Source organism: Gastrolobium bilobum, unplaced genomic scaffold (genome assembly GCF_033153095.1).
Source record: "Gastrolobium bilobum isolate Gb01-03AN ecotype WA unplaced genomic scaffold, APGP_CSIRO_Gbil_v1 utg3161, whole genome shotgun sequence".
In the NCBI taxonomy this organism is placed as follows: Eukaryota; Viridiplantae; Streptophyta; class Magnoliopsida; order Fabales; family Fabaceae; genus Gastrolobium; species Gastrolobium bilobum.
In genome coordinates, this window is record NW_026899561.1 from 645,126 (window position 1) to 711,587 (window position 66,462).

Genomic DNA, 66,462 nt, shown 5'->3' on the forward strand with positions numbered 1-66,462 from the left:
TTAATAAGTCCCCAATTTTTCTTGTAGAAAATGGCAGGGAAACCATCAATCCCTAGAGCTTTAAAACTGCCCATGTTGAAAATCGTGTGCTTTACTTCCATTTCAGCCGGATACTTGCTAAGACATACCATATCACAACTAGAAAGAGCTGGCCACGAATTCTCAGAAGTAATAAAGAGCTTTAAAAAAATTACAGGCTAATAACTTAAGCTCCTTTGTTTCAGAAACCCAGGCACCATTGTCATTTCTGAGTCTAGAAATTTTATTTGAGCTCCTCCTTACAACTGTACTTAGATGGTAGAATCTTGTGTTTCTATCCCCATCCACTATCCACTTTTGACGAGACTTTTGGTACAAGAAAAGCTCCTCTTCTTTAAGGACATCTAGCAGTAAACTTTGACAATTTTCCTCCATTCTCTTCAAAATATCTAAATCATTCAGCTCACGCTCACCCTGTAACTTAGCAATTCTGTTAACAAGACTACTTTTCCTTCTATCAATGTTGTCAAAAACTTCTTTGTTCTACACTTTAATATCTGGTATTAGCCTTTGCAACATATATGGTAAATCAAAGTCAGGATCCCACTTTGCTTTCAGAAATTCATTAAAGGAATGGTGCTCCTGACAAACTGCAAAGAAACGAAATGGCCTCATGCTTCTATCTCTGGCATCTTCAAAAAGCTTGATAATAAGAGGATTATGATCAGATAGTAAACGAGAAAGAGCATAGACTCTAGCTTCCTCAAACACAACTCTCCAATCCAGATTTTCCACCACCCTATCTATTCTTTTAAAAATTCTATCTAGATTCGCCCATTTTGGACCTTGCCAAGTAAATAGAGAACCATCGTAGCCCATATAAACTACTTTACAGTCTTCAAGAACTTGAGCAAACTTACCACACCTTGATGAATCAACCCTGACTCGTCCTTTTTTTCATGTGTAAATGCAATTTCATTAAAATCTCCTCCTAAGATCCATGGTTTAGAAATAGAGGTACTGAGATTACGCAAATCATTCCACAGATTTTCTCTCAATGCTTGAGTAGGACTAGCATAAATAGTTGTAAAATAAAAGGACTGGCTCGAAGATATTTTCACATTACAGTGAATCAATTAGGAGGTTTTGGATAACATACCTATTTCAGCTTTTTTGCTATGCCACATGACCCAAATCCCACAAGCAAACTCAACAGCCTCTTCCACAATTAAACTATCAAAACCTAGTTTTTTTAGGAGCTTATTACAAACTCCACTTTGAGTTCTAGGCTCAAGTAGGACAACAATGTCTACATTATTCTTCCTAACCATTGTCTTAAGAGCTCCACCAAATTATCTTTTGGCAGCCCCTCTAGAATTCCAAATCAGAAAATTCATTAATAACTAATTTGATTAAATGCAGATTTAAGGGATACCTGCTCCTTTTTACTCTTTTGCATGAAGGCTTCTGCTCCAGCAATATTTTGTAGACTATCATTTGCTTGACCCTCTTGATGCTTAACCACCATCATCACATCTGGAGGCTTCGATTCTAGTTCCCCTCTAACCAATTTTTGATCCAGACTTTCATTGTCCAAACCTTGGTTCAAAATAGCTGCCAATTGAAGGTTGCAACTTTGCTTCAGAATTTCTTTTCCTTGAGATTTCTCACTCCTTAGGCTCACTCCTTTGACTTGGTACTGCTTGTAAAGACATATTTTCACTTCCAATACCAACCTTTCCTCTATCAGAAATTTCTTTAGACAATTTCTTTTATTCTATTTAATAAAAGAGGAAGGTACTTAAAAAAAAAGTTATATTTACCACCAATTAATTTTACCATTTCTTACCACCAATTCTTAACCGTTAATTTATGTCAATCAGTTATAATTTATTAGGAATTAATAATTAATTAATAAGTGACGTCCAATAAATTATACCTGTTAGATTGACAAAAATCAACGATTAAAATGTGGTGATAAGAAGTAATAAACTTAATTGGTGATAAATATAACATTTCCCTTACTAAAAATACTATAAAATAAAAAATTGCGCCGTTAAAAATTTTACAATATAATAATAAAAACTTATCTACAAATAATTTTTCTTACACCAATATATAAAAGTAATTTTTTTTTTAAATATCAAAATTCGTACCGCGGATCTTAGGGCCCGTTTGGATGAGCTTTTTTTCAGTTAGAAGTTACTTTTCCCCCACCAAAAAAGCACTTTTATTTTAAAGTACATTTGGATGCTACTTCTAAAAAAAGTAGAAGTCATAAAAAAAATTAAAAACTTATTTTTTTCAGAAGCTAATTTTTTCTTCTTCAAAAATCTAAATATTTTTAATTTTTATAAAAAGAACTTTTAAAATAAATAGGGCATAAAAGTAACTTTTTTTAAAATGCAATCCAAACGCACTCTTAGTGTAAATAAATATGTTGATTGTGCTTACCAAAAAAAAAAAAATATGTTTATTGCAAAAAATTCATCTTCTTGGTTGAAGTGGCGAACTTTTAGAGCCTGTTTGGTGTGACGTATAAAGCATGATAGTATAAGCTTATACTATACGTTATGACATTTTCAGTTGTTTGGTGTGACCACCGTATAATATAAGCTTATACAGCATAATCCCTTAATACATCAAATCGATGTATAACTTAATCCGGCCTAAGGGTGAGGGATAAGACCTGATAAGAGATTGATCTATTAACAACGTTGACCAATGTAATTCTCAAAAATTAATATATTATTTTAATATTAATCTATTAAAATAAAATTTATTTTTCAATATATTAATTTTTGAAATATTGAATATTTTTAGTTTTATAAAAATTAATTTATATTTTGGATACACTGATCAATAAATTTTTATAAAAATTAATATTATATGACGTTTTTTGAAGAATTATATAAATTCTTTATTAAAGGATATTTTTATTAAAAATATTTATTTTTATCATATATAGTATTATACAGTGCATTACCAAATACTAGATGATATTATCTTATATAATATATTATTTTATACAATATCGTGCCAAACGCTTAATAGTATTGAAATTCAATTAAATCTTATACAATCAGACTTTATACTACCAGATATTATTTTATAAATATCGTGGCGTAATAAATTGTATAACAAAATAAAAAGTAAAAAACTTACACACATTGAGAAAGTAGGAAAAGAAAAAAGAGTGGAGGAAGAGAAGCGAAGAGAAATGATGGCTCGCAGTATCTCGTACATTACTGGGTCGCAGCTTCTCTCTCTGAGACGCCAACCAAACATTGCCATCGTCGATGTCAGGTACGGTGGTTTGGTTTCCCCTCACTTACTGTCCGGTTCGTTTTTGTTGTTATTGAATTTTGATTGATGGGTTGTTTTGTTTAGGGACGACGAGAGGAGTTATGATGGGCACATATCAGGGTCTGTCCATTACGCAAGCGACACTTTCGCCGAAAACATCTCAAATCTCATTCAGCAAGTTAAAGGCAAAGACACCCTTGTCTTCCACTGCGCTCTAAGTCAGGTTCGCCTTTAATTTATTATTATTATTATTATTATTATAGATGATATATTATTCCAATTCCATATGTTATGAGGAATATGGACATGACATGACTGAGAAATTTTTAGGTATCTTACCTCGTTTTTGATTTAGCATAGGACAGCATACTGCTGTTTAGGTCATGCTGTTAAACAGCTAACTGTGGATGAAGGGTCCCAAATTTTCAATGCACCAAAAGTTCAATTTTTGGAAAACTTTAAAACAATCCTTCTTGATATATTTTTTCAGAGTCTATGCTTTTCTGAAGTTTTGACTTTATACATTAGTGAAATCCAAATACGTTAAGATTGAAACTGAACTTTGCTGCCAGCACCTCTAGCCGTTGGAAATGAAGACGTGTCGTGGTGCAGCCATGAATGCTATTTAAACTAACAAAAATTCTTCCAAAAATGGTATTCGAGGGAGCTGGAGCAATAGCTTAAACTATTTAACAAAAAAAGAATACAATATCAGCGACTAGGATGGTAACTTACCAACTATATTGGAACTCCTTCCCCAGTGCTACTTATAATATCACAAATTATTAGCATTAGACTTCTGAAATTCCAGGCTGTTGTTAGAGATATAAAACCAATAACCATTTATGTATCTTCATTTATCTGCTTAAGCTTTTGGGAGAGTTGGTCGTTGACATGGTATAAGAGCCTCTATTAACAAGTGTTAGGAGTTTGCATTCGTCTAAACAAAGATGAATTTCAGCACAAGGTGAGTATGCCAATGGTTTGTCCATGCTTCAATCCCAAAGGGCTCAGGGGTGTGGTAGAGATATAAAATCATCCATATGTCTCCATCTAATAGCTTAAATTTTAGGAAATTTGGTCATTGACAGTTGTAACATCTTATTTAAGTATCATAGGCTGAAAATTGTCCTTAATAGTAGATTAGCAACAAACCTACAAGTTACACAATAAACCGAGATGCTTGGACAGTCATGATATGGAGAAAAACATTTTGTCATTGGGAAAGAGGAGGGGGTGGAATATAGCTCTCCATTATCATATGGAACTATTTTACCCAGTTTTTTTACCTCTTCTCCGGGCACAAATCACAACTATATGAATTTCTGTTGTGAGCAACTCTTTTCGTGAGAGGCCCTGTTCTTAATTTTGGTGTTTTCTTTGACAGGTCTATAGCTGGTGTCCTTAAATGTCAACTTTTGTTTTAGTTGGCTTCACAATCGTGACTAGTTTTGGTTATTTGTAGAAATCAAACGTGTGTGTGTGTGTGAGAGAGAGAGAGAGAGAGAGACAGTGTTTTGATGCAAAAGAAGAGATTAAAAATAGGAAAGGGAGTTGGCCGAAAGAAAATCGAAGAGAGAGGACTGAGGAAAGCCAGCAGTTTGTGAGGAAAGGCCTGGAATGGTACGAGAGGATGAGAACTCCTTTCTTAAGAAAGAAAAATAAGGAATTAAATTTGTTAATATTGTTTTTTCACCATCTTCCATTGCTTTAGGCAAAGTGAAATATTAAATTTCTGTATCTGATTTCTGTTCTTAGGATGATCTTCTTCTTCTTGTATAATTTCAAATTCTACATGATTGATTGATCAGCTTCTTATATTCATTTGTTGATTTATTTAGCTTATTTGTTGATTTAGAGGGCGAGCCTAGAGCGGTGGTAAAACTGTTCCTTTGTAACTAAAAGATCATGGATTCGAATCCGAATCCGGAAATAGCCTCTTTGCAAATATGCAACGATAAGGCTACATAGAATGATTCCCCCATCCCGGTTTAATGGGGAGGAGTTTGGTTTGTTTCTTCCACTTGCTACTGCTTTTTCAGAATGTGCATAGTGATTCCTATGCCTGACAGAGCTGTTATTCAACTTATGTTACAATTTATTCCCTTTTTCTGCATTTGAGTTAGTTCAAAGATGCACTAGATATACATGATATTAACTTTTTATAGGTATCTTTGTAGTTATATTATATCTTACAAAAATCAACTTGACATGCCTTGTGATGGGAACATGAATGCCTTCCTATACCCTTTTTGTATGATACCAGAATGTGTCTCTTTAAACTGAAAGTGGCATAAACTACTCTGTAGGTTCGTGGCCCAACTTGTGCTAGGAAGTTTGTCAATTATCTTGAGGAGAGTAAGGAAGATGCTGGGATAAAAAACATTATGGTCTTAGAACGTGGCTTCAATGGATGGGAAGCTTCTGGTAGACCTGTTTGCCGCTGCACTAACGTTCCTTGCAAGGAGAATGAGAGTGCTTAATCAAAGGCATGTCGTGGTTGGGATGGAATCATTGAAGCATATTGTCTTTGATGTGACGTGTACACATTTTGTATACAAAAACAAAAGTATGACCACCATGATCATATCATTATCTAAATCATAGGTACACTAAATACCCTATTTCTGTTTTGTCAATCATTTAATAATGTGAGAAATTCTTGGGTGGAGGCTGCCAAGAATAACATAGGTACTCTTTTTTCTTTCTGAACTTTCCTACGGTCTCACATAACATAATTTGTTCAATATGGTTGAGAAATTCTGCTTTGACAAGTTTCACGAGCTAGTCCTAGGGAAGACGAGCATTGTGGAGACTTGGGAGTTCCAGGAAACTCAATTAAATCCATGTCTTTTAACAAACTTGCTAAAATGAAAATGGATATACTCAAAAGCCATAACAATTAATATGATTGCATGAAGAAAGGAAAATGATGTAATCAAATTTCTTTAATTTCTTTAATCACTGATATGCAATCAAATTTTGCTTGTATTTCATGGCAAAAAAAGGAAAAAATTCTTACGGTTACACATAATCCTTAACTATGCTAGCTGTGTTTCCTCTCGGTTTCTATTGCTAAAAGTACATAATGCAAGCCCAAGACATAAGTTGTTAAACAGATTCCAGGAGTCATTATTATCATATAACTTTGTAGCTTCCTACTCTTTCTTATCTTAGACAATATATATATATAGGGTTCGCTTTTTGTCATGTCACATGACAAGACTATTTTCCTGCACACACAAATCAAGTGTGGGTCCCACGCTTAAAAAAAAAAGTCAAACCAAAATCAGGATACGGCGTCGTATCCTCAAGATACGTTGCCGAATCCTTGTTGCAGGAATGAACAGTGTCATTCCTGCAACATGATTCTTATATTTGCCATATATATATATATATGAGGTAGGATCATTTGATACCGGTGTCAAATTTAAAATTTGACATCTCATCTGAGAGCCGTTAGATCAAAAAAGATCAACGACTCTGGTTTGTAAGCATGTGACATCATTGATCTTTTTTGATCTAATGGTTTTCAGATGAAGTGTCAAAGGATCATATATATATATATATATATATATATATATATATATATATATATATATATATTGGCGGACCCACACTATTGCAAATGTGGGCACTTGCAGACACAAGTTTTTGTGGGAGAATTTTATTTGCAAAGGATTAAGAGGTGATTTGAACAGTTCATATTGTAAAATATGCCAAGGTTAAAACTAGTGTTAAGGACACATGAAAAAGTTGGCTATTGTACTGTTGGAAATCTCTAGCCATGCATCTTTTAGATATAAAGTTGGCTTTACAACCAAAAATATTGAAACTTATTGGAGTTTCTATGAAATGTTGTACAACTCATAATGTAAAAATTTTTACCCTCACTTGTGATATATAATTATATTTAATATTAAAATAATAATAAAAAATAGGACAAGATTATTGTTCATCGCTATACAAATAAAAATCGTAACAAATAATCATTGCTTGAAATTATGATAGCTTAGTTGACTCTTGATTATTATTATTTTATGTTAAATTGAAGTTTTTTTTTCTTTTATTTGTTTATTTTTTTTTGTTTTTTAATGCATTTAAAATTTTTAAAAAAAAATTAACGCTACTTTTTTTTTGGAGGTTACAAAAATTAACGCTATTAAATGTGCAGATATAAATAAAAATTTTTGTGCCAGAGAAATATTTTCCCCTTCCGGTGAACAAGTTAAAGAAGTTCTTTCATCTTTTCACTTGTTATAGTGTTAGTTGGAGAGCTTTTTTTTTTTTTTTTTCTCGTTATAAGTAGGAGTATAGTTAAACATAATTTTACATAATCTTTTATCATAAAAGAACTTTTTTATAATAAAGAAAAAAATAAAAAAATAAAAGCTCCATGGAAGAGTTTTTTGCAAGATATATGTTAGTATTTTGGAGTTCTCAGGATATTTTTTTTCATATTTTACCCTTATTCTAAATTTATATGTATAAATTTTTGTCATTTATCCTAATAACAAATTATTTCATCTCCCTTTCTTTAAATTTCTAAGAACAATTTTATATAATTATCAAATAGCTTTTAACTATATTTTTTAGGCAATTTTTTTAAGTTTAGCTTAAAAATAATTTTCAGCTTACTCTTTTTTTTTTTTGCCAAATAAGATATCTCATAGATTGAGTTTAACATGGTTCTAATCTTTCCTCGTATTTTAACCGGGCCATATTTTTTACTGAAATTCAACTGATCAAAGGTCATAATCCGACCAATCACCGTGTTATTATGATATTTACGAGCACATTTACAATACGGCAATGATATCCTACGTAGCACTGATACGACACGCGACACGTGACACGACACGACACGACACTCTGACACGTCAATTCTAAAATATTATGGATTTCGACACGTTGGGACACGTTTTAATATTAAATAATATTTTTAATTTATATAGTGTATACTTCATTTAATATTTAATAATTTAACAAAAAAATGAAACTAAATTAATAATACCCATCAACATGTTATAAAGATGGAAGCTTTAATAAAAAAAATAAAAACTGGGATGAGAGAGAGATATAATATCAGATAGAGAGATCAAATCATATTAGAGAGAGATCAGAGAGAAGAAGATACAACAAGAGCGTGATAGGAATTGACAACAATGATGCTGAGATGATCTCTTATCTACTTAAGGAGAAAAAAGACAAAAAGATAAAATTGATATGATCATGTGGAAGCTTTATTAATATATTTTAACTTTTTAAAAAATATTTTTAAAAAAAAAATAAAAAAAATTACGAAAATGCCATTTGACCGTGTCGGACACGGTCAAATTCGCGTGTCGGAATGATCAACGTGTCGAAAAAAGTCAACCGCGTGTCCGACACCGTGTCAGAGCGTGTCGCCGTGTCGGACCCGACTCTTCTTGTTTTTACAAGTGTCCGTGCTTCCTTGAAGATATCCAATTGGGTGCGTTTTTTATAATTTAAATTATGTATTCTTTGAAGTACATAGAGTAAATTATAAAAATTATTTTTTATTTTTCTCTCCGTACAAAAAGCTGCTGAGGTGGCATCTCTCTATTGACCGATCGCACTGAATAATTGGTATCATCGTTGTACCTTAAATATTTCTGATATTTAGATAAAATATACAAATTTGAACATTATGCATCGTAAAATCGTAAAATTTTGAAGTAAGAAATTAAATTTAAGAAATAATTTATCATATATGTTTTGGAAAAAAATTATTAATACAAATATACTATGATATTGTGAAGGAGAAACTAGTTTAAATCAATAAGTTCAATTATTTACTAATTATAAAAATGTATTTTTAAAACATTTTGTGATATCTGGCCAGATTGATCCAATGTAAATTTTGACCCAAAAAAGCAGAAGATCACGGCTCTATTTGAATACTGTTCTTCAAAACAGTTTTTTAGTTTTCAGAACAAAAAAACTAAAAAACTCGTTTGGTAAGACCTGTTTTGTAAAAAATGTTTTGAAAACTATAACTATTTTTTGTTTTTAAAATCAAAATTTAGAGAGCATGTCTCAGTTGTTTTTGTTTTCTGTTTTAGTTTTTAACTTTCAAAAAGAAAAAAATATAGAAAACAGAGTTTCCGTAACTAATTTTTTTTTTTATAACAAGTTTCCGTAACTATTTTACAAAATAGTTTTAAGAACAAAAAAACCAGAACACAACCAAACAGACCCCACATCATTCCCCGTAGTTCTAGACTCGATCAGGTTTTGAATACCCATACTTATAACAAATTCTGTTTTCTAAAATGGTAATTCAGTGATTTTCAATGTTCTTTTGCATTTTCCCACTCTCATAAATATCACAAAAAAAAAAAAAAAAAATTGTCGATGAAATAAAATTCTTTAAATCTTTGAGAAAACAAATTATAATGTATGTAATTATATAATTTATAAGAAGACATCATCAACATGGCCTATTAGCTCAGCTGGTTAGAGCGTCGTGCTAATAACGCGAAGGTCGCAGGTTCGAGACCTGCATGGGCCATTTTTTATTTCATCTTAAATTTTAAAATGAACCAATCCCATTTTTGCCGTAGCACGCAACTCATCTTCTAGGGTTCGGGGTTCTTCGTTCATGCATCAACTTCAATAGATAATTTCATTCCAACATGATAATCGATTCATCTTTTTGTTTCTAATTTTATAGTAATTTGTAAATAAATGTGATTTAGGTTTTGCTTGGGTTGCCTATTGCCCTTTTTCCTCGTCCCGATTGTCAACATATTGCGTATTCTCTTCTATTATGTTATGGTAAGTGCATCCATTCCATTAATCGTTGTATTAACTCTATGGATCCGTAATAATCTTATTTTTTTAACGAGATTTTGAATACATAACCAATTCACAAACTCTCAGTTCATGCGGTTGAACATATAAGTTGGCTTTGATTATTGCCCAAACTTGAAGGAGGTAATTTGTATTTTACCTGATAATCAATGGGGTAAAAGAAAACCATAGTAGGAGAAATTTGAATCATTCTTTACTCTCTTAATAAGCATGTACCTGTAATACTATTTTCTGTTGTTTCTGAACTTCATCAATTTTTCAGGGAAAAGTGTATCTGCTTTTCGGCTGAGAGGGCTCCTCTAAGCTTGTCCATACAAGCCTGCTGCCAAAAGGGATAGTGAAGTAAGTGAATACCTAATATATTATGTAGTTGTGAAATGAACAACTATTAAGCATATGTGGTTCAGCTGTATAGCTGCATTCAGCTCCATTTGTGAACTTCTGTATTGATTAGAAGTTTAAAATAACTGTGACAGTGATCCTCTTTTCAAAAAGTTAAGAATTCTTTCGTTTTTTGGGCTACACTAGGAACTTGAATCAATGTGTTTAGACACCATTCTTAGGCCTACAACAAACCTCCTAGTTAATAAGATGTTATCTTTTCCGTTTGCTCACTGCTGAGTCCTGACCAAAGTTAATACCTCATGGTTTTCTTCTCTATTCTTTGAGCTATTCCCACCTGCTTTCAAAATTGTAAGAATGTAGAGGTGAATACTATTAGCCAAACAAGTTTGGATGAAGGTGATCTGACCACCCATTGAGTATAAAGTATCCTTCTAACTATCCTAGCTTCAAGCAGTCATAAATTTGGTGAATTACAAGATCCCAAAAAGAAGCAGCTCAAGAATTACTACCGAGAGGAATTCCCAAGTAAGAGACCGTTGTGAAACTTGACAACCAGCCATATCACATTGGAAGAAAGAACTTGATTATCCACATTCAAGCTGGCCGAGCAACTCTTAGCCAAGTTGATCTTCAAACCATTTAACTAGAGATGGTCTAAAAGACCATAAGAATTGGAAGAGTTCACAAAGGTATCTATCCTCTTCAAGAAAGAGATTTGTATCATCAACAAACTAACTAAAGGTTAGACCATGGCCTCTGAACCAACTTTAACACTTTTAAAGAGATTCCTTTGTGTAGCCCTTGAAAACAACCCCCTTAGAACCACTGATGTGAATAAGGGGGGAGATAAATGGTTCCCTTGCATAAAGCCCTGTGATCCTGTAAACCAAGATTTAAGCTCATCATTCACAATCACAAAGAAAGTAGCAGTTGATAGGCATCCAAAAATCCATCTTCTCCATCTAGAATCGATACCCTATATATCGAAAACCTTGTTTAAGAATTCCTGACTCACTCAATCACAAGCTTTCTGAAGACATTTGTTCATATTACCTGATAGGCTGATATGTTATTCTGGTAGGGTGGTTGTGTATAAGACATTGTCAGATTACTTCTCGTAGGGGGAAAATATGTTCCTTGCCATAATTATTGAGACATAGTCATACATATTTGGTTTAACTGACAAGAGCTCATGTTATTGATATTCATGCATATCTCTCTAGAGAAAAGGAATCTGTAATTTTCTGAATAATGTATATCTTAGTCAGGAGATCGTTTTATTCTGCATGTTCTGTTTTTGCGATTTGTTAGAGTTGGAGTGATCATTTAGTTTTCCTTTTTGGTCGTTGCTGCTCCATATGATCCTCGATGATGGGTTCTGTTTTTGGTGTTTGCATCGTGAATGTGATGTCTAATGTTTACATTGATGCATGTGCATCAGTGCATGCCTATAAACACGTGTTGGTTGTTTAATGTTTGAGAGTTGTACCTTCCATGAAATATAAATTGTTTGGAGGAGGGATATTCTCACTACCAAAATTTTTTATTACCAACTTACTACCTACCTAATCACCATTAGATTAACATTTTCTCTCTCTTCAATTTTTTTTTAACATTCTCTCTTTTTGATCCAATGGTGATGCGATGGGTAGTAAGTTAGTAATGAGAATTTTTGGTAGTTAGAATATCCTCACTCAATTGTTTGAAACCCCAATCTTTTAGCAGGTTGAGGTATATGTTGTACACTTGTACCTGCTCCAGTAGAACCTGTTAAAACTGGTGGAGTAGATGTCAAGCAGGAATAATCTGGGGTAGCTACTGTGCAATGATGTTTGAGGATAGGGAAAAATAACGATCCAGTGGGATGGTTTGTGTATGTAATTTTATTTCTGTTGTTGTTATTATTATGAAAATATTATTTTTGTTTCCTGAGATAGTTTGAAAGTTGGTAACTTGACATGAAGATGGTAGTCCAAAGTTTTTCTGGTTTGAAAATGAAAGATTTTTACTGTATAAAGTCAATTATGAATCATGCGTTGATCGTTACCTCCATGAATTCAGAAAACTCCGTACATAAAGCATTGTGTGAGAAACGGCTTAAGATGGCGGTGTCATTATTTATAAATATCCCATCCTATCCTTCGATTTGCTAAATAAGTTGCATAGGAAAGAAAAATTCAGTAAGTGTATTTTAAGCCCCAGCTTATATTTGAGAGCAAGAGGTTAAACTTGAGGGGGGAAATGTCCTCTGCCACTTTGATGATAAGAATTTCATTTCTTTATACAATTCTAGCGAACTAAAAGCAAAGTAGGGCACGTGAATAAGTAGAATGATTTTTTAAAGTGTTTACGGTGGCAATAGGCGCTGTTCTTGAGGGAGTGTTTTTCAACATTTCTCTTTCAGGAAACCGGCGAATCCATGGAAGTGATTTCATGGGACCCTTTAACATTACTTTTGGTTAATGTCATCATTTCATCACTACCTACCTAAAGACACACATCTAAAGGATAAATTTTATGGTGTAAGAACATAGAAATGTTATATTTATAAACTCAAAGTTTACAAATTATACTATGTAGAATGGGTAGTATATATTACTTAAGTATGTACTACTCATGATATATTGTGTAATTTGTAAGAGTTTATAAACTTCGAGTTTGTAAATATAATATATCTTGTTTGTAGAAAATAACCTCTCCCCCTCCCTGGGTATGGGTAAACTATAAATTTGAAAGCAAAACCAGTATTCTAGAAATTGACATGAAAGAGAGGTTTGTTGGGCCACCTTACTCATTCTTCAAGCCCCAAAGCAGATGTTTGTAAGTTCAATGCTTCCAGTTTTCAGCAATATTATAGCAAGATAAATTTACAAACTCCACAAACAATCAGATGTTATATGTTTAATTATTTACTTATATCATACGTGTTATCTACATTTTTCACTTTTAATATATATATATATATATATATATATATATATATATATATATATATATATATATCCACCGCGCAAGATTTATACATTGAATATTGTAATCGAAAGTCAAAAAAGAATTGTAGAAATATATCACATATACACTTTTCGAATAGGTTATAAAAATGGTAAACGATCGACTTGTGCATATGTTTGCCCTAAAATTTATATTTCAAAATCTCAAATGTTGCAACAATACAATTACAGTAGCATAATAATGTACGAAAAAATAAATAAATAAATAAATATAATATCCTTGCTTTTTTGAATCAAAATCAGTCAACCTAACAGTGACCGAAATTGCTTGCAAGAAGAGGCAACTGTAAAGAGCATATTACATGGGGACACATGTGAATGAGTTGATGACAAAAAGGAAAGGTGAGGATTGAATGAAAGGAACCACTAATAGTCACTGACCACAAAAATGTGGTAGTAGTGTAGGAAAGTTTACAACATCGACGTTTCAAGGAAAGAAAATTGATTCACATAATTGAAGCTTGAATAGACCGTGCTTGCTTTGTCGTCTTTGTTTGGATCTTTATTATTAGGGGATGGTCGATGGGTGCAATTTAAAGGATGTTTCTTTCTCTTTGGAAACGCACTGGGACAACACACTTAAAAGAGTGTGATGCGTGATAGAAATAGTCAGCGACAAAAAAGAGCCCCCACATTCGTGTTCTTCCATATTGTCCCGACTCATAAATTGAAAAATGATGCCAAAAAAAGTTATTATTTAAGCCGCCACCCTCCTTTCCTGACAAGGCAAGCATTATATTTGTAGTGATATAATTGTTGAAACAGAGAAGATATTGAAGTAGGAGAAAAGAGAAGAAGGAGAAAATTAGAGAGAGGAGTTTTCCTGCAATTTTCTGTTCTCCATTTCATTACTCTTACTGCACTGTATAACACCAAAATTGCAACTGAATTGGTAACCGTAACTACAAAAATGGAATAACAAAAAGTAAAATATTAGGGACAATAAGGAAATTAGAATAAGGGAATTATTAGAGTGCCATTAGCTTGGACTATTGGGTTGCCACAATATTTCTTTGAGAAGATCCTTTTATACGGTAGCAAATTTTACGATAAGATTCAATCATGCTCGTTCTCTACAAGAAGACATTAGGTACAACTAGTGAAGGAATCATTGAGCGTTTTCACACGAAAAGGTATGTCCTTTGTGATTGGGCCACGATGATGGTTCGTCAGCATACAACCCCACTTGATCCAATAATAGCTTCCACGGAATCAATTTTTCTTACATGGTAGGCATAGGCAGCCCTGCAGTTTTTTTTTTTAGGTGCCTGGATACATGTTCTTAGTTAATTTTCTGTTATTTTTTTTCCACCAAGACTGAAACTATATTGGTAGAAAAATATAATATCAAATTATTAGTATGTCCTTGACCTAATAGTTTAAGTTTTTGGGTTGAATCAATATTTTATATTATATCAATTAAAGCCTCTTTGACCAAGTGATCATGAGTGCGATTCTCACCATCTTATTCTAATAATAAATAATTAAATATTAGGGAGTTTATGATATCAAAACCTATGTGATCAAATGATCACGAATTTGCTACTTATCATCACCATTTTAATAATAAATAATTAAATATTATGGTATTTCTTAGTACAAGTATGTGAATATATGCATTGTTCACCCTTAAAATTCAATGGACTCTTATATGAGAAAACATGTTAAAAAAATATAATATAAAATTATTAATATGCCTTTTATATCATTACTTTAATGTTTGGGTTAAAATGATATTTTTTTTGTGTGTGTGAATATATATATATATATATATATATATATATATATATATATATATATATATATATATATATATATGGGCAGGTTCTTTTTACACCGGTGTAAGACTAACAAGTCTTACACCACATCTCAACCGTTAATGGACGAAAATCATCGGTTGGTATTTGTAGTGTAATTAATGATTAATTAATTCATATGATTTTTTAAATTATAATCGTTGATGCACGAAAATCAACGGTTGAGATGTGGTGTAAGACTTATTAGTCTTGCACCGGTGTAAAATGATCCCGACCGATATATATATATATATATATATATATATATATATATATATATATATATGAAGGTTATATTGGCTCTTTGACCATACAGGGGTCCTTGACCTTTAAATGTACAAATCTAATATCTAATTGAGATATATTATCGTTGGGGTCTTCAAGTTCTGCGGGGGCCAGTGGGTTTGAGTCCCGAACCCCCTCTCCCACGGAACTCAAGTTTTTTTCCCAAGTGAGTGTCACAACCCGTCGGGGAACTCACCCAGGTGTGCCAAGTGTGATAATCTCATCCTTCACTCATTCCTCATTTCCTGTTCATTCATCAAAATAATAGGAACAAGGAATGAGTGAAAGGCTGAGATTGTGTCACTTGGCACACCAGTGTGAGTTCGCCAGGGGGGTTGCGACACTCATCTGAAAAAAAAAATGTGAGTTTCACGGGGGAAGGGGTGCAGGACTCAAACCCTTAGGGGCCTCGCGATACTAAATGACCCCCATTGATAAATACGGGGAATCGAATACCAAATAGGAAAATTAAAGGGGTAAAAGCCCCTATTTGGTGAAAGAGCCAGATTATATTTACAACATCTTTTCACTTACAACCTTTTACAATAAAATCTTAACAATTGATTTCCGTCAATCTGACAGTTATAATTTATTAGGTCACACTTATTAATTAATTATAACTGTCAGATTAACGAAAATTAACAATTAAGATTTGGTTGTAAGAGGTTATGAGCAAAAAAGGTTGTAAATATAACCTCTCTCATATATGTATGAGGGGAAAAGATATACTTACCACAAAAAAAGTTTACAACCTTTACAACCAACTTAATCCCCGTTTGTATTGGAAATTATTGGGATGCATTTATTAATTAATTATTAATTTCTAATAAATTATAACCGTTAGATTGACGGAAATCAGCGGTGATTAAGTTGGTTGTAAATGTGGTAAACTTTTTTGGTAGTAAATATATCCTGACCCGTGTATGAGTTTATCTTTTGTTATGTCATATGACATAAAGTTATATCTTGTCACTCCAAAATTACGTCGCTGCGGGAGTTAGAAGAATTAATGAATGGTGGTTTTGGTATTTTTGCTTGTTTATTTATTATATGAATTTTACCAAAATATCATTCATTAATTCTCCTAACTCCAAAAATCATGTAGTTTTGAGGTAACATGACATAACTTTATGTAAAGTGACATGACAAACAAAAAATTCTATATATAGAGATAGAATATTCTACTTACCTTTTTTTTTCATGGTTACTCTACCTACTCTGAAAGGGCATGATTGATGTAAGGCTTGAGATAACTGATGTAGCATATCTTTTGAGGCTTAAAGAGAAATACAACCCTTGAAATTGAGATTGGAGAAATATATCTATATGAAGGGCATGGAAATTTTTTCCCCAAATTTTTTGGAGGGGGCGGCGGCGGCCAACCTAACCCATGGCTCCGCCCTTGCCTAGGATATTATATGAATTTTCGAAATTTTTTAAGATTTAATATGCACGTAGGTCGAATTTAAAGGAGGTAAGATACAATTTACACAAAAATATATAAATTATTAGGATACAAACAAAAGAGTGACAACAAGAAGAGGTGGCATTTGTTTGTTTCAACTCTCAAGTTCATTCACTTGATTCTGTCCGCGCTTCCGCCTCCGGTGGTCATTTTTGTGCCATCCGACAAAGCGAACGTCCCTCAGATTCTAAACTTTTTTTCGAAAAGATTCTATACCAATATGAAATTCGCTCACTAAAGGCAATAAATTATAGATATATAGTATAATTGTACGATCAATAGATGGAGTTCCTTTGGGTTTAAAATCTGAATATTCATTCTTAATTCTTCTAAGTTGATGTGAGTGGGAGTACCAAGAAGAAAAAGCATGGTGTTTATTATAATTTTCCTCCCGAGTGGGAAGTAGATGCATGCTATGATTACTTATATCTAATCCACATTAGATACAACACCGATCATAATGTGATCAACTCTTTATAATTTCTTAATTGCATATACTATCCTTTTCCACTTTAATATGATCATATTTTATTGTTCCTATTAAGACATTGGTTGCTTCCATGCATGCATGTGGAAAATAGGGGTTCCAGATTCCAAATGTAGGATTTTATATGTTAAATTAATTATTTATGGTGCACTTTGATTGAATGGTCACAAAACATATTGATCTCACACTGTAACATAATTTGAATTGCCTACATAAAACGTTAACTTTATGTAATGGTTGTTGATAAATGTTTATTGGTAAGTATTTGTCCACTACTCTGCTTTAATATTAGAAAACAAACTGTATGGTTTTTTTTCTTTTCTTTTCTTTTCCCTTTAAAATTATGAGTTTTATTAAATATTAATCTCATGTTAAAGAAGATAAGTTATCTCATGTCATAGAGATAAACTTGTGGGCTCCACTACCTGAAAAAATAAAATAAAAAAAGGGGAAAATGTTTCTGCAGTTACTGCAGGTAAGTTATCTGCATTTATTCCCAAAACGACGTCGTTTAGGTATTGAAATCTTAAAAAATTATAAATATAAAGACTATTATAACCCTTAAATAAATTAAAACCGCAAAAACAACATAATTTCCGTCCCAAAACGACATCGTATTGGGCTTACTGCAGAAAAAATGAACCCTAAAAAAAAGAAAAAATGGCACAATTATCGAATAGTTTGTAGGAGAAAAAACTTATCTCATGTAACATAAGAATAGTTTTTTCCTAAAATTATAGATGACACCTTTTGTTACTATTTTCTTCCCTTAGGATAAATTTTCATCACGCTAAACATTCAGTGCTGCACCCACTAAATTTAGATAATTCACTTAATTTTATTTACTCCATGTACTTTTTTAAATTTTAAAATTATATGAATGTACTTGTTTTAATTTTAGTGAGGAAATATATACTACAAGGGCCAGTGGCGGATCCAGGAAATTAATGAAGGGTGGGCACTGTTCAAGTACATATAGATCTGAGTCTGGTCTGGAACGCGACTTGCGAGCAGGATCCGGCTGGCTGGGTCTAGTTTAGATCTGGATTTGGACAGATTGCGACTCAACTTGACCGATGATGGAGAAAGAAACAAATGTTCCAACTTCTAATAACAGAGATTGAGGTTTGAGAGGAGATGAATCAGTATGTAGATGCAAACGAGCTCTCTGCTGTTAGGTTTGGATAATGAAGGTGGAGGAGAAAAAAAAATCTTACGAGAAAATAAAATAGAAGGAGAAAAATTAAAGGGGTAGAATATCGTAACAATCAACTAGGGTTACCACCAATGTTACTACCAATCAATTTCACCGTTAGATCGATTATGTGGATCTAACGATTATATTTATTTTCATCTTGTATGGTTATGATCCCCATATTTAATGTAAAATCATTAAATATAGGAAATAATAATCATACAAAGGTGAAAATAAATATAAAGTATTAAATATGGGAAATCATAACCATACCAAGATAGAAATAAATATAACTATTGGATCAACATAATCGATCTACTGGTGAAATTAATTGGTAGTAATATTGGTGGTAACACTATTTGATTGTTACAATATCCCACCCCAAAATTAAATTAGGAAAATTTGAATTTTAACAGAAAAATATTTTTATATTTATACATCAAATTTTAAGGGTGGACACTTTCCCCCCTTCTCTAACAGTTGGATTCGCCTTTGACTGGGACATTGAAAATTTACTCCTTTTTTAATATTGTTTTTTACTTATGTCTTTCCCATACATATGTAAATCTTAAATTATCTTTTTTTATGTTTTTAATTTCAATTTTCAAAATTAATTATTAATTTTTTTTAAAAACATAAAATTTCATCTTTAAATGTATTCTTTTAAATATCTTATTAAATTAATTATATATGTTTCTTTAATAATTTCAAATATTTTGTAAATATTTTTATCTTTTCATTTCTATTTAAATGTTTTGCTTAAATTAAAAAATACCTGCATAATAAATAAAAAGAAAAGTCTTTATCATTTTAAATGACATAATTTTGTGTCATTTTAAATGAAACTATTATATTTTAATATTTTTTACCTTATTTTTTCTTCACAATATGCTCACTTTCTCTCTCCTCTTACTTTTATGGAGAAGAGAAAATATAAAAAATCACTAAATATACATCAAAACGCAGTAATTTCATTTAAAATGATACAAATGTATGTTGTTTAAAATAATAAATATGTTTTCCATAAATAGAATATTTACTAGTTATTTCACATAAAAAAGAGATAGAAAACCCCATTTATACGGAAAAATAATTGTAAACTGAATAAGAGGTGTTATATTATTGAATCAAATGATCACCAAAATCAGATATATAAAAACATTAAAAGAACATTTCTAAATAACTTTCCGGATGGTGTACCATAAATAAAACCATTTATTTTGTCTATCAAAAAAAAAAAAACCATTTATTTTACAATAAATCTATATAATAATCTATACAAAAAAAACACACCTACCAAACAGTCCCTTAATGGATTTTAGTATGATTTTTTAATACAAATCTTTTTTCGACAAGCCATTACCAATGAACAACTAGCAAAAAAATAATAATTAAAAAAGTAATTACTTTTAGTTTTTATGGAGAAAAATGAAACTTCGTGGCTAAAGCTGAACAGTAACCACAGACGTCATAGCGACGTCATGGCATGACGTTGTATTTAGTGGGGTGGAACCTTGGGAGTAAATTCTCAGTGGAATTCGGAGAAAAAGAGAGAAATAAGAATAATGAAATAGAGGGAAACGCAACTTGCTGTTGGGCTTTGTCTTTGTTTCCATCACATTGCACAGAAATGAAGCCCATTACCAAGGAAACAACAACGTCACTTCCCATCCATAATTTATAGACAAATTATATTAATATAATGTGCTTATTCACTGTTACTACCCTATAAGCACCATGTGATTTAACACCTTTTTTTAAGGGTCTCTGTCAGACTGTCACCCCAGATATGGCAGTGATAACACGGGCAATCGGTTCGTGTGTTGCCACGAGACATAGGTAAGCCTTGCTTCGTGTTTAAGTGTCTTAACATTCACATTTCCAACCTATTTTTCCAAGAAATGATAGACATGATCAATGGACTTTACATGTTCCCTCTTATCAAAAACCGAATTATTATTATGGCTTCAATAAATATCTGGAAACGATTTTGAATAGAATATAAAAAAAAGGTTGAATTTATATATCACTCAATTTATTTTTATTTGACTGTTATAGTACTATAAAAGTTTTGTATAATTATAAATCTACTTTTTTTAAAATCAAGAAACTATAATTTTTTTTTTTGGTAAATAACTATAAATTTAATTCCTACATCCGTTTCCCTAAATTTATTTGTTTACCTAAATCTTTTTAAATTTCAGAATTTTTATATCTTTTTAAATTAAAAATACCATCACCTAACAGCTTCAGTAATTATAACGTTACGAGTTCGATCCTCATCACCTATACTATATAGTGAAATTAAATAATACAAGATAAAATAAAAAATTAGGCATGTATAATATCTATATTTCAAATTCAAAGAACTCTTATGATGAGAAAATATATTAGAAAATAATATAAATTATTAAAAATATTATCACCTAAACCCTCAAGAGTAACTCAGTTGGTAACTGAGCTTCTTGAGTCAGGGGTATGAACTCTGACTCAAGTAAATTCTTGAAAAATCTTTATAGGTCAGAGAATATGTCTCCCTCCTCAGAGGGCCGTACTCCGAGAACAAGATGATGGATACCTCGACTCTAGGTTACACGAAAAAAAAAATGTTATCACCTAACAATTTAAGGCTCTTGCGAATGAGAATATTCGGGTTATAACATAAGAAGAGTTTTCTCAATTAATTTATGGGTTTTGCATTTATCATTTGACATGAGGTTAGAAAAATTCCTACACACACATAATTCAAATGGGTTCCACCATAAACAAAAGATAAAAAATGAAAAAAATATTGCACGCAAAACGATCTCTCACTAACATGAAAAAACAATTCTCCTAGGAGAAAATATTTTTCCTTAATTTATAACAGATAGTAAAAAGTAAGCAAAAATCCGCAGCATATACCAAAACTGCCATTCGTATATACCTTGAAGATTCTTTAGTGGGCAAGATTCTAGTCCGTATCCATTGTTTATTACACTAAATAATAAAATTATTGCTACGTACCAATATTGATGACCTGCTGTACCGTGACCTCATTCCTTCTTCCTTGGGCAGCAGAAAACCCCAGTTATACCAAGAGTTTTTAATTTATAATAGGGAAAAACAAGTATCAGGACAATCCTTTATAATATAGTCTCCACTTTTATTGACATTTTTGTTTTTGAGTTACAAGAAGAACAAGGATATCGTTCTCTTCTGGCACAAGTTCCACCGCTAAATGGACTTACTCGGAGCAACGAATTTTTAATATTACAATTTTGATGTCTATCCTGTTCAACAAGCTGTATCAAGTGGTAAATTACAGTCATTTATTTAATTATCAACATATCTAGTAACTATTATTTAAAGGTCTGTCAATACACCTATCTTTAGGAAATCCACGGTAAATGAAGTTATGTCTTTCTTGAATCAAAATAATCTACCGTTGTTTTTTATTTATTATTGCGGATCTCAACTTTTAAATTTTATCATTTTTGTGTAAAAAAAACACATAATTAAGGATTGTTGGTCGTTAAATTACAAGTTACAACTACGTTTGGTGCAGTCAATTTTTCTAAATTCCAAACGTGATGAATGATGATGTGATACGGTGTGATATGGAAGGGGAACCAGAAACAAATGGACGAGGAACCTTTTCCTGAATTACCATCTTAGCATTTTAAGATAGTCACGTGACAAGCCTATCTTTTCGGAAAAAGACACGTGATGTGGCTGCATTATTTTATTTTAAAAGTATTTTTTTAACATTTTTAGTAATTTACTTTTTCTCGCGGCTCGTGTGTACGAGATGGCTCCTTCCTACTTCTCCGCATATGAGTTAAAGAAACTTCGAGGAAGTGACGCCGTCGCTATATAAAAAATATATAATATCTCAAATTGTCCAATAGAAAAGAAAGCAGAGGTCCAATCTCCAATGGATTTGGACCACGCCAGCGGAGTGGTATTAGAAGGACGATGGGACTCTAATGCATTAAGGAATAGATTTATTTGTTTTTAATATTTTGCATCTAAAGCACTTTTTCTTTGGATACATTATTTCCCCACACCAATTATGGAGTTTCGAAATTTACTTAAGCTTAAGCATAGAATGATTTTGAGGAAAGTACAATGGGAATATAATAATTTTTCTTATGTTCTATTTGGTATGAATAAAAATGAAATAGTAGTATTATTTCATTTTTACATTTAATATGTTGTAAATTAATGATTTTTTAATTTTTCAATTTTTTTTTTTAAGTTAAGCAGCCTAAGTTGGATCTGATTTTTGACTCACCGGCATTGGAAATTTTCACTAATCCATTTATCTATATCCCGATAATTTTCAATGTTCTGTATTCCAAATATGACGATACCATATCAATCTATAAATTATTTATCAATTAATCCTCAAATACAATAGGAGAAGAAAAAACAAAACAATTGTATTATAAGCAAAATGATTCTTCGATTTCGGTTTCAAATTGTCAATTGGTGCCATAGTTAAGTTGAACACCTCATATTAATTGATTTAGGTGTTTGATGATATTAAAATCAATCTTTAACAGATACATAGATCCATGTTAAAGAAATAATATAAAAACTAATTCAATTCAAAAATTTAAAGTAGAGACCCATTTAATTAAGTTATTAGATGAAGATCATGTTAACGATATCAATTATATTTTTTTTAATAAATTGATTGTTTTGACAAAATTGTTGTATTTTTTTTTTTTTGATAACACAAAATTGTTGTATTTAATGTTAAAAAAGTATCGAAAACCAATTATTCCTGAAATTCAAGTTATTATATATATATATATATATATAATTTTTCTTAAAAAAAGTCTAAATGCAATAGCTTGGAATTTTCATGAGATTTTTTTTTCCATCTGTATATATAAAAGACTTCTCATGAGATTAAATAATCTCCCGAACACTCTAATGTGCATAAAAAACAATTAGTACATGTGATGCAGCACGTCACAAGATTTTATCTGGATGCAAGTGGGAGAAACTGAGCAATTGTCTACTATGATATTCACTAGCTAATGCCATGGATTCTTACTAACATACCACTTTCGCCTATTGTGCGTGTAAAAGGCGGTAACATTAATCATGGTTACATAGTTGGCGTTTAAGGCAAGTACTAGCGACTAGCAAGGTAATCTCAAATCACCACAGTAGTTTATGTTAGTGAGTAAATTTTCATAACTGTATATTCTCTTAACTATTTTTTGCGGCAAATAAATGTGTCAATTAGTGTGCTCTAATCCCAAAAGAGGCGGTAATCCGCTCGGCCTCAACCTGCTTTAAAATAACCCAATCCAATCAACCTGCTTTTGAAAGTGTGGTGCAAATTTTAACCCATTTTATCCGCTAACACATTAAAAAGTGATTTTTTTTTTTTAAATTTATAATCTCCATAAAGATAAAAGGTATTAAACGAAGACAAAAGAAAGTATGAAAAATTTAAAAATAAAATAAAAAATCAATCTGGTGGGTCAATCTGGAGATCATCTTCTGTACATCTGTAGTAGGTACATCTGTCGTTCAATAAGTAATACTTGAATAAAAAAAATATTTTTCTCTCCTTTCCGTATAAGCATCACAGGCATTTCTCATTTTTTATTAGATAGATGCACTGAGTGAATGGTACAACAGTAGTACCGTAAATATTTCTGTCAATCTGCCCCACCACAGATTGAATATATTTTGATCTATCTTTAAATGAGACGGGTTCAAGCGAATTGGTAGGTTGAGAATTCCAACCTAGGCCGCCACAAAAAAAGCCAACTCGACAGATTGGATCTATTTTGTCACCTCACCAATTTTATTTTATTTTATTTTGAAAAGTGTGTGTCATTTTAAAAGATGTAAAGTTGTATCATTTAAAGGGAGAAAAAGAGATAGATATAAATTGTGTCATTTAAAAGCATATACAATTTTCCTTTTTTTTTTTTATAATTCAAACTTACACCAATTTATCCGCTGATATTCATATAGCCGTCACCAAATTAACTAATACATTGAGCGTATCATTTTATCTCAATATCCTTGATCTCACGTTATTAGATTTCTCCACAAATTTCTTTATATGATTATTTTTGCATATAAGCCAATATCTTCCAAAAAAACTTCACTATCCTACTATTGTAGGTACTAATGAAGTATTCCTACAGATTCTACTATAGTTATGGCAAAAAGATTTTCTTGATCCCATGATTACGGGTGACGAATTATTTTTATTGATTCTATCATAATTATAAAATCTCCAATATACATCTAACCCTAATTGCATGCTTGAGCATACTGCACTGGTCTCAGGTATTGACTTGTCTACAAATCTCTATTGCTACATTCTGCCTCATTTTGTCAATAAAACACCAAAATTAGTCATTTTAACGCAATCACAAGGCGATGAGTGTAATTTCAATTTTTTTTTCATGTGAATAGCCACTTTTTTAGTCATAATCCTCTCTCACTGTCTCGTTCTCGATATATCATATTATCATATCGCTGGCTTGAAATTCTCAGGGCCCCAACAACACAGTAGTTCGATAAAACCGAAACTGAAAGAGGGGGAAAAATTCGACAAGGATTCAGCAACAGCAGTGAAGCTGTGTTCCGGTGCTCTGTTCCCACTTGTTTCGATTTCTCGTTGGTTTAGGTCTCCTGTCTCGCCTTGTGTTACATTAGTTGCAGCACAGTAAAAACGTTTTACTCAGCAAACAACAATCACCAATCCTTCTGAAACATTGGATAGCGTTGAATTAGAACCACAGCAACAACAACAACAACAAGATTATGGGCATACTACAGGACGATGTGGTGATTATCAGGCAGCCAGAGAACGAAGATGAATCGACCGTGATAACTGTGAATTGCCCTGACAAGACTGGTCTAGGTTGTGATTTGTGTCGCATCATACTCTTCTTTGGTCTTAGCATTGTCCGAGGAGGTAAACCAGCTCTTCAATATTCATATAAATACATATAGAGACACACACAGATACATACTTACACCTACTTTTCTTTCCTAAGATGTTAAGGTCGTACTGGAGATAACATGAGTCTGGGATTCATTCAAAATCTAATCTTTCTCTTCCGTTTTTGTTATTTATGTGAATTTTGAGATGTGGGTTTGTGATGTCTTTGACTCTTTGAGATTTTGAGACTGAATTCATTTGTTTCATTTTCATGCAATGAAGACGTATCCACCGATGGGAAATGGTGCTACATAGTTTTCTGGGTGGTGGGGAAACAAAAGACGAGGTGGAGTTTGTTGAAGAAGAGGCTAATTGGGGCATGCCCTTCTTGTTCTTCAGCTTCTGGTATTTCTTATTACCGCTCTGACTTGCAGCCGCCAAAGCCTCCGGATGTGTTCCTTTTGAAATTTTGTTGCCATGATCGTAGAGGCCTTTTACATGGTGATTTTTGAAACTGCTTTTTTAAATTAGCACCCTACATGTTTGTTGTCTTGCTCTTGCCGTCTTTCAGATAGAGATTTGGGACTTCATGGTTGTTATTTTTGTAGCTTTCCATCTTGGTGTTGTTTCCTCCCACACTTGTGTTCCCAATTGTTGTGGGGTGGTAAACGGGTCTTAGGGTTCTTTTTGATTGTTGTGAAATTCATGCTAAAAGGAAAATGAACTGACAGCCTTTACAATGGCAATTGATGTCATCCTCAAAAACACTTTCCATTTCTAAAGCTTCATTGTGTATTATTCGTGGATTCTCTGCCTTCCTTGAATTTTTCCTATCTTTCTAGATATATTGATTATAAGTTATCTGGCTAAAGCTTCATTTGTTTTATTCATGGGTTGACAAAATAACTGAATGTCTTCGTTATTGGGACAGATGTTACAGAGGTTCTTTGTGAGCTGGAGCTCACCATAAAAAAAGTGAAGGTATCAACTACACCTGATGGCAAAGTGATGGATCTGTTTTTCATCACGGATACAAGGTTGCACATTTCTATACATATATATTTTTGGAACAAGCTTGTGTTGTGATTTGGTACCCTCCAATTGCTAGTTCGTTTCAACCGAAGTTTCTTTATCTATTTACTAGGACTGTGGATTTGCTGAGCTGGTTTGCCAAGTGTTCTTTTAATAATAAAAAAATGGAATTTCAACGGGACTAATAAGTTAGCTAAGTTGAAAAGTCGATATAATCACTCTTGCGAAATTTTGTGTCGAGAAACTGTCAACCTGATAGTAATCCTATCCTATTCTAGTAAAATCTTTTTTGGTTTGCTCAGGGAAATGTGCTACTTATGTTCCTAAGTTTTTTCTATGGCAAGCATCTAAAATGCATTTTATGAGAACGGAGGCTTATTTGCTGGTGTACAATATGTGCATTTCATGATAATACCATCTGCTTTTAGCTTACTAACTAACCTACTGTTTAATCTTATGTATACGTGTATATATCAGGGAACTTCTACATACAAAGAAGAGAAGGGATGACACAATTGAACAGTTAACAGCTATTTTGGAGGATGCCTTAATTTCCATTGATATTGAATTGGTTGGCCCAGAAATTACTGCTTGTTCTCAAGCATCTTCATTCCTTCCAAATGAAATCACAGAAGATGTCTTCGATTTGGAACTGCCTGATTCAGTTCGAAGTGGGACTTATACATCAGATTCTGTTTCTATTGCGATGGACAACTTGTTGAGTCCTGCTCATACGCTTGTCCAAATTATGTGCCAAGATCACAAAGGTCTTCTTTATGACATCATGAGAACTCTGAAGGACTACAATATTCAGGTATAGCAATTTCAAATCTGAATAATACAATATTATTGAATCATGTTTTTAGGCTGCTACGAAATGTTGTTCCTCTGTGATTGGAAAGTCAGGATTCGAGTCTGAGCAATAACCTCTTAGCAAAAAATGTAAGGGTAAAGTTAGATACAATCGACCTTAATCCTTATCCTCCCAAAATCGGGGAGCCTTGGGTTTGTCCTTTTTCTTTTTCTTTTTTTGCTTTTATGCTGCTATGAATGGGATAGCGTTGTAAGCAGAAGGAATTGATAAGCCTATAAAGTTTATTTCATATTAAATGTGCAGTCCTTTTGTATGTCAATACTGCATTTTAAAATTTCATCTTCCCTTCGTCACGGGCAGTTTGTCTTTGTTGTTCCAAGTAACTTGAAACAATGGCATACCTATAATTTCTTAGTCTTCTCTTATCTAATATCCTAAAAGAAAATCTAATTTGTCATTTAAACAGATTTCTTATGGGCGATTCACAACAAAACCTAGAGGAAAATGTGAGCTCGACTTGTTCATCATGCAAGCAGATGGGAAAAAGATAGTTGACGCCAGCAAGCAGGAGTCTTTGTACTCACGCCTTAGGATGGAACTACTACGTCCGCTTAGAGTAGCTGTTGTGAGCAGGGGCCCTGATACAGAGCTGCTAGTTGCAAACCCCGTGGAGTTATCTGGCAAGGGACGGCCTCTTGTTTTTCATGATATTACTCTTGCTCTCAAAATGCTTGGCACTGGCATCTTTTCGGTACTTACGAATCTTGTCTGCTCTTTGTTACTTCCTACTGTTTAGTTTCCATGCATGCTCTAATTTATCAGTTAAGTCATAGTCTCCCCTAGGTGACTGGCTCAATATGAAATGTTACACTGTTTATACTTACCACATTCATAAAATTAGATAAGGCTGAGCGAAAAAAGAGAGGTAGACTTTGATCATTTATATCATGTCAATATTCTGACTAATTGTTTGGACAGGCTGAAATTGGAAGACATGTGATCAGAGACCGCGAGTGGGAAGTGTATAGAGTCTTGCTGGATGAAGGGGAGAGTTTATCGGTTCCATGGAACAAGATTGAGAAAGGAGTTTGGAAAATGTTGATGGGTTGGGAGTGATCCATCATTGGTGGCATTGTTACTTCTCAATGGACCTGTGCCTGTGTACAGATAACAAGGTTCTCAAATAGTTACTAGAATGTAAGTAGATGAAATTGTGAAATATATTGTGCAAATTATAATCTTTCCCACGTTATATTATAGAGTTTTTGTGATTCTAACTTATGTGTAGAAAGAAGGCAGTAGCAACTAGCAAGTATATTCAAACAAAAAAAGGAGGGTAGTTGGGTTGATCAAAGCATTAAATGAAAATGAAATATTGTGAAGTGGTTATATTCAGTTCCTCTGTTTATAGTAAAGTGGTCATACATTAATGGATATAAGAATTTATAGAATTAGACTAATCCTAGCACTCTGCTTGCAAATGAAGAGCATCAACTAGACAACTACCACCACGATGAACAGTTAACGAATGAATTTCTTAAAGCAGTGACACGTTTAATGGAATTCGAACGTGTTAACACTAGTTTTTGATTTAAGGAATGGAATGATGCTCTTTCTGGCCACGCTACTTTGCCGCCATCTTTAAGATATAAATTTCATCAACTACCACCAGTGATTTGTGAGCCTTTTATTGACTAACTTCTCATTGCTCTTTGTGCTTCTTCATTTTTTATTATGTCATTTTCCTTAGATGTGACTTTGACGGTAAGTTGCTTTCGATATTTTATCTTATATTATTATAATTAATAGGTTTGCTTAACTTATACTTTAACAGTTGTGCCCTACATGGATGTCAATAGACAACAGACCTTAGTTCTGTCTATAATAAATGATTCATTAGTTTATAGACACATGTTCAACTGTCTGTAGTCAATGTTTTCCGCTGCTTTTTTTCTTAGGACACGTTTCTGACTTTCTGTCATTAGCATAGCTTGATCAATGATTGGTATTGAACTTATTGTAAATTATGGGGATTCCCTGGGCATTGCAGATAAAGAAACGCTAGCACTAGTTTTGGTGTGTCATATAATTATAAAATCATTAATATAACAACTTTTTAAGTTTATGAGTGAATTTAGTTTTTTACATAATATCAGAACTGACATGATTAAATGATTATAAGTCCAATTTTCAACATTTTTATTCTATTAATAAAAATAATTAAATATTATAAATTTTTTTGGATTCCCATGCAAGAAAGCATGTTAGAGAATTATAAAATCATAAATATAATCTCACCTACCTGGTGTAACAATTTGTATTTGTAAATAACATGTTAACATCAAGAAAAACCCCATTTATTGCTATGCCGTTAAAAAATCTTCCCATAGATGTCACAAACTGGTATTATAATATTTTGTTTGTTATCATTACCATTTGTCAGCATAATATATAGACTCCGTGAAGGGACAAGATTCATGGTAATACTGGACAAAAACATTGTGTTATATTTATCTCGTGCCACTTATATTAGATCCATTTGCTCTCGTTCTCATTTTTTTTTTCTCTTGTAAAATAAAATGTCGTTGCCTTTTGGTTGTCCTTCTCATTGTCGTTATGAAACGATTAGGAAAAAAAAAATAAAACTTAAACATCAGTCAATGCACTCCACAACAAAAATGTGTCACGGATATTTTTGGGTTTTGGGTTCATCTGGCAAGGTGGAAATAACAAATGGGTCTTTTTTTAAACAAAAAATTAGACTTGCCATCGGTAGAATCTGTCAGTGTGACTGATTCACTGCTTCCTTACCAGTTATATTTTAGTGTGTTTCAGCAGATAATAATTTACGAATTGGTGGGTTCTTTTGCGATTATTTAATTTAAGCAAAGCAGAGTTTTGCTATTTATACAGACCCAGCAAGCAGTATTATTTACTGCTTTATCGGCAACTAATTGAATGATTATTGGAGGTTTACTCAAATTAGCTGGTTATAACAACCAATGAATGAGTTTGTGGTGATAAATTTAAGTTATATATATATATATATATATGAGAAAAATGTGTGTCATTTTAAAGGAGGTAAAGTTGTGTCATTTTAAGAGAGAGAAAAAGATAGATAAAAGAGGAGAGAGAGAGTTGACAAAAAAATAAAGATATAGGTCCTACCTCTTTATGAGAGTGAAAGGATATAAGTTGTGTCGTTTAAAAGGATAAACATTTCTCTCTCTCTCTCTCTATATATATATATATATATATATATATATATATATCCTACCTCTTTATGAGAGTGAAAAGATATAAGTTGTGTCGTTTAAAAGGATAAACATTTCTCTCTCTCTCTCTCTCTCTCTCTATATATATATATATATATATATATATATATATATATATGGGTCAGGATCATTTTACACCAGTGTAAGTTACACTCTCAATCTTGTCCGTTGATCCCAATTATATCTAAGGGCTTTAATTTTTTAGTAATGTGAGTCATTGGATACAAGTGGATCAATGGTCAAGATTGAGTGTAAGACTTCTAACTCTTACACTGGTGTAAGAATATCTTGCCCCTATATATATATATATATCAGTAAATTACATATATTTTATTTCATTATCAGGTTTTCTCTAGAAATAATATGATTTGGCTTAAATTCAAATTGGCGGCCAATGATGACTCATTTGAAATTTCAATGCTATATCTTTTCTTCCCTCGGTGTAATTTTTGAGTGGTATTTAAGTATTGACACAAATATATGTTCTTTCGTCTTTATTCCCTTTTAATTTGGACCACCATACGAAAATTTTGGAGTACTAATCTCTTGGAAAGTTGTGGAGAAAGTGATTAGGATTTAGGACAATATGAATGTAGAGTACAATGAACCAAATGGCAAAATGAAGAATAAAGGAATAACAATTGCAGGTTGACCATTAATACAACTGATTGTCGCAGCTTACAGTTTCCAGTATATTCCTAATTTGTGCAAGATGCCAGCAACCACCCCCCAGAAAGTGATTTCTGCAAAGATGACATATAAGATAGTTCCCACCCTCTCTGAGTGCCAAACATTGACAAACACGTGCTTCTTGATCCAATGTACCTAATTATGGTTTCATGTCCAAAAAATGGTTAGCTCCTACTCCAAGTTACTTGATATAATAGAAAGTTATATTTTGGAAAATAATGATATAATTAAAGTATAGACCATATAAAATAGAAATCAAAAGAGGTTGCTTCTTACTAGTGAGTTATTTGGACCTTCATAATACCAGCCATTTACAAATGCTGCGAAGATGCCCTCGGCTGCCATCACAAAAACTAGCATAGCATTCATTCCTATCCACTCCAAGAACAAGAATGGAGTACGAAGCCCCCAAACATCGATCTGTTTGATTATTATTAGAAGCATTAAAGAAGAAGAATACCAAAGGATTTTTGTACTAGAATACCACGCTATACCTACCAGTATGTAGAATCCAGAGAAGACAATTCCAGCTGCTCCAGCTGTGAAACAAACATAGCTGAAGCTGTAGAGTTGCTTGTTAAGTGGGATAGCTGCAGTATTCCATGAAAATTTGTGTAAGATTTATTTTGCATGCAAATGGTACATTCTTGTCTCACTAGCTTACCATCTGTAAAATGAAGTATGATGGCTATTATGAGCAACACAAACCCCATTGATACCCATTGTTTCAGTCTCTCCGAATGACCCTGTCAAAGTTTTATACATTAATAGGCCTTCACTAAATTGCATTCATAGAATAGATGTTTAGTGTGTGCAACATAGGGTAAAAAATTTGTAACCTTGAAGTGAATCAAGACGTGCCCATAATGGATGCCGATAGTGCCAGAGAGGATAGCTGATATGGTACTAGTTTAATGAAAACAAAAAAATATATTTTATTGATAGATAAATGGAGGTTATTTTTTTTATGGAATAACCCAAATTTATATATAGATAGATACAAGATAAAAAGAGAAAAAGAAAAACAAAGAGCAAACCTCAACAAGCCCTCCGGTTCAAAAGGAGCACGACACCAACTTGGAGCATCTTCACGAAAACGACCTTCGTCTGGAGAACTGAATGTGCATGCCTATATAAAATATCATATGAAAAATTAGAAGAGCAATAATAGAATCAATTTGTTTACAATAATACCAAAATATTCGAATAAATTAAGGAGCAAATCTTGTGACACAAAATGTGAACTAATAACTACTCCTAATAAGTCAATTCTCACCTTCAAGCGTTTCCAAACAGGTTGAGAATAAAGATGGTTAACCCCCCAAACTTGTCTATCCACATGCCCAACAGCGTTACATGCAGGTCCTAGGTGTCCTCTCATCCCACATATAACCTAATAAATGGAAGGAAGAACCCCCCCCCCCCCCCCAAAAAAAAAAAAAACGAAAGCTTAGTGTCAAAGTAACAGTTCTAAAGATATAACAGAGTTACTTACGACATAGAGATTAGAGAAAAAGTATGTACTGTGTATCTCTTTGGTTGGTCGCCGTTAACATGATCCACAAAACTCCAATCCGGAACATAGAGACTGAAGGTTGTGATCATGTAAATGAGAAATGCAACGAAGCCCCCAAACCTAAGCCATACGTGTATATGTACTATCAATCAAAGCAAGTTCATAATCTACATTTATCAATTCAAAGTTTGAAGTTAAATACTGTGTGTTGCTTTTTCTCACCATTGCCATTTATAGGCAGTAAAAATTGATAGGTATCCAGGGCTCAAGGTGGAGGGTCTAAGCTTGGTGGTAAATGTCTCTATTAGTGCTACAACACAGTATACAAGGGCTATTCTCTGCACACACACAAATATAGAAACGTGACTATTCAAGAAAATGTGTTGCAATGGGATTGTTATGCATTAGGCCCGCATAGATTTAATTTAATTCGATCCACACCTGGAGAATGCCACACCATCGTATAAATTTCATGTCAACTCCATATGAGAGATCATCAGGGGCATGAGAGTATCCACCTGTAGTAGTTAAATACCAAAATTTATTTATGCAATACATGTGGGTTCAATATGCATTCATATTCATATGAATCACATTCAGCTGCCAAGCCAAGCCAAATTTAAGTATATGAAAAGCAGCTCATAAACAGAAAACATTCAAAGTTTCAATGATCGAGAATATTCTAGTTTATCAGGAAGCATATAATCTCTGTTCCCAAGTTCGAATTTAATTTTCTGTTCTAGAACAGGACGTTAACCAAGAATTGTATGGTGAGTTTGAGGAATTTTGTTCACCTTGCAAAAGTATACCCCAGAAAAGAAGCTTCAATGTCCTAAGGATTATCTTCTTTACGGCATCCTTTATCTTGGGGATTCTCTGCATTATCACAGTCAAAGTTTATCGATGAACTAAAATTTTCATCATATGCTCATTATATAAAAATACTAGTTTGAGATGGTGTTGTTGATGCTGATTATATAAAGTATAACGAAAGTACTTTTACAAACATTAGAAAAAAGAGTAACATAACTTACCGAGAAAATAATTCAGATAAATTCATGAGTTTCGAATTATGATCGATATATACATGAATCAGAGGACACATAGAAAACTAGTTTATTAGGAGATGGAGAAGAGCATCTTGATAATTGAATCTTGCATAAATGATCACAATTAAATTACAAAGTTATGTAGCTTTTTAAAAGTAGTTTAAGTCTTAATTATTCTTGCAAAACTCAATGATCATGATTTGTTACTCTTAGTCATAGTAAATCAGTACCTTCTCCGGAGAAATGTGAGAGCAGGAGCATTGAATTTGACAACTGAACTATGCATGATTGATTTTTAAATTTACCATACCACTTAAGGGTTGGCTTAGTGTTTTTAATTTTATCCTTCGTGAGAAAAATTGTAGCTAGGGATTCACTGCTGTTACTTGCAGTGAACTAATGCAGTGATATTTCTTATACTATTGAGAAACAGTTTTTTTGTAGTAAAGTATGCCAGTTATGATCAACAGCTTTAAAGAAGATTGTGACCGTGCACAAGACAATTTAGAAACAAACCTCTAAGAACGTCCTGATACAAAAAAAAATCTTCGTCTAATGTAAACTAGACAGAGATTAGAGGATGAAAATATTTACATTATGTTTGATTTGTTTCTTTATTTTCATATTCAATTGACATGTTTCTCCTCATGATTATAAAAATAATATGTTATTTTACTTTTGTTATAGGCCTATATAAGAGGCTCATGTTCTAGTAGTTTCAAAAAAGAGCAATGGAAAAAGAAAACAAAAGCAAATAAAGAAAAACATCAATTAAGGATGTTAATCCTAATACGAACAACTATGAATTTGGACATTGGCTCTCAGAAAAGACCCGCAAAGCCCAGAAATTCACTACCTAAGGGTAAATCTTATAAATAAGAGGTAAAATCTACAAGTATGGAGACCTTCGCTCTATTTGTTATGCTATCATTATGTACACACACCACCCATTTGGCAAAATCGTTATTCTATGCACTTTGATTTGCTATCTCTATTCCATAGATATTTGAGAGAGCTCATAGATCCAACATAAACATTGACTAGATATCTGTGTTTTCTGGACATAACAACTTTATTTCTTGTTTTTTTATAAATTTGGAAAGGAAATTACAAGGGAAAACAGTGAAAACAATTGTTTTCACTTGTAAATTTTCGAAAGTACGAAAAACTAATAAAAATAAGGTGATCTTTTTTGTATTTATAGATAAAAATACATTAACTAAAAAAATTAAAATCAAAGGCTACTTTAAAATAATATCATGGCTACCTTTAGTGCAAGTGCTATAGCAACCCCAACAATGAAAAGAAAGAAAGGCATAACGAAATCAGCCAAAGTACATCCATTCCAGGGAGAGTGATCAATGCGCGGATAAGCTCCTCCAGCATCGTCCACCAGCACCATCAGCTACACATAAATAGCCAAAAAATACTTTAGACAATTAATTATTTATAAGCCAACATAGACTTTTACTTTTATTTCTTTTTAAAAAAGAGATTAAATATTTTATTTTATTTTTTAGGTAAGGCCTATCTAGTAAACTTGGCATAATAACCCCTAAAAAGGCTTTGGAGGAAAGAGTGAAGATCGGGAGAAAAAAAATAAAGGACATAACATGTCCCTAGAATCTAGATTAGCTAGTTTAACTAAAAAGTTTAGAGTGCACTAACCACTATGGTGAGGCCCCTAAATGCATCAAGAGTTGCAACCCTCTTTGTCTTCTGCTTAACCAGTGGCTGATCCTGTTCATCTATTTGATGGATGGGTTCATCCACAGGCTTAGCCATTGTGTCTTTGTCATGCTCAATAATATAATCTCCACTTTTGGTTTTAATGGTTTCCTGCTTCTTCAACTCATCCTTACCATCATCATTCAGTGGTGAATTGAGGCCTTCTTCAATTCTCTTAGTTTCATCCATGGCTTAATAGTGAATATTCGACAAAGTTCAAACTTATCCTTCTCTCTTGAGGTCGCATATATAATAATTGTAGGGAGAGATGGAATTAGAAGTGATAGAGAGCTCCAAACGAAGTATCTGGCCGGCAGTGTTGGCCTTGTCATCAAGTCAAGTCAATGGGGGTACGAATATATATATATATATATATATATATATATATATATATATATATATATATATATGAGAAATATTAATCTCATGTTACATGAGACAATAATTCTCTTCTATACACTCAAAAAGATATGGGTCCCACTTCATTTTTTTTCTCATTTTCCGTGCAATGGGACCCACATAAAATTGTGAGTGCAACATGAGATAAATATCTCATGTTGCATAAGAAAATATAATCCTTATATATATATATATATAGAGAGAGATAGGATCCTTTGACACCTCATATGAGAGCTATTAGATCAAAAAAGATCAATGGTGTCACATGCTTACAAATCAGAGTCATTGATCTTTTTTGATCTAATGACTCTCAGACTAGGTGTCAAGTTTCAAATTTGACACTGGTGTCAAAGGATCCTACCATTTATATATATATATATATATATATATATATATATATATATATATAAACAAGGGGTTTGCATTCATCTTGCAACATGACCATAAAAAATTTCCTATACACACAACATTTTGTGAGGCCCGCATTTTTTGAAGCAAAAAAAAAAAAACTATGGCAGGGAAAACGAATCTCTATAACATAACACAATCACTTTTCCTACAACATAACTTTTATAAAACCCATAAACAAAACTAAATAGTTTTGCTTTGACGGGAGATAAATATATCTCAAACTCTCGAGAAATATTTATATATATATATATATACACACACACACTCACATGTGGGTTAAGTGGATGTAATCTGATTGGACATAAGATTTTGTCCAGTTACATATTTTTTAATTATGTATTATGAATATTACGTAATTATAATATTAAAGATATTTTTTTAAATATATGTTACGGGTAGTACATAATTATAATATTAAAGAATAAATTGCAAAACGATACTAATATTATAATTATGTACTATCCGTAATATATAGTTAATTTTTTTTAATATTATAACAATATACTATCCGTAGTATATAGTTAAAAAAATAACTTTAATATTATAACTATGTACTACCCATAATATATAGTTAAAAATATGTGAGTATTTACAAAAAAATAATAAAAATAAAAAAATAATATGTGAGTGGACAAAACTTTATATCTAATCACATGACAAACCATTATATATATATATATAGAGAGAGAGATCATTTGGAAAAGAATATTTGTTAACACAACTTATATTATTTTACTCTCACAAAGAGGTGGGATCCGCACCTTTATTTTTTTTATTCACTCTCTTTTCCTCTTTATCTATCTCTTTTTCTTACTTAAAATAACACAATTTTACATCCTTTAAAATGACACATATTTTTTCACATATATATATATATGAGGTTTATATTTCTGCAGCTGTTGTACGTGCAACAATCAAATACTTGCCATATATATACTTGAAAGAATTAAATGCGGGGAATCATAACCATACAAAGGATGAAAGCATTAAATGTGAGGAATCATAACCATACACCTGTCATTGTTTTACGTAAAACGGCTGCAGAAATGATTTAACTATATATATATATATATATATATATATATATATATATATATATATATATATATATATATATGAGGCAAGATCTTTTGACACTAGTGTCAAATTTAAAGTTTGACACCTCATCTGAGAGCCGTTAGATCAAAAAATATCAACGACTCTGATTCGTAAGCATGTGACACATTTGATATTTTTTGATCTAACGGCTCTCAGGTCATGTGTCAAACTTTAAATTTGACACCGGTGTCAAATGATCCTGCCTCTATATATATATATGGGAAAAACTACTCTTATGCTACATGTGATAAATTTCTCTCTTACACACCCTTCGATAATTATGTCACTTTTTTCTTTTATTTTATTTTTCAGGTGGTGGAGCCCACAAATTTATCTCTATGACATGAGATAAGTTATCTCATTTAGCATGAGATTAATAAAATATATATATATATATATATATATATATATATATATATATATATATATATATATATATATATATATATATATATATATATATATATAGGTAGGATCCTTTGACACCTCATCTGAGAGCTGTTAGATTAAAAAAGATCAATGACTCTGATTTGTGAGCATGTGACACCATTGATCTTTTTTGATTTAACGGCTCTCAGATGAGGTGTCAAATTTCAAATTTGACACCGGTGTCAAAGGATCCTGTCTCATATATTATATATATATATATATATATATATATATATATTGAGGCAGGATCCTTTGACACCGGTGTAAAATTTGAAGTTTGACACCTCATCTGAGAGCCGTTAGATCAAAAAATATCAACGACTCTGATTTGTAAGCATGTGACACCATTGATCTTTTTTGATCTAACAACTCTCAGATGAGGTGTCAAACTTCAAATTTGACACCGGTGTCAAAGGATCCTACCTCGTATATATATATATATATATATATATATATATATATATATATATATAGTAGCTATATTACATAAGTAAGAGACAGATAAAGGGATCTGGAAAGAAACACAGGGAAGAGGTCGAAATAATGATATTTTATATTAGTATTAGCAGGCTAGTGAATGTCAATTAGCCGAGCCTTTACTTTGTTTCTTCTTGTTGCTCCCTCATTTCTTTAAACTTCGACTACTTCATTGTTTGCTGTCTTTGACACCATTTCATTTTCCCATCTTACGACGTAACCAAATTTTGATATTGGGAAATTCTTACCTTCAAATCACTTGGTGTATGTTTCGATAGTGGCTAGTATCGGGTCTTGCCTTGATTTGAGAAGCCCAGCTCAAGTTCAACCGAAGTAAAAGCACAAAAACTAATTCCAGGGTATTATAGATATCACAATCCATATATAATTTTGATAGGTTTGCTTAATTCGAAATCAAATCATTTTATATAGGGTTCTTCATTTCTGTTGTCACTGCTGATGGAAAAACTTGTAGCAAATGTATTTATATAAGATACGGAGCCTATATATATATATATATATATATATATATATATATATATATATATATATATATATATATATATATATTAGGTAAGTCTGAGAGGCTCTAAGGCCGAGCTTTTGAATTGGAGCCTGAGGCCTTTTATTAAACGAGTTTTTATACAAGTCCAAGCCTGGGTCCAACAATCAATTTTAGACATGTAAACTCAGGCCTTCACGAGCCGAGTCAAAGACCCCTAGCTTGTTTAGCACCCCTACCAGCAACAGATATGCTAATTATACACAAAATAATTTTGTCTTTTGATAAGTAAGCCCAATAGGGTTAATAATTACCTATGCAGAAAGTAGTGTGATATTAATGATGACCTCTTTTCCGACCTTCAGGTTTAAATTTTGAATTTGAATACTTTTTCACCTACCAATGCAAAAAGTAATGGGATATTAATACTTTTCCACCTACCCATGCAGAAAGTAGTGGTTCGTTAATACATGTGTCTTCCACTATGTATTTTGAACTATTCTTCCCACCCACCAATTTGAAATTTCGAATTTTAAAATTTTTCCAGCCTTAAAGTTCAAAATTCAAAATTTAAATTTTAAATATTAAAAGTTTAAATTTTAAATATTAAATACTTCATAGCAAATATCTTTTTACGATGCATAAGTTAGTTTGTCACTGGAACTGTTCACTGAATGATCATTCTTTTTTTAATGATTAAATTTATAATTTATTTTCTACCTTTTTTATTATCTAAGTTTAAAATTTAAATTCTTTTGTATTAAGGATACATATTAATTATTTTTATATTTTCAATAATTTTTATTTTTGTATATTGATTATACATATAAGTTTAAAACGTTTATTTTTGTATATTAATTACCAAATGAAAAGACCGAGTAACACGTATCCTATTTATACACAAAATAATTTCGTCTTTTAATAATTAAGCCCAATAGTGGGATATTGATAGAGTTAACAATTACCTATGCAGAAAGTAGTGAGATATTAATGATAACCTCTTTTCTCACCTTAAGGTTTAAAATTCAAAATTTAAATTTGAAAAGTTTAATATTTTATTAAAAGTTTAAAGTTTAAATTTTAAATATTAAATACTTAATAGCAAATATCTTTTTACGATGCATAAGTTAGTTTGTCACTCGAAGTTCACTGAATGATCATTCTTTTTTAATGATTAAATTTATAATTTATTTTCTACAGAATGATAGATGTATTTTTTATTATCTAAGTTTAAAATTTAAATTCTTTTGTATTAAGGATACATATTAATTATTTTTATATTTATATTTTCTATAATTTTTATTTTTGTATATTGATTATACATATAAGTTTAAAACATTTATTTTTGTATATTAATTACCAAATTAAAAGACCGAGTAACACATATCCTATTTATACACAAAATAATTTTGTCTTTTAATAATTAAGCCCAATAGTGGGATATTAATAAGGTTAACAATTACCTATGCAGAAAGTAGTGAGATATTAATGATGACCTCTTTTCCCACCTTAAGTTTAAATTTGGAATTTGAATACTTTTTCAACTACCAATGCAAAAAGTAATGGGATACTAACACTTTTTCACCTACCCATGCAGATAGTAATGGATCATTAATTCATGTGTCTTCCACTATATATTTTGAATTATTCTTCCCATCCACCAATTTGAAATTTTGAATTTTAAAAATTTTCCAGCCTTAAAGTTCAAAATTTAAAATTCAAAAGTTTAAATTTTTAATATAAATACTCAATAGCAAATATCTTTTTACGATGCATAAGTTAGTTTGTCACTGGCACTGCTTATTGAATGATCATTCTTTTTTTAATGATTAAATTTATAATTTATTTTCTACAGAACGATAGATGTCTTTTTTATCATCTGTCAAAATTTATTTTAAAAGATTTTGATCTACCAAATAATCTTTCAATCACAAACTCAGAAATTTTATTTTTCCGTCACATTCTTAATAATCGTAATTCCTGCATAAATTTTTTTTATCCCCTATGTTAAAAATGGGATATCCAGTCAAACATTTCCTCAACAAGTACATCTAGCTCCGGCAGCATATCATCTGAAAATGTGGTAAAACTGTAATAGTGAGACTTACTACCATAATTTTTGTTTTAAAATATTCTCAAATCTGAAAAGACAAATTTCGATCCTTTCAAAAAAAAAGTAAAAAAAAAAAAATTGATGGAACTTTGGGCGGCTGGGCAATTAAAATTGTTTTGGCGCCGGATTGCAATTTGGCATCACCTGCACGAAAAATGACAGATGACTGATGAGTATCACGTTCACGTCACGTGCAAATGTATTATCCTCTCAGAATTATTATTATTATTTTCAAAAAAAGAAATAAAAATGAAAAACAACTGAAAAAAAAAAATACTAACCGGCAAGCAGGCGATAAAGCGCAGTGATGCAACAACCACGTTTGCAAGTGCGACTCTCAACTCAACTCGAAGAAGCTTAGTTGAGAGAAAGAAAGAGAGACAGAGAGAGAGAAGAGTGCGCGCGAAAGTTGGTACCTTAGAATTAGATCTCTAATCCCTATTTCTTATTGTAAGAAAGGCCCACACACACATACTCTCTCTCTATATCTGTGTTTCTAGACTCTGGTAGACTGTAACCATTCCTTTCACTTAAATGAGGAAAGTGGTGCTGAGCTTCACGCCCATGGAGATTCCACCTCTGTCCCCCAATTTGTGGTGGTGGGATCAAATCAACAACTCTACTACCTTCCAGAACGTTATTTTCTACTTACTTTGCGTAGCTTATGCTCTTGCAAAGGAAGAGAACAAAAATAAATTAAACAACAACAACAATAGTGAGAACAAAATTATGTATAGAAAGAAAAAATAAAAAGGAAAACTCATCTTGCTCTTGCAAGGTATTAAAGATAGAAAACATAAGGACTTTAAAATAAAAAAAAAATTTTTACCGTGGAGATAGTGCCCAAAGCTAAACATAAATATTTAGTCATCTAAAAGTAAGGACATTTTATTATCATCTCGTTCATGATATTGTGTTATGGAAAAAATATTTGTAGAAGAAAAAAAGATAAAGAAGAATGTCATACCTTCATCTAAAGAAGTAGAGAAATACATATTCTAGTGATTTCAAATCATCCTGTCAGCTTTACTCTACAATAGTGCTACAAAAAAAATAAAAATTACATGTTCATCTAATAGAAGAACAACTTGATAAGTTGAAGAAGATAAATAGACAGAGAAGAGAAGAAAAGAAACATATGCACAAAAGCTAATTACCAGATGAAAAGACACACTAACACATATCCTATTTATATACAAAATAATTTCGTTTTTTTAATAATTAAGCCAAATATTGTGATATTAATAGGGTTAACAATTACCATTGCTTAAAGTAGTGGGATATTAATGATGACCTTTTTTCCCATCTTTAAGTTTAAATTTTGAATTTGAATACTTTTCCACTTTCCACCTACCAATGCAAAAAGTAATGGGATATTAATACTTTTCTACCTACTCATGCAGAATGTAGTGGATCATTAATACATATGTCTTCCACCAACGAATTTTGAATTTCAAATATTATCCCAACCTTTTTTCAATTTTTTTTTTTTGCGAAAAATAAAAGATTTCCAAAAGAGGCAACTTTTCAAACTCTTCTCAAGTGTGAACATAAAACTGAGAACGAAGGACAGAGCGACACGTCAGCAAAGTTTCCAATGGCGAGTTTAAGATTGTATATATTAAGATGTCTCTCATATCACCTGCAGTAGACTACCGAAAATTGCACTCTTTTTTTTAATTGTGTGGGTCTCATATATCATTTGTCTCTGCAACAGAAGATAATTTGTCTTCTACTGCATGAGAATAATATTGCCTTTTTTTTATTTATGCCTTCTTCAATTAATCATTTTTATCCTATCCAGATTTTATCACTCACAAAACAACTTCATTATTTCACTATGATATGGATTTTATTTTACCATCTATTATCTAAATAATAGGAGATGGTTTCGCGTAGAAAGGGATTGGTCCTTCATTCCCACATATATAATATTAGGTTTGCAAATTATTGATCGTATCGTAGGAACAGTTTCGGCACACAAATTGTTTGTGATTGTCACACAAATTGTTTCCATTAACATCAGTACCAGTAATGGAATACACGAAACAAAATGAAGTGTTGCCTTCAACATGTGGTCAGTGATGAAAGGAAGATAAGGATGTGTATCAGTGTATGATTCAAGTGGTGAGGATGATCAAACACTTAATGCATGCATACATTTGGTTTTTCGTTTAGAAAGCCCCCAAATAATGATTTGGACAAAAGCATGTCTCTTATTATAACTTTTGCCCAAACTATGGCTTTAAGTTCTGAACAGAAAACTAAACACGCTATTATTAGTGGTTCAGAATAATAATTTATTATACTAGAACCACAAAAAACTAAAAATAAATATAAAGCTAGAAACTTCAAACAATAAATGAATGAGGTTATAACAGTTCGTTCAACAAAATACTTGAAATTAGAAGAAAAAAAATACAATAACAGTTTAATTTGGCATGCTTACATTCATCAAAGTTGCAAATTGAAGAATTTAAGTGCATATATGTTGCAGTTGTTTTGCCACAGTTCTTTAATGTCCATACTAGCATTGTTTCTTTTTCTTCAAAATTTCCGATCATCATGCTTAAAGGTACTTCTCGATAGCCATTCGGTTTTCAATTTGGTTTCATGAATCACTGCCGATAAAAGCCATTGGCGGTCTTCAACGATAATCTTTTTTTTTCTACAATAATTATAATTATCTCTTTGAGGAGAGTCGACTCTCCCGATATGAGATTAATCCTGAGTCGGAACTTAGTCATAATTAAAACTCCTCACTCCTTTCCGAAGATGTATTCAATGAGAACTGAACCCAAATTCTCTCCGTCTATATTGCCAACCAGAGGCGGATGGAGGTACATAAGAAGGGGAGAAGTGCCCACCCTTAAAATATGATGTAAAAATACAAAAATACCATTCCCTTAAAATTCAGTTTTTTCCAATTTAATTTCGGGGTAGGATATTATAACAATTAATTAGGGTTACTACCAATGTTACTACTAATCAATTTTACCGTTACATCGATTATGTTGATCCAACGATTATATTTATTTTCATCTTTGTATGGTTATAATTCCCCATATTTAATGCTTTATATTTATTTTCACCTTTTTATGGTTATAATTTCTCATATTTAATGCTTTTACATTAAATATGGGGATCATAATCATACAAAGATAGAAATAAATATAACCATTGGATCAACATAATCAATCTAACAGTGAAATTGATTGGTAATAACCCTAGTTAGTTGTTACGATATCCTGCCTCCTTTAATTTTTCTCTTTCTATTTTATTTTTCCGTGAGTTTTTTTTTCTCCTCCACATTCATTATCTAAACTTAACCGCAGAGAGCTCTGTTCCGGACCCATCATTTGCATATATATACTGATTCATCTCCTCTCAAACCTCAATCTCAATCTCCTTTATTGGAAGTTGGAACATTTGCTTCTTCCTCCATCATCGGTCCAGTTGAGTCACAATCCGTCCAGATCTAGATCTAAATCAGACCCAGTCAGCCGACAGCCGCTCGCAAGTCGCGTTCCAGACCAGACCTAGATCTATATGTACCTGAACTTGTTGAGTGCCCACCCTTCGTTAATTTTATGGATCCGCTACTGTTGTCAACTAAACTACACCTGTTGGATAAAGTCCATTTTTTAATTAAAACTTTGAAAGAAAACTATACATTTAATAAGCCTAAATTAAAAGATGCTTTATTCCAACTTCCAATAAGTTAAAAACCTATTCAAAGAACTCACCTATTTTTAAAATTAATTAGAAATGTTTCCAGGGTATCGTTAATCAGCTTTAATTTTCTATTGCAGCTGGGGCGTGTTATTGCTTGCGAGTTTAACCTTTGTCCTCCCTCGATGCAGTGACCCTTCATCTTACAGAATGAGGAACGTCTTTGCAAAATCTTGGTCACAATTTCTGTTATTTTGAGGGACAAATTTGCAATTAAACAATGGGTTTTATAAGAGTTATATTGTAGGAAAAGTGATTGTGTAATGTTATAGAGATTCATTTTGCGTGCCATAATTTTTTATTTATTTTTTTGTTTTAAAAAGTGTGTGCCCCACAAAATATTGTGAGGAATAAAAAAATTTGTTGCGTTATGTTAAAGGATAAAACGAAAACCCTTAAACAATTTATGTATATAAGTTGACCAACTGCAAAAGTTGTTTTAGTAAATCCAAACGTTTACATAATTTTCTACGTCATCAACGGCGTGAAATGCATGGTGCATTCATGCACCCCCAAAATTGCTTTTAGACGAAGTCTTCAATAAAATTCTATTTTCACCGTTAAAATATTCAACGCTCTTTAGGTACAAAGAGAGCAAAAAGACCAGACAAACCAATAATCATATGGCCTAACACCATTAAATTTAAAGTTGGCAGTTGGGCTCGATTCTAAAAGTTTAGGGCTTTCAATTCGATTTGCAATTCAGGTCAATGTTGACCTAAAGTGTGTAAAGCTAGTCAGGTTCAATTAACTTTCATATTTTATTTATACTTTGCATATTAAAAAAATATAATACATTCAATTGCATATAGACTAATTAAATTCTATTGGTATGTATAAAGTAATTTAATTTAATAGTACTATTAAGATCTAAAATCAGATTAGGATGGATCTTGGCATAGACTTTATTACAGGTTATCATGGTAGCAGGAAATCCGATTTCGACACTAGCACGGCCAAACTGATACCAGCAGATATCAACAAATATCTCTTGCCATAAATAGCAATAAAGTAGTAATACGATCCTGACATGTAGTTTATTCTTGTTTTTCGGTTTTGTGTTAGTTCAACAAAGTATTTTCATTTAATCATTTGATTATATTATTTGGTATTTTATGATTATGTACATGATTCTGGAATCATAAATCTATTATTTGATATCACAGCTTTATGTATATGATCATAAAGTATCAAGCAATATAGAATCAAATGGATAAATAAGTGTATTTTGTTGGACCATTACAAAATTGGAGAAAAGGAGAAATTACATGTCAGAATTTCTCTCTATCATTTATTATGAAAGTGACAGCCTTAATAGGATGAGAGTATAATGACTCATGATTACACCCCAATTACAAGAATATTTTTGTTGGTATTCATGTGATTAGGCCTTTTAATTGTAAAAACAACAAAGTGTTATTTTTAGACATCAAACTAATTTTTTTTTTTTTGGAGTTATCCAACTCTAGTTATTTCTTTGAGGCAAATTGGCTCCCTCCAGTATCCCCACAAGCTTCGACTCTTTGAGCCGGCTTTAGGACTAATCCGGAGTGCGGGAGTCAGTGATGACTAAAGGTTCAGCCCCCTCCCCAAAAATGCATTCAGCGGGAATCGAACACATGTCCAACCCCACTAACTCAGCCCAAAATTTATTTTGTTTCAAAACCATCAAACATGTTAGGAAATTGACAATACTTTTCTTTTTGTGAGAATAATATATCTGAATATCACATTTTTGAAAAAATATATCACACTGTCATGGCATCATAGTCGCTGAGGTACTTAGCTACTATAGACCAGACACGTGACACTTTCTCGGTGGCCAGTGGCGGAGCCAATTGTATTGTGGGTGTGGCCTCGGTCCGGGCTAAATTTTAATAAATTGTACTTATTATATATAATTATATAATTAATTATAATTTGGCCATATGTAAAAATAAAAATATTTTTGGTGAAAGATTTGGGTAAGTTGTATTAAGGTTATGTTTCTAATTTTCCCTTGTATAAAATAAATAAATTATTTTTAGTAAGTTTAAAAATATTTAATAAAATTATAACTCTTTTTAGTGCTGCTTGCTCAGATGTTATGTATTTTATATAATTTAAATATATTATAATATGAACTAACTAAAATTAAGAAAAATAAATACACATATAATTTTTTGGCCCGGGCTCAAATTTGAACCCAGCTCTGCCACTGCCGGTGGCTGAAAAAGCCTAGAAGTAGTATAGTTTCCTATCATCGGTGCCTGGTTGCCCAAAGTAGCTACCTTATGTAGTAACTTTAGGTTGGATAAGACACCTGTCACTCATTTGATCAAAGTAGCCATGATACGCAGTGACTATGGTTTACTTTTTCTGATGATTCAAAGTCGCTGAGTAAGGAAGCTAATTTAGCCTACTAAATAGCCCTGCTCGTTGCAGGTCGTGTAGAAATCTTGCAGGACCAAAGTAGCTAACATAAGTAGCTACTTTGGTCTCGTATAGTTCACTCATGTCTATGTTATTTTTTTACTTTTCCATTTTTTTACATTAATTTAAAATAAAAAATATAATATTAAGTATCCTATAGTTTATCGTAACTAATTCACTGGGTAAGAAAAATAATTCATATCAAATAACTTATGGTTTAATCCTATACTAAGAGAAAAAAATAAAATATACAAAATTTAAATATCATTTATCCTAATATTTCAAGTACCCAAAAATAATTACAATTAAATAAAATATATACAACACAAATATTGAATAAAATATTAAAATCCATTTATAAAACGAATTGAACCTAGTTAAAAAGTTCAATTCCTTGTAAAGAAAATATTGTGAATGACCATTTTGAAAGTTACAACCTGACTCAAGCACAACACATCATATTACTATTATATATTTGAAATTATTTTATGATTTATGAATGACCCTTTTATGTGCTAGAAACGTGAGATATTACCAATGATTTATGCATGTCCTGATCATTATAAGATTTTATGCATCCTATCTCTATTGCGAGATGTGAATTATAGCAGATTAAGATGCATTGCTACTTTCAATTGATTAACAAACCTGAAAAAACGATAGACTATCATATACTGAAGATGACAAGTTACAAGTTAGAAATACTCAGAAGAAGGTTGGAGGAATCTATGCTATAATATTGAATATTGAAAAGAAAAGTGCACATCCTAAGCACACTTTCTCGCTCCAAGATGAAATCTGAAATATCCATTCCTAACTTAGTGAACCAACTTAGAGCTCTATACTAAGGGAGCGTTATGGTATGACAATTTAGAATTCTTTTGAATTTTTGCAAGATTGCAAATCACATAATTTGCAGGATGCCCACATCAAATTTGAAGATTTCATACAAGAACAAGCACTCAGAGATATCTTGCGAAAAGAAAAAAAAGAACTTGGGGTAGAACCCCACAGGAAAATAGGAAATTAAACACTAATCTAGGGTTCAAGCAATGGAACACATTTTGTGGATAGGAATTTCAATTAAGTACTGAAGAAACTCCAAGTGAAAAACATATATACTTCCATAGAACATCCACAAACAAAGAAGAGGCCACAAACGGAATTCTAAAAATAGGGCATACATCCTGGAAACCTTATATGGATTGATCATTCAGCAAACATGGAAAGCGGACAAACTTAGAAAAATTTATGGTTGATATATATGACTTAAGTTGAAATGATGAAATGAATGATTTTGACTATCTTATGTCTCTATTATGGAATCTATTAAAGTTGCAGGACTCCAACAATGATGAAAAGGAAGATATGAAAAGAAAAGTGATCTCGGCTAAACGAAATGATCTTTGACATCTTGCCTGAAATGAACACTGACTTAGGACCCAAAATCCTAACTCAGTGCCTAAGGCCTGAACCTTAGGCATGAAATGAATGTTGGCCCACAAGGCTTGAACCCTCAACCCAGCACCTAAGTCCCGAACCTTAGGCATGAAACAAAAGACGAAATGAATGTTGGTTTACATGGCCTGAACCCTCACACCAGTACCTAAGACATGAACCTTATGTTTTGAACAAAAGGAGCAACTCATTCCACGTTCAAAATATCAAGACATCTCGTAAAGCGACATCACATTTAGATTATCATGACATCTTACAAAAACAACAGAGCATCTCGCAAATAAAATGATCCCCTAAAGTGAAGCAAAAACATGCAATATAGAAAGGTACGCAACTATATGAATAATAAATGAATATATATTGCATCTCGCTACTCATGCTTTCAACATAAGTAACAAGCTGAGGGACTTATGACCTATAATAAGTATATTTAAACCCACTTGGGAAAAACTTCACCCTGAAAAAAGCCCACATTTAAAGCTTTCACTATGAAAAAAAGGCTTCGGTCAACAAAGGCTGTCTCAGCCACGTTGCTTATGCAAACTTCACCAAGATACTTATGCAAAAAACCTTATCTCAAGCCATCCACGAGGACTAATGAAAATAGTTTGCCGCCTCACCACTTGCAAGCAACTTGGAGGGACATTTCTCAAAGATGGTCATCTCTCCACTATAAAAATGAATGTGTTAACCAGAGGTACACATATTTTTCTATATAAATAAACTTGTTTACACAAAATATGACTTGAGCATTGAAGTGTTTTGCAGATACACCCCCCGACTTATTCCAGTGAAGACCCATGAATTAAAGATATATCAAATCATTTATATAGAGGAAGATCAGCATGATCAATCCAAATAAAATTGGTTCTGATCAACTACTAAACACATTTTTATTCCCTCTGTTCTTTTTCGATTATATTTTCAACAAGAACCAACTAGAATACAATATGCCTAAAGTGTTGGACCAAGATTGTAGTTAATAGGAAAATTATATTTGTACACTACGATATCCATGCCGCTTTTACGCTTTGTTTATATGCGAAAATACAATTAGAGAACGCGTGTATTGAAAATTCGTGTTTATTGTTTTAATAACTAAAAAATAGTTTGATAATAATGTAATAAAGGAGAGGTTATACTTACAACATATTTTTCTTTACAACCTCTTAGAACCAATATCTTAACCATTGATTTCCGCCAATCAACGGTTAAGATTTATTACGAATTAATAATTAATTAATAAATTTTATTTGCAAAAATCTTAACCGTTGATTGATGAAAATCAACGGTTAAGATATTGGTTGTAAGAAGTTGTAAAGGAAAATAGGTTGTAAATATAACCTTCCCCGTGTAATAAAAATAATATATTTTGTTCAATATTAGTTGCTGAAAAAATTAGAGTTACCAACATGTAACAAGGATAGCAAAGTTCGATTCCGATAAATTCTACATGTAACAGAGTAATAGTTCCGTTTTTATCTTTGCCGTTCCCCTTGTTTTGGACCTCGTTATTAGTAGTCATGTTTTTTTTTTTTTTGATAACAATAGTAGTCATGTTTTACTGACATTGACATATGATACGATATGATACGTCAATATGTTAATTTTAAAAATATTTTAGACTTCAACACATTAGTATCTATTTTGATATTAGATAATATTTTTAATAAATATAATAAAGTTTACATTCAATACATATAGCAGTCTATAATATGTCATATAACTAATTAAATATTCAAATTTCATAACAGAAAATATTTGATTTATAAAATTTAGATAAAAAAACTTGTTGAAAAATATTGAAAACATGTCAGAATATTGACCGCGTATCAAAAAATATTGACAACATATTGAAACATGTCAATACCCGACACATTTTTTTTTAAAAAAATGGATGTCCGTGCTTCCTTGGTTAGGAGGCTACCTTCGAAAGTACAAATATTATTATCCTATTTAATAATGAGAAATAATTATCTCATGTTGCATGAGATAATTATTTCATGGAACAGAAACAAAGTACTGAGGTCCATTATTATTATTTATTTTTAAAAAATAGTGGATTCCACTATCTTGTATCTGTTACATGAGATAATTATCTCATGTAACATGAGATAAATAGATCTCTTTAATAATAGAAATGGCAAACCTTCAAGACTTAAAATACTGTCAAAGACGCCACTTTCTCACCGATGGCACACAGCAAAATTTGAAAGTTCTAATATATGTTAGATTAAATTATACAAATTAATATTTTTCATATTATAGAAGATAATTTTATCTCCAATATATACATAAAAGTATGTGAGATTTACACTATCTTTTTCTCTTTACATAATTTCACATAAATCTCATATACTTTTATATATATAGGAGACAAAATTATCTTATATATACATAAAAAACAATAACTCCTTAATTAAACAACTAAAACTTCACCTATAGTTAGGTAGTTGTTGTTTTCCCTTGCAGGCACAAAAACTATTTCCACATTTTTTAACTGTTAAATTAATTTTCAAACAAACTTTCTTTTTCATATAGAAATGACAGTAACAATATATATATATATATATATATATATATATATATATATATGGGAGATGTTATAGTTACAACTTTTTTTTTTACAACCTCTTACAACCATATATCATAACCGTTAATTTCCGCCAATCAATGGTTATGATTTTCGCAAATTAAATTTATTTATTAATTATTAATTCATAATAAATGACAACCGTTGATTGACGGAAATCAACAGTTATGATATATAGTTGTAAGAGATTGTAAAAAAAAAGGTTGTAAGTATAACCTTCCTATGTATATATTCACGATTGTTGATCTTGATAAGGGACTATTGGAAATTTATAAAGAGATCAAGAATAATTTAAAAGAAACTTTTGTATTTAAAATTGGCTAAAAGACAAAATGCAAGAAAACACAACAACTTTTTATTCTAACAACCACTCTCTTTTTTTAAGTGCTCCGACACTTTCACACACAATTCTTTTCTTTTCTCAATTACACACACTTTATACCACTTTTTGTTTCTATCTCACACCTGGTGCTTCAGTATTTTGGTTCTGTTCGATTGTATTTTGATTTTTCTGTTTGTAAATCTATTTTGTAGAATAGTTATGGAAACAAATATTTTCTGTATTTTTTGTTTTGAAAGTTAAAAATCAAAACATAAAACAAAGATAACTCAGACATATTCTTTAAATTTGATTTTAAAAATAAAAAAGCAGTTATGATTTTTAATTTTTTTATACAAAATATACCTTATAAAATGAGTTTTTTTGTTCTAAAAACTATTTTTTTTTTAAAAAACAATATTCAAACCAGCTTTTATCACTATATTTTTTATTCTCTTGCTTCAATACCAAACACATAACAAAACATACATATATAAAGGCATCATAGCTACGGACTTTGATGGCCAGCTAAATGCCCGGCCATTATTATTAGAAAAGCATAAAATTATTAATATAATATCATATAATAATTTAAATTTTTAGATTGAATTAATTTCTTACAAGATATCACTAATTATATGAGGAAGCGCGTTAGAGAAGTATGAAATTATTAATATATCCTATCTTGAATTAATTCATTACAATTATTGTTGACTTTTTATTGGGTAAAAGGCAAAATGCAAGAAAACACGCTACAACTTTTTATTCTCACAATCACTATAAGTGCTACGGCACTTTCGCACAAAATTCTTTTCTTTTCCAATTGCACACACTTTACACGATTTTGTGTATCTTTACGCTTCGGCACTTTATCACTCTTTTTTTATTCTCTTGTTTCAATACCAAGCACATAACAAAACATTCATATTTGATGGCCAGCTAATTGCCCAGCCACCATTGTTGACTTTTTCTTTTCCTCTTTGTTAGAAATCAATTTTAATTCAACTTCTATTTCCACAAACTTTTTATCACCTTTGACTTTTTGATCAAAATCCATTCCAGCAAGAAATCTTGATTCTCATAGTTAATCAACAGAACCTTCTTGAACTAGAGTTTTAATTCTATCATCTTCCATATGTTTCGTAGTTTGCGGTGAGAAGTTGCTGGGTTGAGTATCAGGGACGAGACCACGAATAAATGCCAAATATGATGTCCAGGTTTCTTCATTTTATATTTTAGCGCGTTATGCTCAGAGGTGTGTGTCGAAATCTGAACCGTTGGATTTCTATGATGAATGATGAGTGATGGCCATCCCCACTTTCCATCTGTGTCCCAGCTCTTCTCCGTTTAGTGGGTGGGTGTGGAGTACCGCGTAGAGTGCTTGTCATTTTCTTGATTCATAGAATTGTAATCAAATCCTAAATAGAAGATAATAAACTACCCACTCAACCCAACAAAAGTAAAGGAGAAAAAATGATATGCCAACGTTTGCAACTTATATATAAAGGGTCTCTCTGCATCATTACTGAAACCACAAAACAACAACAACAACAAAGAGTGTTTGAACTCTGAATACAACAGAGAAAATGGTGGTAGCAGAGTTCACAAGTGGTGGTCTTGGTGACTGGAGAAGAATGAAGAACTTCAGCTACCAAGTTCTCACAGGCCGTTGGTTCATGGTATTTGCCTCTTTACTAGTCATGGCCTTTGCTGGGGCAACCTATATGTTTGGTTCGTACTCTAACGAGGTCAAAACCTCTTTGGGCTACGACCAATCCACTCTCAACTTGCTCAGCTTCTTCAAAGACCTTGGCGGAAACGTTGGAGTTTTATCCGGGTTGATCAATGAGATAACTCCGCCTTGGGTGGTTCTCTCAATCGGTGCTACTATGAACTTCTTCGGCTACTTCATGATATGGCTTGCCGTCACTGGTCGAATTGCCAAACCCCAAGTTTGGCAAATGTGTCTCTACATTTGCATTGGTGCAAATTCACAGACTTTTGCCAATACCGGTGTTTTGGTGACATGTGTCAAAAACTTCCCAGAAAGCCGTGGCAGTATCTTGGGCCTTCTCAAGGGCTATCTTGGTCTAAGTGCTGCCATTATCACACAACTCTACCATGCTTTCTATGGTGACGACTCACAAGCTCTTATCTTACTCATTGCTTGGCTCCCTGCCGCTGTTTCCTTCCTTTTCCTCCCAACAATTCGGATATTGAACACAGTGCAACAATCCAACAAGCAACTCAAAGTTTTCTATCACCTTTTATATATCTCACTTGGCCTAGCTGGGTTTCTCATGGTATTGATCATTGTCCAGAACAAGCTGAGTTTTTCAAGGATTGAATACATTACCGATGGCCTTGTGGTTTATTTCTTACTTCTTCTCCCACTTGTTGTTGTATTTAGAGAGGAATTCAACCTCTGGAAGACCAAAAACCAAGGTTTGACCGATCCATCTCAAGTGAAAGTAGTCACTGAAGTTGTTCCACCTTCAAATATGGTTTTTCCATCCCAGCCAGAACCAACTACAACTAGCTCGCACAAGAAAAGTTCTTGTTTGGCCAACGTATTCAAACCCCCAAACAGGGGCGAGGACTATACAATTTTGCAAGCCCTGTTCAGTATTGACATGTTGATTCTGTTCATCGCAACAACGGTTGGTATTGGGGGAACATTAACGGCCATTGACAATCTTGGGCAGATTGGGCACTCGTTGGGATACCCGAAGAAGAGCACAACCACCTTTGTGTCCCTAGTGAGCATATGGAACTACCTGGGACGAGTAGTTGCTGGTTTTGCATCAGAAATCTTCTTGACCAAATACAAATTCCCTCGTCCCTTAATGCTCACTCTGGTTATGCTTCTCTCTTGTGTTGGCCATATTTTAATTGCCATTGGTATCCCAAACTCTCTCTACTTCGCTTCAGTGATTATTGGGTTTTGTTTTGGAGCTCAATGGCCGTTGATGTTTGCAATCATATCAGAAATATTTGGCCTTAAATACTACTCCACGTTATATAACTTTGGAGCCGTGGCAAGCCCTGTTGGATCCTACATACTAAACGTGAGAGTCGCTGGTTATTTGTATGATAAAGAGGCTTTGAAACAATTAGTGGCTAAGGGACTCACGAGACAAGCAGGGAAGGACCTAACTTGCTTAGGAGTCCAATGTTACAGGATGTCTTTTTTCATAATTGCAGCATCAACGCTGATTGGGTGTTTTGTTTCGTTCATTTTGGTGCTAAGGACTAGAAAATTTTACAAAGGTGACATCTATAGAAAGTTCAGAGCAGAACTTGAAGCAGCAGAGACTCAGATGGGGAGTACCAAAAGTGATAATGTTTTGTTTGAAATAGAGGACCGTGCAACCTTAAGTGGCATTGGGGCTACTCCCGCCACCACATGCGGCTCAGAGGAATCAAATAAAAACAATGTAAAGTGAAGTGTGTTTGAGATATAATTAATAAATGGAATTGGGTATTCTAGCTTCTTCTTTTTTTCCATGCATATCTTATCTACCAATATCTAACACCATTAAATTAAGATAAGATAGAATGGTGTTGGAAAATAGTAGACAAGATAGATAGAATAACTTATTCCTTAATAAATAGTTACTTGATGTTCTAAGAGAATATAAATAATATACTTTTTCGAAAAGGAAAATGCTGCATGCAATGAAGTGTTTGATTAAATTTTGGTATTCCAGTATTTGATACACATTGGAGTCTTTTAAAAATCTAATTATTATAATCTTAATTAATCATATTTTTAAATTAAAAAAAATTACTTAAAAAAAAATGAAGTACAAACAAACGAGTGAAAAAACGCATTAAGAAGTGAACTATATTTATGCTAAGAACATTTATGGTATATCAGATGTACTGAATTTGGTATATCTTTTTTCCAAATTAAAAAAAAAAAATAACGTGAAGTGAAACAAAAATTCAAAAGTAGTGAATTTTTTTTTTCAAATTTTAGAAAAAGATATATACTAAGTTCGGTACATCTAATATACCAAAGATATTCTCATTTATGCGATATGTCATATAGGTATTTAATTATGGGTAATACTCTTTATATGTTGTATAAGAAAAGTATTATCTCCTACTCAAACAATAAATAGAAGAGAGAAAAAAAGTTGGAGGTGAGAAAAAAAAATTCTTGTGAATCTCATTTGAAAAATGTAAATATAGGAGATAATACTTCTTTTATCTTTGATGTAACATAACAAAAATATTACTTTTTAATTATTTGTCTAAAAATAAATGTGAGAAACCAAGATCCTTCAGCTGTTGCTATCGTATTCCATCATTGTCTAAATTCGGAATATTTACACGTGTTCAGTTAATAAACACTTAATGTGGCATATATTTAATTATCAATTTCCTTCCTTAAAACTTCCGATCAAAATTCTCACGAGTGGCAAGTGTGTCGTGCATCTTTTTGCACAAGCTGACATGCACCACCATTTGGTGATGACGCAGTGTAGGAATTCAAGTCAAATTTAGGGAGTGTTTGATACCTGAGATTTTTCTTTACCAAAAGAACAAAAATTTGTCGGGAACATAATAAGAAATATTTATTGTCTGGTAAGTTAAGAAAATGTGTTTGGTAAGTTAAAACTTTTCCGGAAAAATTGAGTTAAATTTACTGATGTTATGTTTGGTTGATAGTAAGAAAATGATGAAAATATTAACAAAGTTACAAAACTACCCATCAATTTGAATATACAATTGAAGTGTTCTGAAAAATATAGGTTGTTTTGGTCAACAAAAATTGTAAACAATTTCCCTCAACGAAGGCAGATTTACTTACCATGTTTTGAATGGTAAAATTTATGTTGGTTTCTATGTAGAAAAAAACTTGATGGGCACAAAAGTTTCCAACTACTTTTTTAACTCTCCCTCTACCAAACATGGCTAACCTTTTCTCCCTATCCCACTTTCACGGACAATTTTTTTTTTTCCATCGTAACAAACACTCCCTTAATGCAACATGCACCCACACTGATTTGACGGAAGTTATCAAAACAACCAGGTTTTGCTAGAAAGTGAACCTCGCTATATTCCAATACGCCTAACATGACATTGACAAAGATGACGATGACGAGTAACAAGATCAAATATAATAGCCTCACTCCGCGTGCGTTCGAGGCTCATCACTAATCAGCCACAAGAAAATTGCAGTGACCGATCAAGACTTGATATTGATAATGACAAAATGTGGAATGGACCAAACCGTGATTATAACATTGAAAACATTCTTATGTAAGGACAAGATGCTCTATCAGCACTTTCTAACCACATGTTAAATACAACATGGTACTGTAAAAAAGAGAACACGAATACGATGCTGCAAGTGATCGAGATATTTGCTTATTAGTATTGATAATGAATTCAATATATACATTTTTTTTCTTCTATTTTTTCCCTTTTTTTGAAAGGATATAATTAAAATGGAGAAAGATCCGTTTATAATTTTTTTTTACAAATTACATTTACATATAAACTCTTGATTGCCGGTCATACTTAATGTAGTTTGTAAACAAAAAGTTTGTAAATATAACATTTTCCAATTAAAATTCCTTAAGCTTGTCACTTTAAAGATAAGGTCTCTCTTAAATACCGTCAGCATTTACTATATATTAAAGACGCAGATTAACTGGCCAAGATTGATTCCCCTTTCCGTTCATTTTACTTATTTTTAGCCAATTGAAAACCAAGTGTACTATAGAATTGATTATTGTTTTATTCCCCTTAATTGGCATCGTAATGAGGATGTCTATGCACATAATTCATGGTTAGAGTACTAAAGGATAATGTCCTCTTCTTGAGTTGAAAAATTAAAACGCATTCTCAAAGTAAAGCCTCCTAGTGTTTTACCAACAACAAAAAAAACCTCATGGTGAAATAGTTTTCGCCGTTTTCACCTAGAGGGTGCGTCACGAAAATAAGGTCTATGGGAGATAAGAGGAATGCACAAAATATGGTGAATTAATTGGTGTCGATTTCCCTAATTTTGGATGCAATTGTGACGGGTAACCACATGTCTCTACTTCGATTTTTAGGTGAAACACCTTTTGGTTAGTGGCAAAAAAAATTTATCAACAAAAATTAGTCTCATCCAAATGAATGGGTCGTCTTTGAAAAAAATAAAAAATTAATGTACTTAATTATGGTAAGATCAAAACTTGTGTAGTTGTCCATCAATGAAGCAGCGAGATAAGCCTTTTCAAATATAACAAGCAATTATGTGCTTAATTTTATTGATTCATATAATTTATTTAACACAATTAGCACTTTCAAACAAGTATTTATAACTCAACGGTACTCAAATTCTAAGTAAATACAAAATTTTAATGAAATATTAATTTTTAAAATAACAAATAAAGAAAAGAAAAATTAAAATATCATAAATTATCAAAATTATTTGAAAGATAAAATTAAAAAACTATCTTAATAACAATAAGGGAGCATTTATACTTACCACCAATGCCGTTGATTTAAAATTAATCCAACAATAACCAAATAGGTTATAAGAATGGTAAACTAAAATGATAATAAGTATAATCTTTCCCTAACAATAAAATGATAAATTATCCTGTATTTTATGATGCTCTAGGACAGGGGCGAACCGAGGTTTGTGCAATTGTCTGCATTTACAGACATAAATTTATGGGGGGAAAAAAATTTCACAGGTGTTTCGTTTATAATTGGGGAAGTTGACTTCCTTTTTTGCTAAATAGAAAAGTAGGTTTTGTTTTTTGAATTAAATATTATTCCATTTTCACAGGCTTTCATTTTTTGAATAAGAACTTTTTTTAAAATAATGTATTACTCAATTTTTTTTTGTATACAGCTAATTTTTTCTAATTGATTATTTCTTTTTCATTTATTTAATTTTAAATTTATTTGGATTCAGAATTAAATGTTAACATCAACATGAAATATTCAATATATCATCAAAAACAAAATTTGTTTTTTTCTATATAACCCTAACCAGCAAACGGAACCGATTATATCTAAGAAACAGCTAACAAATAAAATTGATAAGATTTATGATAAAGATATAATGTAATATTTTTAAGGAATGAAGAATCGAAAAACACTTTTATAATTATTCTATCGTAACAACTTAGTTAACTCTTGATTACTATTTTTTTTTACGCTAAGTTGAAGTTTCATTGTTTTTTTTTGTTTATATTCTTTTATTTTTTAATACATTTGAAATTTTCTTTAAAAAAAATAAAATTCTCTAGGTGCACCACTGTTCTAAGAAACAATCGCTCAAGTAATGTACTAGATTATTATGAGTTCGCTTTTTCTACAGTTAATGTAAATAATTTATCTACATTGAGCCCAAAACGACATCGTTTTAATGCGGAAATAAAGGTATTTTTGTAATTATACTTTATTTCAGGTTATAATAGTCTTTTTCATTATAATTTATTAATTACCTCTGTGAGGCGAATCAGAACCTCCCGGTATCCCCACGGGTTCGACTCTTTGAGTCACCTATGAGACTAATCCAGAGTTCGGGTGCGAGTTAAAGGATTACGGTACTTATGCCCCTCCCCAAATGGTGTTGGTGGAATTTGAACCGAGGTCCTCTCCCACCACTCAGTCTCTATGCTACCAACTGAGCCACCACACTTGGGTGTGAAAGAGCTTATTAATTAGGGGTGTTTATCAACCGATTCAAACCGCAATAACCGAACCGAAAAACTGATAACCGAAAGCCGAAAAACCAAAAACAAAAAAAAATCGCAAATTTTAATTGGATTGGATCGGTTTTCGGATTGGTCAATGAAAACCGATCCAATCCAAACCGATCCAATATATTAATTTTCCTCTATCTACTTGGGTTTTTTCCCAATCATAGCCCAAAAATTTCTAAACCAAAGACTCATTAACTCATTAACTAAATTCAAGAAAAAGCCTAGTCACATCTCATTAACAAAATTTAATTTGTCTAAAGCTTCATATCTCATTGCCAAAAAAGAAAAAACTATATTATCGTTTAATGATGTTTTTATATTTAAAATAAAATAAAATTACAAAGTCAATATATACAAAAGATGTTATTTACACAATAATTATGAAATAAATTTTAGGATTTTCAAAAAATCAAAAACCGATCCAATCCAAACCGAAAAAAATTGGATTGGATTGGATCGGATTTGAAAAAAAAATCAAACCAAATGGATAATTACATGATCAAACCGAAGGGATTGGATCAGATGATTTTTGCTTCCAAAACCGATCCAGACCGCGAACACCGCTATTATTAATCATAGCAAAATGCACTAACGAGTGAATTACATTTATGGTACATTAGATATACTGAACTTGCTATATTTTTTTCCAAATTTGAAAAAATTTGTAACATGACAGGAAACAAAAAATTCAAAAGTAATAATTTTTTTTCCAAATTTTAAAAAAAAAAAGATATACTAAACTCGATACATATGATATACTAAAGATATTCTCGTTTATGCGATATGCCATATGGGTATTTAATTATTTGTCTAAAAATAAATGTGAGAAACCAAGATCCTTTAGCTGTTGCTATCGTATTCCATCATTGTCTAAACTCGGAATATTCACACGTGTTCAGTTAATCAACACTTAATGTGGCATATATTTATCAATTTCCTTCCTTAAAACTTCCGATCAAAATTCTCACGAGTGGCAAGTGTGTCGTGCATCTTTTTGCACAAGCCGACATGAACCACCATTTGGTGATGACCCGGTGTAGGAATTCAAGTCAAACCTTAATGCAACATGCACCCACTGTCACACTGATTTGACGGAAGTTATCAAAACAACCATCAGGTTTGGCGAGAAATTGAACCTCGCTGTATTCCAATACGCCTAACATGCCATTGACAAAGATAACGAAGACGAGTGACAAGATCAAATATAATAGCCTCACTCCGCGTGCGTTCGAGGCTCATCACTAACCAGCCACAAGAAAATTGCAGTGACCGATCAACACTTGGAATTGATAATGACAAAATGTGGAATGGACCAAAGCGTGATTATAACATTGATAACACATCCATTCGAAATCGTGCGGGAAAACATTATTATGTAAGGACAAGATGCTCTATCAGCACTTTCTAACCACATGTTAAATACAACATGATACTGTAAAAAAGAGAACACGAATACGATGCTGCAAGTGATCGAGATATTTGCTTATTATTATTGATAATGAACTCAATATATCATGGTAATATTTTTTTTCTTCTTCTTCTAGTTTTTGATCCCTTTTTTTAAAAGGATATAATTAAAATTCCTTAAACGTATCACTTTAAACTTAAGGTCTCTCTTAAATACCATCAGCATGTAGTATATATTAAAAATGGTAATTAGTTTTCTCACGTTGCAGTAATTCCTGCCACCATTTTTTAACTATGTATTTTTTTAGAAGGGACATGTTATATTTACAAACTTTTTTGTTTACAAATTAGAGGTAGGATATTCATACTACCTAATTTTTCTACTCCACTTCACTACCACTCTAATCACCATTGGATTAGACGAAAAGTTGAATGAAGAGAGAGAAAAGAAAAATAACTTTTGAATTCAATGGTGATTAAAGTGGTAGTAGAGTAGTAGTAGAAAAATTTGGTAGTACGAATATTCTACCTCTACAAACTATACTATCTTCTCCCGGGAGAACATTAGGTTTCACTACGTTCTCACGGGAGAAAATAGTATAATTAATTTGTAAAAATTTGTCAAAAAAATTTATAAACGGATCATTCCCCATTTTAGAATACATAGTTAAAAGAAAATCAGTAACAATTTTTTAACAATATATATACTCTCAAGAGTACACAGTTAAAAAATAACTTTAATATTATAATTATGGGTTCGCTTTTTTTTGCAGTCACTGCAGATAAATTATCTGCAGTAAGCCCAATACGACGTCGTTTTGGAGCGAAAATCATGGTATTTTTGTAATTTTAATTTATTCCAGGTTATTATAGTCTTTATAATTATAATTTTTTAATTTTTTCAATTCCAAAACGACGTCGTTTTGAAAATAAATGCAGATAACTTATTTGCAGTAACTATAGAAATATTTTTCTGCATAACTATATAATATGAGGTGTACATAATTAAAAAATGGTTACAAAATTCCTGCAATATGAGGAACCCGCACATTAACTGGCTAATCCGTTTTTGCTTCCAAGGAGGGCTTTCCTATAAGGTAAGTACAATTATTTGTGCCTTGTCACATACAATGTTCTTTTGGCTATGTGAAATTATGAGATTCTTTTGTGTATTTGTGGAAGATTACCTATTTTCTATTGTTCCTTTAAACGATCCATATATTTAATGCTGGACTTTGTGATACATCAGCTTATGTGTAATGTTGTGTGGATGATAGACAATTTTATATCCTCTGCTCAACTTTATCTACTAAAATAAATTGCTAAACTCACGAGTTTTTTTTTTTTTTTTTTAAATCCATGAAAAAAAACAATAAAAAAAATTCCGAAATAATGAAAGACCATCTAAGGCTTATAATTTGTCTATTATTATTCATTCCTTATATATTTGTAATTCCTGTAAGAAATCATTTTCACTTTGTTTTTTCAGTTATATAAAGTAACCATGTAACAGTTTGTTAGTTGAGTTATTGTATATAGGGGCAGGTTATATTTACAAACTTTTTTTGTTTATAAACTCTTACAAACTACACTAAGTACGACCGGTCATACTTTAATCATGCAGTGTATGACCGGTCGTATTTAGTGTAATTTGCAAAAAAAAAATTTGTAAACGGATATATTCCTTTTATTTATATATATAAATGATTTTGCAACAGAATTCGATTGAAGTCGATCTTATTGAATGACATGTACTAATTTTTATTTTCTGGTGATCGCAGCTTCAAAATTTATATGTACATAGCGTATGTCTCAGGTGAAATGTCTGATTGGTACTGTTTATAGCAAATACCTGATTTTTCTTATCTTTGAATTCTTTTTATTATGAATCCAGGTAAATTTGTGTTTAGAATAATTTTTGTATTTAAAATTATTCAGAGTTAAAATTTTATTATGAGATTTTTTTTTTGAAATTATTCTCCATTTTGATATTCGGTATCAGGCTTATGAAAAGATGGTGATTTTTGTTTTGCTGAGCTTTGTCCAGATAGCGAAGGTAAATTTTCATTTTTGTTTGTATTTTGCCATATCTTTATTAGATAGTTAACATGAATTATTATGTTTTCATTGGAGTAAGGCAGTGATACTTTTTTGTTTATTTAATTAAATATAAAAGGTGATATATACTGCTCACTTGCTCAGAGGATTGGGTTCTTAAAATGCTTGTCATGCCATTGTTCGTGTTGTCAAATACCTTGCCGTTCAATATCAGTATATTGTTGAGTTCTATGTCCGTTATATGGCTGTGTTTTTTACTAGTTTGATTATCAAATTTCAGGCCTCATTACAACTTTAATCTTCAGAGCATTGCTGTCAATGGGCACTTCTCTGTCTCAAGCAAAAGGTCATTGGGTAAGGAGATGGTGGAGATCTGGCAGTTGCAGCAGACACTGTTTTTGCATTGTGGGACCCTGATAAGAATGTGCTCGTGGCTGTAGTAGGAAAGAAATGTATGTTCATTTCTTATCATAGAAAAAATATTGAGCCTTATCATACAGGCTGATGGAATGATCTTATTATTCAACGTAACATATCTTTATGTGGCACAAATTAAGTTGTAATCTAACACAATTCTGCATAGCTTAGTCATTTGAGGTCTTTTCCTTTGGTCTAAATTTTCCTAGGAGTCCACTTGTGTCGTTTTTATATGAAATAGCAAAGCACTTGTGTGCTTCAGGTTGCTATAAAGTTAGCATTCTTGATACAACATATTTCAGTATCTTTGTTTCCAAATTTGACGTGCAAATATATAACACCAGAGATTGGAATTTTTAATTTTATATTTTGTTAAACTATAATTTCCTTTTCAAATTATTGATAGAAATTAATAAAAATATTGGATTTGTTGTTAATCGTGATATTATTGTTTTTGAGTATGGTACAGATTCACTTGGTTTATATGAAATGTTGGTGGCACCGTTGAGCAGGTAGGTTTGACCATGAACCTTATTACAAATGGTATATTGTAATGATTGGTCCTTAGTCAATACTATCTGTTTTTTTTTCCTTTATTTTTTTACTTTTTTTTCATTTTTGATGAAAAGTTGACTAATTTCTATTAGGAGAGGTTATAGTTACTACCTCTTTTTGTTACTACTTGTTACTACTAAATCGTAACCGTTGATTTTCGTCAATCTAACGGTTATAATTTATTGAGTCATACTTATTATTTAATTATTAATTTCAAACAAATTATAACTGTTAGATTGACGGAAATCAACGGTTACGATTTAGTAGTAACAAAAAAAGGTAGTAACTATAACCTTCCCTATTTCTGTTTATGAGAAAAAATTGACTGCATGCAAATTCAATTTGAGGTTCGGTTTTACTGGTTTCAAATTGAACAATATCAGCAAATCAAAAAAATAGCCACGCTTGGTTATCAATTTTTTTTTAAAAATACCAGTATATGCCACGGTTATGATGTGCCTAAATAAGGATATCCAATTTTCTTTTACAGTAATTAGCTACGGTCATTTGTGTGGCTAAACAACGAAAACAGTGGCTAAATAAATGTTACCATAATCATTGAGAGCGTTGCTATATAAAACAACAAACGTAGCTAAAATTTTTCAACTCCATAATTAGTCACATTAAATAAAAGTGTGGTTTCTTTATTTAGTTACATTTTTTCTGCCAATTAGCCGCTTTTTTTAACGTGGCTAAACACTAATTTTTTTTTTGTATGTTTTGTTTTGTCAAGCAGTTCTTTAATGTCCATATATACTTGTACTGTTTCGTTTTTTTATTAATTTTTGCTTGACGGGAATTTTTTTCCCTTAAAATGTCCATTTTTTAAATAAAACTTTGAAAGCAAACTACACATTCAATAAGCCTAAAAGATTGTTTAGTCCAACTTCCAATCAGCTAAAAAACTCTCGACTTAACTTCAAAAGAACTCACAGATTTTTAATATTAGTAAGAAATGTTTCCAGGATATCTTTAATCAGCTTTAATTTTCTATTTGCAGTTGGGGCATGTTAATTATTGCTTGCGAGTTTAACCTTTGTCCTCCCTCGTGGCAGTGAACCTTTATATTAGAGAATGAGGGACGTCTTTGCAAATACTTGGTCACAATTTCCGTTATTTTGAGGGACAAATTTTGCAATTAACCATTTTATTTATAAGGTAACGGACTGCAAAGTTGTTTTAGTAAATCCAAACGTTTGCACCCCTAAAATTGCTTCAATAAAATTATATTTTCACTGTTAAATTATTCATCGCTAGCTCTTTAGCTACAAAGAGAGCAAAAAAAAACCAGACAATCCAAAACAAAGAAATCACATGACCTAACACCATTACTTAAAGTTGGCACTCGGACTTGATTCCAAAAGTGTAGGGCTTTCGATTCGGTTTGCATTTTTGACCTAATGTTTGTAAAGTTAGCCAGGTTCAATTAATTTTCGTATTTTATTTATACTTTAACATTAAAAAAATATAATAAATTCAATTGCATATAGACTAATTAAATTCTATAGGTATTTATAAAGTAATTTAATTTAATAGTACACATTACCAGTCTTAAGCTCTAAAATCAGATTAGGATAATGTATTAAAAAAAAACAGATTAGGATAGATTTTGGTAAAGACTTTACAGGTTTTTAGTCGCAGGCCCGATTTCGACCCCAGCACGGCCAAACATATACCTACTGATACCAGCAGATATCAACAAATATCTGTTGCCATAAATAGCAATAAAGCAGTAATATAACATTAATTGCGAGGATATTTTTATTAGTAATCATATGATTAGGCTTTTTTAATTGTAAAAACCAGTGTTTTAAAACTCGGACCGGTCATCGAACCGGTCGAGGTACTGGGTCATTGGTTCAACCGGGTTGAACCGGTTTTACTGTTCACATATTAAAAATATAAAAATATTATTTATATTAATAAAAATTCACATAAGAAAACTATCTATGAGCTTCAAAAAATAAATTGGTTTTCAATGATACAAATATTATATACTTCTAAGCTTCTAGCTCTAGACCGTTGAGATGAAATCATGAGACCATCAGTGTTTATCACCACTTAACTTCATGAGATCATTATAAGATGCAACTAAATTACAAAAGCGAACTACACTAATCTAAAATACCTTATTATTTTCACCTTACTTTCAATCATATTCATCATAAATATACAGGGGAAGGATATTGTGACAACCAAGTTGTATTACTACCAAGTGACTACCAATCAATCTTACCGTTAGATCGATTATATGATCCAACGGTTATATTTATTTCCATCTTTGTGTGGTCATGATTCTTCAAATTTAATACTTTATATTTATTTTCACCTTTGTATGGTTATGATTTCTCATATTTAATGCTTTCACTTTAAATATGGGGAATCATGACCATACAAAGATGGAAATAAATATAACCGTTGGATCAACATAATCAATCTAACGGTGAGATTGATTGGTAGTCACTTGGTAGTAACACATATTGGTTGTTACAATATCCTTCCCCAAATATAAATATGATTTAATTCAAGAGTTCTTATCAACAAAAAAAAATTTACCAAAAAAAATAAGAAGGAAAAACCAGTTTAACTCGAGTCAACCGGGTCGCCGGGTTTCGGCCGGGTCAACCAGTCCAATCCGGGCTGA

The 66,462-nt window shown here is 31.8% G+C and overlaps 4 protein-coding genes and 1 non-coding gene across 7 annotated transcripts; 4 read left to right on the forward strand and 1 right to left on the reverse strand.

Annotated features, from left to right (window-relative positions):
* The first annotated feature begins 3,154 nt into the window (after positions 1-3,154).
* LOC133291532 (dual specificity phosphatase Cdc25) lies at positions 3,155-5,973 on the forward strand. Its single transcript, XM_061489810.1, has 3 exons — positions 3,155-3,285; positions 3,370-3,508; positions 5,595-5,973. The coding sequence occupies exons 1-3, from the start codon at positions 3,200-3,202 to the stop codon at positions 5,766-5,768; spliced, it is 399 nt and encodes a 132-aa protein (XP_061345794.1). The 5' UTR covers positions 3,155-3,199; the 3' UTR covers positions 5,769-5,973.
* Positions 5,974-9,746: 3,773 nt separating this feature from the next.
* On the forward strand, positions 9,747-9,820 carry TRNAI-AAU (transfer RNA isoleucine (anticodon AAU)). Its single transcript has one exon. It is a non-coding gene; the product is annotated as a tRNA-Ile (tRNA).
* A 15,451-nt stretch (positions 9,821-25,271) lies between these two features.
* On the forward strand, positions 25,272-28,818 carry LOC133291506 (ACT domain-containing protein ACR10). Its single transcript, XM_061489778.1, has 6 exons — positions 25,272-25,646; positions 25,896-26,114; positions 26,545-26,650; positions 27,123-27,459; positions 27,926-28,210; positions 28,438-28,818. Exons 1-6 carry the CDS (start codon positions 25,493-25,495, stop codon positions 28,573-28,575), a joined length of 1,239 nt encoding a protein of 412 aa, XP_061345762.1. The 5' UTR covers positions 25,272-25,492; the 3' UTR covers positions 28,576-28,818.
* A 2,475-nt stretch (positions 28,819-31,293) lies between these two features.
* LOC133291530 (uncharacterized) lies at positions 31,294-36,028 on the reverse strand. Of its 2 annotated transcripts, none has more exons than XM_061489807.1 (13): positions 35,658-36,028; positions 35,257-35,394; positions 33,735-33,816; positions 33,382-33,458; positions 33,163-33,278; positions 32,949-33,060; positions 32,701-32,817; positions 32,462-32,553; positions 32,264-32,330; positions 32,089-32,170; positions 31,923-32,014; positions 31,701-31,844; positions 31,294-31,559 (listed from the first exon to the last, which is right to left on the reverse strand). In XM_061489807.1, exons 1-13 carry the CDS (start codon positions 35,904-35,906, stop codon positions 31,413-31,415), a joined length of 1,515 nt encoding a protein of 504 aa, XP_061345791.1. In that variant the 5' UTR covers positions 35,907-36,028; the 3' UTR covers positions 31,294-31,412. The 2 variants fall into 2 exon arrangements, with proteins under 2 accessions (XP_061345791.1, XP_061345792.1); XM_061489808.1 differs by having other exon boundaries at positions 31,421-31,559; positions 31,701-31,762.
* A 13,316-nt stretch (positions 36,029-49,344) lies between these two features.
* LOC133291503 (protein NUCLEAR FUSION DEFECTIVE 4-like) lies at positions 49,345-55,286 on the forward strand. Of its 2 annotated transcripts, XM_061489775.1 has the most exons (2): positions 49,345-49,361; positions 53,294-55,286. In XM_061489775.1, exon 2 carries the CDS (start codon positions 53,295-53,297, stop codon positions 55,104-55,106), a length of 1,812 nt encoding a protein of 603 aa, XP_061345759.1. In that variant the 5' UTR covers positions 49,345-49,361; position 53,294; the 3' UTR covers positions 55,107-55,286. The 2 variants fall into 2 exon arrangements, with proteins under 2 accessions (XP_061345759.1, XP_061345758.1); XM_061489774.1 differs by lacking the exon at positions 49,345-49,361 and having other exon boundaries at positions 53,037-55,286.
* Positions 55,287-66,462: the final 11,176 nt, after the last annotated feature.

Bases quoted from the DNA above. Each gene is read 5' to 3' on its own strand.
- LOC133291532 (XM_061489810.1), top strand. From the start codon at position 3,200: ATGATGGCTCGCAGTATCTCGTACATTACTGGGTCGCAGCTTCTCTCT. The intron at 3,286-3,369 runs GTACGGTGGTTT...TGTTTTGTTTAG, and splicing joins ATTGCCATCGTCGATGTCAG to GGACGACGAGAGGAGTTATG. The intron at 3,509-5,594 runs GTTCGCCTTTAA...ACTACTCTGTAG, and splicing joins TCCACTGCGCTCTAAGTCAG to GTTCGTGGCCCAACTTGTGC.
- LOC133291506 (XM_061489778.1), top strand. From the start codon at position 25,493: ATGGGCATACTACAGGACGATGTGGTGATTATCAGGCAGCCAGAGAAC. The intron at 25,647-25,895 runs GTAAACCAGCTC...CATGCAATGAAG, and splicing joins TCTTAGCATTGTCCGAGGAG to ACGTATCCACCGATGGGAAA. The intron at 27,460-27,925 runs GTATAGCAATTT...TCATTTAAACAG, and splicing joins TGAAGGACTACAATATTCAG to ATTTCTTATGGGCGATTCAC.
- LOC133291530 (XM_061489807.1), bottom strand. From the start codon at position 35,906: ATGGATGAAACTAAGAGAATTGAAGAAGGCCTCAATTCACCACTGAAT. The intron at 32,818-32,948 runs GTACATACTTTT...TCCATTTATTAG, and splicing joins ACCAACCAAAGAGATACACA to GTTATATGTGGGATGAGAGG. The intron at 32,015-32,088 runs GTAAGCTAGTGA...GGAATACTGCAG, and splicing joins CATACTTCATTTTACAGATG to CTATCCCACTTAACAAGCAA.
- LOC133291503 (XM_061489774.1), top strand. From the start codon at position 53,247: ATGGTGGTAGCAGAGTTCACAAGTGGTGGTCTTGGTGACTGGAGAAGA.